This window comes from Pseudopodoces humilis, chromosome 1 (assembly GCF_049639895.1).
Source record: "Pseudopodoces humilis isolate 2021_Gansu_Grassland_sample_001 chromosome 1, ASM4963989v1, whole genome shotgun sequence".
Taxonomy (NCBI): domain Eukaryota; kingdom Metazoa; phylum Chordata; class Aves; order Passeriformes; family Paridae; genus Pseudopodoces; species Pseudopodoces humilis.
Window position 1 is genome coordinate 32,364,079 of NC_142200.1, and position 60,948 is coordinate 32,425,026.

General features: G+C 38.8%; 3 protein-coding genes across 4 annotated transcripts in view; 2 read left to right on the forward strand and 1 right to left on the reverse strand.

Moving 5' to 3' along the window:
* Positions 1-8,237, reverse strand: part of XKR9 (XK related 9) — an 11,208-nt gene extending 2,971 nt beyond the window's left edge. The window contains exon 1 of one of the 2 annotated variants that reach the window (XM_088062266.1): positions 8,228-8,237. Coding sequence is in view for 1 of the 2 variants with exons in the window: in XM_005517101.3 (XP_005517158.2) it covers positions 6,847-7,220 (374 nt within the window). In the remaining variant the exon portion in view is untranslated. Of the gene's footprint in view, positions 1-6,846; positions 7,221-8,227 lie in introns of those variants that run through there. The other variant, XM_005517101.3, reaches the window with a different exon arrangement.
* A 6,603-nt stretch (positions 8,238-14,840) lies between these two features.
* LACTB2 (lactamase beta 2) lies at positions 14,841-31,168 on the forward strand. Its single transcript, XM_005517102.3, has 7 exons — positions 14,841-15,051; positions 15,603-15,766; positions 17,250-17,373; positions 20,082-20,260; positions 24,214-24,362; positions 26,257-26,338; positions 28,962-31,168. The coding sequence occupies exons 1-7, from the start codon at positions 14,930-14,932 to the stop codon at positions 29,003-29,005; spliced, it is 864 nt and encodes a 287-aa protein (XP_005517159.1). The 5' UTR covers positions 14,841-14,929; the 3' UTR covers positions 29,006-31,168.
* A 2,700-nt stretch (positions 31,169-33,868) lies between these two features.
* TRAM1 (translocation associated membrane protein 1) lies at positions 33,869-49,124 on the forward strand. The gene is made up of 11 exons (XM_005517103.3): positions 33,869-34,078; positions 36,874-36,937; positions 37,510-37,631; positions 37,834-37,950; positions 38,855-38,913; positions 39,313-39,397; positions 41,954-42,024; positions 42,114-42,218; positions 42,757-42,900; positions 43,805-43,965; positions 47,162-49,124. Exons 1-11 carry the CDS (start codon positions 33,956-33,958, stop codon positions 47,233-47,235), a joined length of 1,125 nt encoding a protein of 374 aa, XP_005517160.2. The 5' UTR covers positions 33,869-33,955; the 3' UTR covers positions 47,236-49,124.
* The last annotated feature ends 11,824 nt before the right edge of the window (positions 49,125-60,948 follow it).

Consider the following 60,948-nt stretch of genomic DNA (forward strand, 5'->3'; position numbering starts at 1 on the left):
TGCTTCAGGATTGGAAGTGTGAGAGGGGAAAGAACACTTAAGTTTGAATCAAAATATCTTTTGATAATTAATGGATGAACTAGCTGATGTATATGGTAATCTTTACATCTGAGTTTGAGAAAACAGGATGGTGCCTATAATTTGATGTAGGACCAGAACTCCAGATGCTGGAAATTATAGTATTTCTGCTGCCTCTAATGGACTCACATACAGAACCACACAGTCCTGCTGAGTGACCTGACTCATTGCATTACTGCTTTGAAAGTTAAGAACGGTAGGAAGCATTTTGTCTGTAATTGCAGAAGTGGGTTTCACAGCTAAAGACTTCTTTCCAGTGAACTGTTCAGCAGCAAATAAAAGCTCTTTTGGAATACGAAATGAAAGCAGAAGGAAGTATCCTCCTTAGTATGCCTGTAAATGCTGCCTTGAAGCAAATCAATGTTTTCTCTCTTCTTCTGGAAACTTGACTTCAAGTGGTCATTAACACTGATCGGGCAGATTGTAGACTGTCTTTACCTCTGCAGCACTGCAGTAGACTGTCATTGCAAGGTGTGAGCCGTGCAAGGCCTCAGAACTGAGGCTTGCCAGGCCTGCTCTGAAATTTTCTTGACCTGTGACTTTGTATTACTTGGTTTAGCTTGGGGTTTCTGCAGAAAAATTGGTGATTTCTTCCAATTGACCAGGTAGATGATTTGTTTTACCTTTTTTTTTAATTTTTGTGCCATACTCATAGTTTTTTATAGGTAACAGTAACAGGCAGATATGCATCAAATGAGATATTTATTGCATACATGATGATGTAGGATAGAGAAATCTATGATAGCAGAAGTCCTGAGACATGGATAGGATACAGTGTAGAAAAGCACATGCATTGGTTGATAAGAGATGGCTTGAAAAAGGGATAGGAATGAAAAAATGTGTGTAGCAATTTTAACTGTAGTAGTAGTAGTAGTAGTAGTAGTGATGATTTTTATGCATAGAAGTATTCTTTCTTTTTCTGTAATAAATAGATCTAGACTAATAATGATTCTTGGAATCAACTGTTAACATTTCACTTATACTAAGTTCTTGGTTTTATGGGTATATAAATCCATGTGTTTGTCCATAAACAGGATTTTGATCATAGCAGCCTTCAGACATCACTTCCAAGCCTATTTCTGTCTCTTTAGTTCCCAGATGTTTTGAGCTTCTAACATTCTTCTTCAATGAACCTATTTTGACTATAACCAGCAGGCAAGAACAGCATAAGTAGTCCCTTTTAAAGAAAACTCACTGCTGTTCAGCCAATTTTTAAAGCCTTACAAAGAGGTTATCAAAAGGAAAACTGATTTAGTAAATAAAGTATGACAGTTGCATCATTTATTTGGATCTATTTTCTTAAGAGATTAAGCAGAACACCACAGGCCAACACTTGGTTACCTTAGACAGTTGTACAAGACTGCTAATACACAGGCTGAGAAAGGCAAGGTCCTATGCCTTAACTTGCCTGAGATAGATAGAACGAACTGAGATAACTTCAAGATTCATGCTAAAGTGCAGCTTTCTAATTCCCTGGCCATCCACAGGATCACACACACCACAGACCTGATGAAACCTGCGCTGTTGCATTTACCATATGGAGAGAACAGAGGGCAGCAGATCATTAGACAACCAGATCTCACAGGTTCATCTCATCCCAATGGAACACTGGAGCACAGTACTCTTCTCCTTGCTAAGGGAGCTGGGAAGAATCCCTTGCTCCTTTAGAGGCTAAAAGTTTAACACCTTTACCACCTTTAAAGACCAAACCCTTTGACCACAGGGAAGGCAGTGTAGGAGTCTCTTCCACAGCTACAAGCAAGACAGCCAGGATTGTCAGTTCCTGGGTTAAGGGCATGCTAGAGGATTCATGACTTATTCCCTGGTATGTTAAGGCATGTTGACCATGCAAGTGAGAATTGCAACATGGAAGCAACAATAGGAGTATATGTGGAGGAACTTTGTTACTGCTCAAGAGCCTCAGGGGATGGGCCTTTGCTTTTTTCCTTGCAGCAATTCATAGACTGCATCCCTGCCACTCAGTCCACGAGCTGGCTCTAGATCCATTATTTACTCACAAAAGAAACTAATTCTTATTTTTCTTGTTTTGTGTATTTATCTTATTGTTCCCTGAATAATCACTCATAAGCAAAGAACTGAACTGTTTGGCAAGGCATCTAACGCTATATTTCTTTTTATAAAAAAATTAGTACTCCAGAACATCTGGTTCTTGAATCTGAGTTGTAAAAATCTGGAAAGTTTGCAATGTTTTCAAGAAAAAAACAATTGGGTAGGCTGATCTGTTAGTTGTCCATGGACTCAATCACCAGAGCCTGTGTTTGTCCAAGCAAGAAGTGGAAACAGTTACACAAATTTCAAGCTGCAGAACTCATAGCCAAGATGGCAGGTGATATGCAAGGCAAGACATGTCCTAAAAGGAATACTTCAGCTGGAAGCACACCTGAAATCACTCATCAGTTTTCAAAGTGCAATCCTTCTGAACATTGTATATTAGGTTTATATTGCTATAAGATGGTATGCTATGTATTTGTCACTAGTTGTAGCGGTTTTGGATAGTCCACTTCTGATTTTGAACACTTTACAGAATACATTATTTTTTTTCTAGTGAAGTACAAATACTTCTACTGCTCTTTGATTATGTATGAAGCAGGGTGGTGTCCTCTGAGCTCCACACGCTTATGTGACTTACTATAAACTATAAATACTCTTATGTGACACTGTGACAAATTTTCATATTTTAAGAGTATTTTGTACTTACATTCTCATTCTCATCTGTCCCTTTCATATGTAGTAGGAAAGGCTCATAGCCAACTTTTAGACCAAGTGCTGAGCTATAGTGCTAGCCTAGGGCAAAGTTCAGTCCATACTAAAAGATGTCAGGTTTAAATTTTCTCCTTTAGCATGCCCACAGCTCAGTTAAACCCTGTACCTGCTTTGAAACTATTGTAGCTAAACTCCTGTAATCTATTTTCCTATAATATATCTATTGCTATAGAAGTTCCATGCTTCAATATTCATAAACTGTAAAAAGTCTTTTAAAAAGATACTAAAATTGTAATAAAAATACATTAATGAAAAGTATTGGATTAGTTATGTATTTTAGGTAGAGGTACATCCTAAATGGAATGTGAAATGGTTATGTCAATAACACAGACAAATGCAGGTTGACCATTTACTTTTTCTCCCTATAAATTCATTAAAGAGAATATTTTTTTCATTATTTCAAAGTAGTAAGCTATGTGGAAGCCAAGAGAGTAAAAAACCTACAATTTCTTTACAACTGGAATTGTCATATGTGAATGGTAAAGAATTACCAATGTTTTTAAATATCATTCACTTTGACAGGAGTTAAAAAAAAAGGGTTTCTGCCTTTGTTGTTTTGTGGAGAACACAGATCACAGGGCTCCTACTTGTTATAAACACTCATGGAAACACAGCTCCACTGTCTCTTTGTTCTTGAGTTGTTCCTACACGTTCATCATAACTTCACAAGTGATGAAGTTTGATCCTGTAAAATTAGGAAGGTTTTGTCTCTGGCTGGGGATTCACAGGGCTGACAGGGTTTTGTTGCTTCACAGCCTTCACATGTGACAAGCAAGCTGCCTTGCCAATGTTTCCATATCACATGGTTCCCCTCTGAATCCCAGCTTCATACTACACATCCCATCTCATCAAACTACACTGATAAATATTTGGGTGCCATTTAGAAATTCATATAGGCAGGGTGTGAGTGGCTAGGCAATAATGATTGCCCTGTCTAAATTCTGGTATGTAGTCACAGCTTTCAGCACTGTGAAAATTCTTATCAAAGGAAAATTACTCTCTGCTGCATGTTAAATTTCACCTTCTAAGCATCAAAATACTTGAATCAAACCTATGAAACTGATGTAACTAAGTCAATACTTGGGTCAGTAAATTTATATTAAGAAAATGTGATCAAACACATAGAATCACAGAATCATTTAGTTTGGAAAAGATCTTTAATATCATTGAGAACAACCACTGCTCTAGCACCATCAAGTCCACCATTAAACCATGTCCCTAAGTGCCACATCTCCACATCTTTTAAATATCTCCAGAGATGGAGACTCAAACCACTTCCATGGGCACCTGTTCCTATGCTTGTCAACCCTTTCAGTGAAGAAAATTTTCTTAATATCCAATCCAAACTTTCCCAATATAAGTTGGGGCCATTTCCTCTCATCCTGTCACTTGCTACTTGAGAGAAGAGACTGACCCCCACCTGATGACAACCTTTCTTTTGTAGAGAGCAGTAAGATTTTGACACAGGGTGTAGGGTAACAACTTCAGTGAGCTCTCCAAGCCAGATGACCCAACATCCTTGTTATTGCTCAGTTCCACTTGTAGAGCCTGCAAGAGCAGGTGTGAAGGTGGGGTAGTCACAAGGGAGACATACCTGCTGCACTTGGCAGGAACTTGTTGCCCCCTAGCCTTAAGTCACTGTGCTCAGCCAGGTGAAGGGTGGATAGGGAATCATCCACATACAGCATCCTGCCTGCCTGTGGGGCTGTCTCAGGAAAGGCAAGGTGTGATTCCAGCAGTCTCTGTGTGTCTCTCTCTCTATCCCTGATATTCCTCAACCTACTCACCTCCTCCCAGAGCTCTGTCACTAAGCAGAGGAGTTCCTTTTCCAGAATGCATCTCCCACAGGTGTAGTTGGTACTGCTTCAGAACAGGGCCCACCCTGCACCCCATTACCTCTGTTTGCTCTGGATTTTTCTCACTGCCTTTTAGAAATATGTAATGAAATAACCCCAGGTCCAGCAAAGCACTCATATTTACTCTAATGCCTCACTGATCTAGGATTAATTTGTCCAAATATGCAAAAAAATCTTTTTCATCTGCTTCTATTCAGAGTTGCAGCGCATTCTGAGCTACCTTTAAGCATCAAGAGGCAAACAGCCGCTGCCAGTATACAGCGGCTGCTGCCTATGTGACCTTCTATTCTGACAGCAAAGGTTATGCACTGCTAATGTTTAGCCTCCCACAGGTGTATCCTTGGCTGATGAAGCACACTGCTACACATCAGACAGATCCAAAATTCATATGATGGCCTAAGGATATGTCCCATTTTCCCACATTCCTTGACTGTGTTATTGTCTTAATGTAGTCTGTTGTGTCAAGACTATTCTCAATTCTATAAACACCTGTGTGAGCCATTTAGATGGGTCAGGCTGAATATAATTTTAGTCAGCTTAGTTAATATGTACATTTTTAACTAAATTTTCTCTCCTTGTAGAGCATACTCTTTCATATGAAATATAATTGCAGGTATGCACTCTTTCCAATAAAAGAAACTAAAGAAGGGGAGGGAAGGAGGGAAGGAGGGAAGGAGGGAAGGAGGGAAGGAGGGAAGGAGGGAAGGAGGGAAGGAGGGAAGGAGGGAAGGAGGGAAGGAGGGAAGGAGGGAAGGAGGGAAGGAGGGAAGGAGGGAAGGAGGGAAGGAGGGAAGGAGGGAAGGAGGGAAGGAGGGAAGGAGGGAAGGAGGGAAGGAGGGAAGGAGGGAAGGAGGGAAGGAGGGAAGGAGGGAAGGAAATTTGAAAAGGTTTATTCACATCTTATAATTTCAAGCATCCAGAATTCACTGACCAAATCTTATTTACTGGTTAGGCCCTCATTTTCCTCTTTGAATGAAGAATATGGGTTTCTGCCCCAAGTGGCCTTCTGGAGAATCTCACGTTAACAAGTGTGACCTGACTTGACAGAATCTATTTTTATCCATTTACTGCACAGATAAACCTGAGAGACTCATTGCCTAAATTAACTGCATAAATCAGATGACTAAGAGGGAGAACAGGAGGAAGTTGTACCCTGATACACCTAAGGAAAATACATATAATAAAAGTATATAACAATTAACCACAAAGATACAAGCACAGATGCCAGCTTGCTGTTATCAGCTTATACTTTACAGTATGCATTACCACACTGCTGAATTCTGAGGAGTGGCTGAAAGAACTTTGTAACTCATACATAACTTCTTGGAAATTTTCCAAGCACAAGTAGAAGCACTGGAGAAAATATCATTACTACAATAAAGAACAAGTGACCAAGTTGACAACACTGTCAAAGGACAAAATGATGTGTACTAAATAATAAGCTACTCAGGAAATATGGAGCTAATTCTGAGAAAGAAGATTCCAAATCATAGAAATTCATGGTAAGAGATATTCATTGGAAAGGGTATGAGTTCAGGCAAATCCAAGAGTTTTGTGGATTGTTTTAGAGTTCAGGTAATCCACTAAGTAAACAAAGTTTCCCATCACCATTAAGTCAGTCCCTGTGGGAAGACTGCTGCAAGTATCCTTACTAACTATTCAGCTATTCATTTATTTTCTGAATCTTGGTGTGTTTCCTACATATGAATAGACACTCAGGTTCAAACATTACTTCCTCAGCTGTCTCAGATGTTTAGTGTACTTAACATTACTTTGAAAACTCATATTTATCAGTTGTGACAGTAGTACATTACAAAGCAATCATTTTTATTAGCTATGCCTCATCAAATGGCTAATTAATCAAAAAGAGTAGGGTTGTGAATGACAAAAATCATTACTTACAGGTATATGGAAGAAGAACTACATGTCCATCAAAACCTGACAAAATATATCACTGACATAACCAGACAAAAATTCATTTGTTTTCATAGAGTACTAATTGTTAAGACCAGAATTGGTCTTGTCCCTGAAGCCATACTAAGCACTTCTTAATAACCATCCTAAAGCACCATGATTTCTAATTGTTAAATGTTTAATTTTTAAATGTTAGCTGTTTAAATGTGCTTACCTTATAAAAATCCCACAATGAAAGAGATGAACTAGAAAAACCAGTTTCAGCTTCCCAGCATCAGTACCTTCCCAGTCGTTTTTAAACCACTCATAACTAAATATCTGAGTTATAATTGATGAAAGACCTCTAAAACAGAGTATCAATATACTCCAAGAATATTGTCCTTGACAGAAATATCTACTAGCTACCCAGAAGTCCATGACAATATCAACTACATAAACTACCATTCCACCAACTAAAAAAAAGAAATTCTGCTTAGTAAATTTCGTGTGTGAAACTGCCGCTGTTGTCATTCTCTCCTCACTTAATGTATAGGAATCTAAATGCTTTCCTACAATGGAGTCTTTTTCCTGAGAATACCACCTGCTCATATTGCTTCATACAAAGGAAAATTGGGTTATCCATTTTTATTATGGCAAAGAGACTTGCATTTCTCCATGCTCTCGATTTAAATATTAAATTAACTTTTAAAACACATCTATTATAGAAAAGATAAATGTAAATTTTCTTTTTAATTGATGGGATCGTTCTTCATTACTGATTCCTAAAAAGAAGAAGGAAAAAAGGAAGATTAGCAGTAACAATATCTTCATCATTTAAAATATCCTACAGCAATTCTCATGATCATTTGAACAGGCAAGTACAAAATGCAGAATGTGCTGAGATACCAAGAGAGCTGCATTTCTGAGCTTGCTGAGGACACCCACTCTCTCAAACAGTGACTCTCCACTCAGGCAGCTGTTGAGATAATTCCTAAGAGCTGCAAAACACTAAGAAACAAGCAAGTTTTTAAAAGCAGCTTATGGAAAAAAAGATTGATTCCTTCCTAGAAATTTCATCATTTCTGAACTCTTCTTCTTTACTGTGCACAGCACAAAATGTTGAGAAAACTTTTGTCTTGAGCACACACCATGGTATCATAATAAACAACATTTGGCAGTTTCCAACTGTGTTATTGCATTTGTGTGAATACATCCAGTGTTTTTATCATTCCTGTTTGGTTTTCCACATGCAGTAGTAAAGGGCTAAATAGTATTGCAGCTCTCCTATTAAAGAGGCTTGTAAGGAGCCAGACCTAGATCACTCCATACCTCTTTGAGAAATGTTTTCTAAGCTATGTGTAGCTACACATGGATGATTTAACCACATAGCTCACTGCAAATATAATTAATTTGTAGCTATGACTACATTTTTCATTGCCCAACACTGCAAGGATTCTTGTCACCTCTTGGGTAGTCCTTACATGTCTTTCCTCTATAGATTTGTGGTATTTGGCAGGTGAATCAGAAATGCTATAAGGCAGTACATTTTTTTTCTCATTCACCTCTGCAAAGCTGTAAAGTTGAAATTACAAAGTCCTGTCACTTCATTTACATACCTTAGGAAAAAGCTGCTGGCAGCAAATGCAAAGGATGGGATGCAGGACATGCCAAGACTGGGCTGGTGCCAGTGCCAAACAGCTGCAGACAATACATGGGGAACAGCTGCACCAGGGAACTTGGAGCAGGGAAAGGGCATGTGGAGGCAGGTCCCTTTGGATTTTGTGAATTCAGGCACACTGCTACAGAGGAATGAAATGAGAGAATTGGTTAATAACCCATAAACAAAGGTAATGACTGTTCTTTATTTGGGTTGACTGCGTTCATCTTCACTGTGACCTAGGTACAAACCCAAAAAAGAGAACTTAAGTTCTTAATTTCCTAATGAAGACAAGTGGGAACATAACAGCCTGAAAAGGTGCTGAGTGTATGGATTATTTTTTGGATCTAGGCCTTAGCTATTTCTAGCCTCTCATTCTATCTCCTACTTAAGTTTCATGTCCTGGCCCAGAAGAGGTCACAAAGAGCAGGCGATCTTGAAGCTAGGATAGTTGGAATCCTTTTGCTGTTCCTTCCTATTCTCTCCAATAAAATACCATGAATCTCTTGCAAATCACGTAAATTATATCAAATTCACAGTAAGATTCTGGGAAGGGGACTTCAGTACAAAGTCCAGCATAAACTGAACTCTGTGTTTACAAACACAGAAAGAAAAGTTAACCATGAGCCAGCAATGTCTCAGTGTGGCCAAGAAGGCAAATGGCATTGTGGGGTGCTCTATGAACTGCGTGGCCAGCAGGTCAAGGGCGGTTATTCTCCCCCTCTAGTCTGCCCTGGTGAGGCTGCGTCTGTGGTACTGTGTCCAGTTCTGAGATCCCCAGTTCAATAAAGACAAGGAACAACTGGAGAGGGTCTGGCAGAGGGTTACAAACATGTTTGGGAGACTGGAACATCTCTCTCAGGAGGACAGGCTGAGGGAGCCGATTCTGTTCAAGCTGGAGAAGAGACTGAGAGGGGATCTTGTCAATGAACACAAATATCTTAAGGCCAGATGTCAAGAACATAGGGCTAGACTCTTTTCAGTGATGCCCAGCAATGGGACAATGGGCAGTGGACACAAACTGAAACACAGGGAGTTCCATCTGAACGTGAGAAAAACTTTACTTTGAGGGTGACAGAGCACTAGAACAGGCTACCCAGTGGTTGTGGAGTCTCCTTCTCTGGAGATAGTCAAAACCTGCCTGGATGCAATCCTGTGCAACCTGTTACAGGTGAACCTGCTTCAGCAGGGGGTTTGGATTAGACAATCTTCAGAGGTCATTTCCAATCCCAATTGGTTTGTGACTCTGAATTTTTTATGTCTGAAAATTTGTGTATGAACCAACTTAAGGGTTTATTACCAGGGTTCATTCAAGAAAATCCAAAGGAAACATATTTACTCTATATAACAACATGTCATTCTGCAACTTGAATACCATCTTTGTCAAGCTGTATCTACAATTTTTAGAACAGATTAAAAACAAAAACAAACATTAAACAAAACAAGCAAGTTCACTATTTTACTGTTACAGGAAGCACAACAGCAACTACTTAGTCAATACCTGGATTCAAATAGAAAGTTCTTTGGAAGACAATTTATGGCCAAATTAGGCAAGTTACCAAGGTTCACATTTAATGACTAATACTGTACCAGACATTCAAGTAAGGCAAGGAGTAGCCTCTAATCTTGCACCTGAAATGAGTAAAAAAAGTAACAGGATTCCTCCCTCTTTATAGCCTCCCTATCCTTTTCTTACGTAAGTACTTCACAAAGAGGAATATGAGAAAGGAAATTTTACAGGCAAACTCCTCTGAAATAAGAGCATGAAGAGTAGCTGTGAGCCAGAGGATTTCTACTCCTGCCAAGCCTACCACACAAATTACTGTCATGTCAGCAGGCTGCAGACCTGTCTGGACATCTTGGTGCTATTTGAAGCCATCAGGTTAGCTGAGATAAATGAAGAGCCACACATTGTCAAGCATGTCAGCTTGCTCACCATCTCACAATTATTTTGAATAAGGATTCCAGGCCTGAAAGAGCCTTGGAACAGCTCTTGGAATAAGGTTTATATTTTGCTCATGGCAACCTAAAAAAATTCTTCTCAAGACTCACAAATCTGTAATCACAAATGTCCATTGTCTTAATTCCAAATCCAAGCACCAACACCTGCTCACAGGTGCACATGAAATCACTGTTAAAGATCCAAGCCTTTAATAGCCCTTCATTTTATGCATGATAGCACTCCAAAGAGCACCATGGTCTCACTACCAGGTGGGGTTCAATTAAGTGCCACAGGAGAGGGTGTCCTGTGTCAATCAGAATTAAATTTTCCCCAATCTTATTAAACACATGAGATCTAACATGACAGGAGAAGGAAGAGTAAACTGTCAGTCAACAAAAATTTAAGCCCCTCTAAAAACTAACATACTAAATCATTTTGTAATACAGAATCATTTTGTGATAAAGCTGAAACAATAAAATTGGATTAGCAAGGCTTCAGCTCTCACTACATGTTTAAAATTCTATTTTAAAATGCAGTTACCTTAATACTGGCCATGGATAGAGCTTTTTTCACTTCAAAAACTGCAGATTTCCATATTCATGGGTTTCCCATCCATGCCTTTACAAGACTTGCAATCCAAGGAAATTAAAGGGCTTACTGATATAACACAAAGTAAACTCAAATCATATAGAAACCACGTGACATGGTTAATGATTTGCTGTCTGTAAAGAACTGTCCTCTTTAAGATTGTACTATAAAAATTGTATTCTAAAAATTTGGTGTAGAAGTCCCTGTTAATAATAAATACTAAATTTAACAGATTATAAATTTTTCTTCAATAAAATCATTTAACAACTTACTTCATCAAAGTAAAAAAAGAAAGAAGCATTTTACCTCTGTATGTTTCTGTATCTGTGTATTCATTTTCAAATTTAGACTTTAGTTCTGTTGAGCAAAAGCAAATATATATTTCTGGAAACACAAGTGTATGTGTGTATGATTAAATGCATATATTTACTTATATTTTCATTCCTTCATTTATTTGTATACCCACATATATATTGCAAAGATTTATGCAAAAAAGAACAATCTTTTTGGCTATAATTAAAAACTGTGGTACAAGGCACTTTAAAAAAATCCTTTCTGTGCACTGATGCATGAAGAGACTGCATGTGGCCAAGGACAGGTGATTAAAACTGTTTTCCTCTGGTAAAACTACAGGTGCTTGCAAGAGTCTGATCCAGCTGAGCTGTTGGTACTCAACATGAAATTTTTATGCATGTTTAAAACAGCTGCAGGGTATAAGGCACAGGTGTGATTCCACCTCTGTGACTGTGCTACACAGGATAATACTCATCCTCAGCCTGTAGATTTCTAGCTCTTAGGACAGGAGGTAAAATCCTCAGTGTTTTCATAATGAACATGATATCAACCCTTGTCTTTTTTTGTGTGCCTTCCTGCTTCTCTCTTACACTTTAGAAACATCCTAGTCCTAAGCAGTCCTTGCAGTGCTTGAAAGACCATTAAGTCAGCGATGTTACAAACTGACTGCTATGACCTTTGTTATAATAAAAAAAAAAAATTACAAAAACTCTATGGCACAGAGGAAGGGGCAAAGTTTGTGTACCTGATTCTTGGAGTGTAAATCAAGCAACCCACAAGATACATTACTGGCTAGATGATTTATTTGCTTTCTTGTTAGACTTGGCATCAAAGTAAGCACAATTCTAAATTGTGACAAAACTCCTATGTTATTCAGTACACATCCTTTTATTTGCTTCCAAATGTGGTAGGAAGGACCCTTCAAGTATTTATAGGCATTGATGAGCCTTCCCTTCTCCAGACTAGATAGTAGCAGCTCTTTCAGACTTTCCTTATTAGAGAAATGTCCCAGGCCCTTCATCAACCCCCATAATCATCTCCCACAAACCTGCTAATCTGACTATTTTACATTTTCTACACAATGTTGACCCACCATGCAGGAATCTTGCAAACCATGGCTTTTCTCTCTGCAAAATCTGCTTCACTTCTTTTTGGTTTAAGGTCTTTTTACCTATTTCTATACCAGATAAAAATAATATGAAATATAACTAAACAGAAAGAAAAATTCTGCAAGTAAAAAATCCTCTCAACAAGATATTCATGTGCCAATGGCTATGAAGATTAGTCTCTGAAGACATTTTCTGTCTGCTATTCAATTGATTCTGACTAATTAATTACTGCAGAATTACATGTTTGTTCTTAGTTCTATTGGGCTATTACACAGACACAGTGGAGAGGTATTTATCCTCAACACTTACACTTAAAATGTGAAAAAAAGCCAAGTGCCAGCACTCAAAGATTTCTTTAGTGTTAAAGATTTGAACCTTGTGGGATTTTCAGAAATACCAGTCTGTGTTTTGTGTACCACAATCTAATTTTAGGTTTCTTTATTTATTTTTTAGGAAACTCAGCTGGTTTTAGTTTTTTTACTGGTAGGCTACCTTCTTCAGAACATTTTTCCCCTCAAAAATTTAACAATGCAAAACAATCAGAAAACCAAAAGAACTTCTAGTATACCTTCATCTTTTCTTGTACCACATCAGAGCATAATAGCAGGACTTTCACTACATGCCTATTAACCTTTGTATTATAAGAGAAACAACAGATTTTTCAAACAGATGGGCTTGTGCAGGAAATTAAGATGATCAAAGAACCTGTACTTCGTTCTCCAAAGACACCATTGCTGCCACCTACAGATGAAACTAATTCACAGCTCCTGCCTAACATCAGAAAATGCTTTACTACAGGTCAGCAAGAGCAGGAACAAGTATTCCCCGGAGAACAAGCTCCCAAAAAAATTGTTAATCTGGGGAAAAATAAGTCTTGTGATGTTAAAAATAATGCCACCTTAGTGAGTTCTCAATGACATATAAAATTATATAATTTTGGAAACCCTCTCTAAACATTCAGAATTTTCTTAAAAATAGAAAACCACTTAAGTTCACAACTTGCCTTGGCTTAGGTAGTAGTTTCTTCTAATGACTAAACTAAAATTTACCTGAAGACTGAAAATGGGTTGAATGTACCAATAGCTATACAAATATGCTACAAAATAAGCATAAGAGGGTATCTCAGGATTAGGTAAATTCAGGTCTAGTCACAGTTTCTTACAAAAGAGCATACAGGCAAATCATATGGGGAGAGACTAGAGTATTGTGTATGGGGTTTTCTTGATTATCTCAGCAGCGTATCTGCACACATAAAAGCTTATTTCCTTTGACTTGAAACATCCCTTCTGATGTCGGTTGTTCATGCTTTAATGAGCATGAAAATAAAAAATAAATTTAACAGTTTTATAGCTCAAATAAGTAAATGTGTATCTCAAATAAGTAAAGATTTACCAGATAAATCAAAGAAATTGGCTTGAAGGCATAAATATGGGGATTATCAGCATCAGTGGTACAGTTTTTTGCTGTGGCTTTGTATAGCTATGATCACCTTATAACAGGTACCATATGAGATTTTATATAAGTATAAAACAACCAGATAATATTTGAAATTCTAATATTAGTAAAGTTACCCAAAGGAATATTACCAGCTTTTATTTCAAGTTAAATTGTGTTTATTCGTTATTTATATGTAGTTTAAGGAGAGAACAAGTCTGTCCTATTGTCTTTAACAATGTCACTTGAAAGGCAATTAATCAGGGGTTTCAGAAGAGACGCTGCAAACCAAACAGGTAAATTTCACCACCTTTCAGGATCTACAATGAATGCTGCTTGCAAATACTTCATTTCTACTTGGATGACGGTGACATAATTTAACAAAAACACGGAATGGCTGAGCTGACCACTGCAGTTCATGTTTGAAGCCCCCAGCTCAAGCAGGACCACCTAGAGCCAGTTGCCCAGGACCGAGTCCAGATGAGTTTTGAGCATCACCAAGGATGCAGACTCCACAACCTCCCTGGGGCCCCGTGCCAACTCTTGGTCTCCCAGACAGTGAACGAGTGTTTCCTGACGCTCAGAGTGAACATCCCGTGTTGCAGTTTGTGTACTCTGTCTGTGGTCCTGGCACTGGGCACCACGACAGGACCTGAGGCAATTGCGCCGTGACAGAACCTGGCTCTGTCTACTGCACACCCTCTCTTCAGATTTTCACACACGTAGATGAGATTTTCCTGAGCCTGTTCTTCTCCAGGCTGGACAGACCCAGCTCTCTCAGCTTTTCCTCACAAAAGACATGCTCCAGTCTCATCATCACCTTAGTGGCCCTTTGCAGGGCACTCTTCAGTAGCTCTCTAATTTTATTAAAAATGCTGAATCCTAGATAGCTCCTATGTGCTGTGAGGGAACATATGCAGCTCCTGCATACGCTGTAGGTGGGCGTGTTCCTGGCATACAGAGAAGGTGCAGCTGTCTTACAACAAACTTCTCTAGAAAAAGCCGGCAGAGCACGGACATGCCTCTCACTGGGCAGCAGCGAGGCACCGACCCAGCACAGAGAACTGACCTCCTTCACGAAGGAGAGCTTTATCCAGCTGCATCACCACGGTGCTCCGGGCCAGGAGCCGGGTTTTACCGCACACCCGCGGCCGGCCCGGCCCACCGTGGGGCGGAAGGCGCCGCCTCACGGGCGGGCAGCGGGGGCGGAGCGCCGGCCACAGAGCCTTCCGCTCTCCCGGCCTTTGGCGTCGTGAGGAGAGCGGAGCCGGGAGTTCGGGAATTCGCCGCAAAGATGGTGTCGCTGCTGCCGCGCATCGAGCAGCTCTCGTCGCGGGTGGTGCGGGTGCTGGGCTGCAACCCGGGGCCCATGACCCTGCAGGGCACCAACACCTACCTGGTGGGCACCGGGCACAGGTACCGACCCTGCTCGGTGAACGGGGCAGGGCACGGCGGACGAGGCTCCGCTGCCCCGGCCCCGCTTGGGGACCGTGCGCTGCCTCCAGCTCGAAAGGCCGCTACCAGCCCCTTCCCAGAACCCTCAGTCAGCGTTAAAAAGGGCAGGGGAAAGTGCAGCGTTGCATTTTAGGAGCTGGTACGCGGAGGCGGCTTGGGCGGGTGGATGTGGAGTCTTGTGAGGGCGACCCTTGGCCAAGGCCAGGAATTCAGTGAGGGGAGCGGGCGTGTGCCTCAGGCCGCGCAGCTCCCCCGCGGTACCAAACGGTAGCTTCTGCCACTTGTCGCGGAGTTGTAAATGCGTGGCCTACATTTGTTACTTATCCCACTTTTGAAATCGTTAAGGCACGGGGGTGGAATACCAGGAGGTAAAAGGTGACGTCTGGATATGGAGACATCAGTTATTGCTAAATTTCTATCTGTTGACTTATTAGTATTACTTGGCTGTCATATGAGCACACTTTATTCTGTGGTATGTGTCTCTCCCTCCCTTTTTTGTGGCCCGTGTGTAGAAGAGTCCTTATTGACACCGGGGAGCCAGCTATTCCTGAATATATCAGCTGTTTAAAGCAGGCACTGTCAGAGTTCAACATCGCAATTCAAGAAATTTTAGTGACACACTGGCATCGTGATCATACTGGTGGAATACCGGATATCTGCAAAAACATCCCAAATGGTAGGCCAGAGATTTCAGATATTGCTGAAAATGTTAGATACATGGCAAGAAAAACATTAACTGAATGCTTCTGTGCAAATCAACTGGATTGTTCTGTAATTGCTGTATAAACTACATGCAATTTCATGATTCTGCTGCAGTGTGTAGATTGAGAGCAATGAATAATCTGAATGTAATAGTTGTAGTACTACAGGTTTGCTTCAATACCTGTGCATACTTTCATAGTGAATTTTTCTTATGTGTGAATACTGAAAACCTAGTTTACTATCAGCAAGGTATTAAGAGATGTGAGAAAAACTTGATACTGCTTCTATTTTACTTAGATAGCAATGATAAATTTATTGTTATTTCCACTTTTGTAAAAACAAATAGCTTGAATTTTGAAAAAGAAATGGGCATAACTTTAGGATTCCTTACAGGAGCCCATTAGCTGTTGCCAAATTCATAGGTCTCAGAGCACGAAGGGAAAGCAGTAGGGCAGTCTGCAAGTAAAGTCTGATCTAAAAATGTGTATTCCATGTTAATAAACAGTAAGAGACATTTCTGTGTTGGTATCTGAGAAGAGAATAAGCAGTATGGATAATGTGGTAATTCTTAACACTGTTGGACTTGGTCATGAGCTTTGTCACAGGCTTAATGTTGTAAAGTTGCCAGGTGCTTATTTGCAAGGAAGCCTGGGCACTACTGAAAACAGTTGGTGTCTAGGAGATGTGGACGGGTATATTGGTGTCTTGGTGAGGATTTTGGGCTTGCCAGACTATCAATGTGGTTGTAAAGACTAGATATATGCGTGTGTGTGTGTATTTATGTGTGTGTGTATATATGTATTTATATATATATGTGTATATATTTATATATATATATGTGTATATATTTATATATATGTATATATATAAAAATATATATGTGTGTGTGTGTGTATATATATATATATATATATATATATATATCAGTGTCTTTCTGGGTTGCTATCTATAGCTGTTCCAGCCAAGGTGTTTGCACTGTGCATTCTGTATTCAGAATGACAAAAGCTGAGAGAAGTTACAGGTCAAAATGTCTTCATCCAACTTTAGGTAAATGTTGAGTGATGCTTCTGTGAATCATAAAGCAAAATGTGAGCGGAGAAATCTTAGTGGCATTATAAAAACTTGGGGGAATTGGCTCATGAGCCAAGAAGGAACATGTGTAAAATATAATCATTACTGATCTTTATTTATTTCATTTGTGATTTTTTTCTAACTTCAAATTTGTTGCTGGTACAGAGTGCTGTATTCAGAATCAGTGGCTTTCACTGTTTAGTGGTTTTGGCTCTGGAATAAGCTTGCTCTCCAAATACAAAATTCCTTTACAGAATTTGTTGTTATTACTTTTGTATTCATATTGTGTGAGAATTAATAGTACTTATTCAAAAAGTAACCTGCCTGTGGAATTACCTTAGCTATAAATTCAAAACATTGTTTTCTTTGCTTTCCTTAAATATTAGACTCAGATTATCGTGTATGTAAGCTCCCTCGTGTCCCTCACCGTGAAGAAACAATAGAAGGAGGACATAAATATTTTTATCTTGAGGATGGAGATGTGGTACAGACAGAGGGAGCCACACTCAGGTAACCATGAATTTCTACAAGTTCTGTTTTCTTCAGAATTCTGACATGTACATGTATCCTAATTTCTAATGATTGCCAGTCCATACATCTAATCTTTTCAGCACTTACACATATAGATTTCTTATCATGATCCAGCAGGATATGTTAATACCAAGACGTTGTTTTTATGCATGAGAATTATCAGAAATTAGCCTTTGGATTTAGTCTTTGGACTCAGCAGAGAAATTAACAATATTTCCCTAGAAAAACACTTTCTCCAGGAAAATGGAATAGGATTTTACACGCTTTCTCATCGCTCTTACATAATTAGTTGCTACTAAAATTGTGGAAGCCTGCAGTAGTGTGGTTGGGTTATTTACCATGCCTTTCTTTTTACTTTAAAAATATATCCCTAGGAGAGTCTAAAACATTTAATACTTAAAATGTTAAATTTTAGACCTTGAACCTATGAGGTTCTTGTAGGGTGCCAGTTTTGGAGAACTTCCTTCCATGGCACATACTGCCTATAATGTTAGTCTGAATGAGTGTAAAACAGAAGTTACTGTGCCTCACTGAAGCACACACAGAATAAAAAGATCTTACTGTTCCGTTTTCAGACTCCTTTCATTAACAAGGCAATATACCTATAAGGATGAAGTTTGCTTGTTTTCCTCAGTTTAGATGGGAATTACATCCCACTTGTAGAATATGTCACTTGGTTGATTGGAAGGAAAAAAAATTTAAGAAGAAAAGGGATGTATTTTGTCCAAAAGCATTTTATTTAATCAGTGTAAAAATATAAGATACAAGAGTATTATATTGCATACTGAAGACCTTTCACTACCCTAAGTGGCCCATGTTTGGATAAAAATATGGAGATAGAAAATAATTTTTTTAATTTCAATCCAAATCAGTCAAGGATTAGCTCATTTTGAAGTTTGGGGTTGTGGAGGACCAGGCATAGGCATATTTTGTCTCAGACATTCTGACTAGCAGCAGGGAAGTTGTGACTGGCAGGGAGAGTCCCCTGGAGGTGGGACAGCACAATCCTGAGCCAGCTTCCTTTTCTGCCTTCAGATTCATATTTTCATCAGTCCCCCACCTCAGGTCTGTGCGTTGAGGGCTCAAACAGACTGGCTGTGCTGTTGTTGGAGTTGGGAGCTTGTTGAAGAGTAAAAAATGCAGGGCTTGTAGCCAGGACCTGTGAGAAGTTTGTTGTGATGACTGGGAGCTTGGCTTCTTAGCCAACACATCTGAGACCAAATAGTGGGCTAGTTTTTACCAGAAATCATGGGAGTTCCCAGTCACATAGTCTGATGTCCTTGTTTATCCTGAAGAGAGTTTATAGCAAACATCACAGCCCCTACAGGTGGGTTGTGACAGGGGTAATGCAGCCAAACTTTATGGTTGATTAAAAGCAAGTATTCTCACCTGAGTTAATTTGGTAGTTGCTTTAAGGATACTCTCAGACTCACCACTGGTTCCAAAATATCAGTATCTGCATGTTAAATTTTAGTTAGCAACCTTCAGATTTCCAAGGTGTGCCACAGTGAGGGGTCAAGACACGCTAGCACCACCTTTCCACACACTGTCTGGCATTCTCTTTCTGCTATTTTGCCATGTTAGTGGTTTCGCTTCCTGGTAAAATTTCATCAAGAGTTGAAGGATATCATTTCCCAAAGGTGAGCCTACAGCCCATCAACTTGATTTTGATGTTGCCTCCATAGGGTGATGGCTTGCCTGCTTTCTGCTGAGCTCAGTATTCAGTAGCAGCTGGAAGTCTTGCATCAGATGATGCTGCACTTGTGGTCTCCCAGCCCTCCATCAGCATGGCTGGGAGCTGTTTAGCCTTGCCCTGTACACCACACTTGGCACTAGCTCTGTCAGTTCCTGATCACTGCTTTGATGCATCTGCCATTAACAAGAAGATTCTAATTAATATCAGCAGGGATTGGAGTTGTATTACTTTCAGTCTACATCAGCCTCAGCGTAAGGCCCTTTTGCTTTTCAGAAATCATCATGAAAGGACACCCCAGTTCAGCTCCTTGGCAGCTCAGGTTACCATATACTATATACATACCCACTGTCCCTTTGCTGCATGCTAACACAGCCCTCATCCAAGATGTGGGTCCTTAATCCTTATCATGCAGGTGTTTAATGATCTGCACATAGAACAACTGAAAGACCTTTGTATGGCTCTTTGTATTTGACAGTTGTGCTCCACTGTGCTATGGGGCGTTCGGGGAAAAATAAATTTTTGGAGACTGAACTTTAGCTGGGTCAGGTTCAGAAGTTTGTAGTTAATTTCTAAAAGAATAGATATTATCCTTACCCTCCTTCCGAAGTACAACATTTTTGTCAAGAACTTCACGTGTTTCAATCTGTAAATAACGTGTCAGTTTTATTTTTTAAGGCTTCAGAATGAGGCCTTCTATAACAGAAATTCTATGTGGCTAGTCAGCTCCTTTAATGCACTTGTATTATGGGTGTGTTATGTAAGTGAAAGCATGTTAGAGATGATTGGTGTTCTCTACGTGGTATAAGAAAATGGATTTGGATTTGGCAAAGTGATACCTGTTTACATCAGTTTCCAGCCTTTTTTGGTCAGGTTTTTTCTGGTTCTTGTTGTGGGCTGCTTTGCAAGTGTGTTATTTTACCGTCATTTGTTCTGGCTGCAAAAATGAAGTATATATGCTGTATGAAAAACATTGGCTTTTTTTGTTCTTCAGAGTTTTATATACACCAGGACACACTGATGATCATATGATTTTACATCTAGAAGAGGAAAATGCGGTATTTTCTGGTGACTGTATTTTAGGGGAAGGAACAACAGTAATAGAAGACCTGTCTGATTACATGAAAACTTTGAAAAAGTTGTTAGAAATGAAACCAGATTTGATTTATCCAGGTAAGTGGTTTTGGTTTTAACTGCTCTTTTATTGTGTAATTTTTAAATATCTCCTCTAAGAATTTGAGAACTATTACAATCAAACATAATTCCTGATGTAATAATTCAAGGTAATAAGCAGTATGCTAAGCTGACTTTGTCATGGTGGTTTACAAAACTTAAATTTTTCAGTGATAGGTATCTTTCCTTTCTGAAATTTCTCCATTTGAGGGTGGGTCTTGTCTTTCTGTGCCCAAAGACTCCAGGGGCCAAAATTTTTCACTGTTGGAATTGTACAGCATATTTCATTTCCTTCTATTACTTTATTCCTGTTCTTGAATGTTATCCTGGAATTAAAAATAATAGTTGTTCTTTTGTTCCTTTTCATCCCCACATACACTGTCAATGTGAATAACCTAGTAATGTTTTTTGAGAGACCTGTGTGTCCTTTGAAGTACAAATTAATCACAAATTCATCTTGGAAAGCTGCAGAACTGTACAGTGGTTGTCTTAGTTAATGACTTAGGTTAATTTTGAACAAGAGCCAAGAGGCCAAAATGTTCAAAAAGTAAGATGCCTATTCATTCAGTCTATGGCTTTCCTTTATTTTCTTCTCTCTCCTCCAAACCTTGAGAATGCATTTACTTTTCATATATCCCACGTCTGTTTGACAAGGCTACATTTTAAGAATTCATTATGTAACTAAGGTTTAAGCTCCTCATTTGCTTTTTCAGAGCTACATCTCGGGATTTTTTCAGACTTTTTCTGTTTTATCTTCAACTTGTCATTCCAAGCTACTGTATCTATGTCCTCAGTTGTGCCTGTTCCATTAGCCATCTATGTTTAGCCTACTCTCTTGTGTTCACTCTTAAAATAGCCTTCTTTTGAAGTATGTGTCCTTTAAGATTGAGGCATAAAAACACTGTTTAAGAAGAACATTCTTATATATTCCGTAGACGTGGAGTTTGATGTAGACAGAATAGTGACTTGGTCGTATTTATTGGCTTAACTACTGTTAAAACTAACAATATTTTAGCCTCCAGAATTTCAATCAAAATTTTTACTTTCTTTCTTAATACCTGCAAAATGCAGTCTGTTCCACTAACTGAATTTTTGCCACCCAAAACCCCATATATGCCAAATTCTGTTTGGTTTATCCATTTTATCTGTGGTATTTCACTCTGTTCTTAACAGTTATATATCTAGATTATACATTCACCAAGGATAAACATCTGTGCTCTTTATTTGTGTTTGCTACTGTTTTAACAGTGTTCATACTGGACTTGCAATTAGGAAGTCAGTCTGACATTGTGCATTTTCAGTGATGATAGCTAAGTATTGAGATGGAACTAACTTTTTTCATCCATGCACCACAAAATGCATGTGCAGTTGTGCAGAAGGTGTTATTGCCCAATCAGAACAATTGTTGGTACTTTGGGGTATAACTGCAGCAGAAGTAGTTTGCTTTACCAATATGTTCTATATAAGCCAAACAGTCTGTGTTGCAATATTAGGTCTTCATAATTCTTGACCTGTTTTCTCTTTCCCCCACCCATGCTTTAGCACTCATGTGATAGCTTCAGAATGGCATGAATTTTTATAACAAACTAAGTGCTGGCTACATGAGAGTAGGTGAATTTTGTTAATCCTTCCCCTTCTACATGTTGTTTTTTTATTTTTTAATTTAATGTGGGACTGACTTGGGTGCAACACTCATGATATCTAATTGCAGATAACATTTTATGAGAATCCTTGGGACAAGAAAAGGGCATTTTAGTCAGCAGAGGGCTCCCCATCCTGTAATAATAAACAATGTTCCTTGGTAATACAGAAAAAAATGGTACTGGAATTAGGACTCTGTGGAAGATTTCATGAGCCAATTCTTCACCTCTGTCCTTTGTGCTGTAATTTAAAGAATCTCACACTTCAGAATGTGTTATGAGGAAATAATATGAATCTGTCTCATTAAAGCTGAATTCATGGAAAGACAGTCATATTATGAGAGTGCTTTTCATATGCTCAGAAACATTTTACATTTATTCAGCTATTAATCCATTTATTCATTAATAAATAAATAATTATCTTGCTGTCCCTGAAAAATGATGGATGGGAAAGTTTCACATCTGGATTTAGTTCCAAACTTTCTGAGATCATTTAATGTACATATATGCATACACAGCAGCTACAGATTAGATGATGTAATGGATATGAAGTCTCTAGCTTTGCAACATGTGGGTTCCATTTCAGGTTCTGACATTGGTCTTGTAGTCCAAGTCAATTAAATCACTTGGAAGAGTAGGGCCAGGATTTAAGAATGCATTGTGATTCCATGTGCAACCCTTAATTTTGATCACTTCAGTGAAATTTCTGTCATTAGAGAATTCAAGAGAATGGACATTTAACATTACAGTCTCTGCTTTGTATATCTTACTATATTTTTTCTAAATTTTCAGTTTTGGATATATAGATGGTAACAGAGATAATGTTATACTTGTTATTTATTTTGTAAGGAGAAATAGCTTCATATTAAATATGTTTGAAATCATTAAATATAAATGCATATGCCAGTATAGCTTTATATTTACACATTATATATCTTGTATTTATAGTACTTATTTAAACAAGGTAAGTTTCAATGTATATGTAGTAATTTCAAACGTGCTGAAGTGAATATGTAAGTTGAGATACGTATAAATATTTTGACTTAGAGAAAGGTAGATTCCTTTGACACTTTAGTTCAAAACATGAAAAATCAGTTGCTCTTTTTCTATAAGCTGCCTGTCCTCAGGGAAAATAAGGTTTAAGTTTAAAAGCCTAAAAACTAAAAGCCCATTTAATCAGTAAACCCAAAAGTACAAAGAATACAGTGATTTTTTTGAATAGCCTGAGAACCTCAAAAGACACTGATTTTCGTGATACCAAATAACTTCTAAAGAAAGCAATGCTTTTTTACAGTAGTTTCTTTTCAACTAATTTTATAAATTAGTTAGAGTTTACACTCAGAGGACAGAGCTGGAAGTTGCTGCTATTTCAGGTGGATTGTACAGGCAAAGAAATAGGAAATATTGCTATAAAAAGCATGTGATGAATATTTGTGCAAGTCAGTTCCTCTATAGGTAACACAATAATTTTAATTTCTATGCATATAGCTCTCATGGCTGAGCAATATTTTCTGTCATTTTAATGTACCCTGAGACAGTATTTGATTTTTTTATGAAGGTCAGTGCTTTATCAATTAAGCCCTTTCATAATTTGTTTCAAAGACCTATCAGTAAGTTGAACATTTCTGATCTGCCACAGTCAGTTCAGGAAAAAAATGTGGTTTTTTAAAAACCACATAAAATGATCCACCTATAACTTTCCCTGTGCCTTCCATTTTTCCTGCCCTGACACATTCTGACTGCCTTGCTTATTTGTCTTCTATTGATTTTTATTTTATAAAAACACGACAGTTTTTAAAGTCATAAAATAAGTGTTTGAATCAGTTTGGGAAAATTGCCTGTCACAATTAAAGATCTCACCTTGTTGTTTGTCCCAACAGGACAGTAGTACCCGAGTCCTTTCCATCAGGCATTAATGTACAAATGCCAGTATCAGTTTAAATTATTAGTATCAATATCATTTGGGGAGAGGAAGACAGGCAAACAAAGATAATACAATAATCTGAATCTGATCTTTTAAATCTATTCAGCAGTGAGCTGCTTTCCTTTTTTCTAATGGTCTGAAGTAGTCTTCCCTTGCTTTTCTTATTCCATTTGAAGTGTTCCCTTTTCCCCATTCAGACTTTCAATATCCTAATTCTTCCTTTCCATCTTAATGCCTTGCAGATGCAGACTGTAATACAGATATTCAAACCTTTTTCTCATGACTTTGAAATCTACTAGAGTTTACATAAGAATGTTTCAATTATTCAGTAGTGTACTTAATTACAAATGTAAGTAATAGTGCTCTGGTACATGTGTTTTGATTTTTAGGTCATGGCCCAGTAGTACGTGATGCAAATACTAGAATCCAAAACTACATTTCTCACCGACTTGCACGTGAACAGCAAATTCTAAATGTTTTCCAGAAGAATACTGGGAAATCATACACATCCTCGGAGCTTGTGAATATAGTATACAAGGTAATTGTTGATTAAAAGTTTTTAGGTCAAACTAAAGAAAATTGAGGTTAGGTTCATAAAACTTGTATGTAACAGTGTTGGTCTTTGAGTGAAAATCATGGTGGCTGTTTAAAAGGCATAAAATATATTTCTGCCTGTTCAGGGTTCACTTATGACTGTGTCTTTAAATTGTCTTGTTTAAGCACTTAATTGGAGTGAGGCCCACACGATTCTTACAAACTTACTTAACTATTCAGGTCTTAGGCAGAGTTTCATAAGACTGAGCAAAAATAAAGTTGTAGTGCTTGATTCAAATTGAAAATTGACTGTTAGTTGTGGATTTCCCAAAGTGTATTTGCAGCCTTCTGGAGAATGGTTGAAAACTTCAAGTCCAAAAAACTTGAATCAAAAACCTCATTTATCAGTCTGCAGGAGGTTACAGGTGAACTGCGGTTCCACAGAGAAGGATATTGCAGCTCAGATGTTGGCTAGCTTATCTGTATCATTAGACTTGTGTAACAGTACTTTGTTGCTACTTCGTCATCGTTCATGTAACCCCTGCAATTTTTCCTTGTGGTGTGGGGTTGCCCTCCTAAAGAGCAGAGATAAGAGATACAGTATTTCTGGTTCGAGGAAGGTGTCAAAGTGGCCAATGGCTGTGACTTGTGAACAGGTCTGTAACAGCTTCACAGCTCCTTTTTCATGGTTCTGCTGATACCCAGTTTCCAAAAGAGTAGTCACGTCACAGTGAACATCTTGCAGTGCTGATGTACCATTACCCATGTTCGTTCAGCTTCTGCAGTTCTCCTGCCTAACCAACTAGGTTTCAAGTATAGACCCATTCTCATGTTTCTGTAATCACAAACCGCTTGTCCTGTTTATATAAGAATTTGTTCCGTACTATTACAGCTTATATTACTAAAAAAGTACATGCTTTCAAAATATTCTCGAGGTTCACAATTTATTTAACTAATTTTCTAGTGAATTTTCCTGCCACACATATTGTTTGAAGAACTTTTTAATTTTCAAAAAGGAAAAAGGTGCTCTACCTTTAGGACACTAGAGCTAGAGAGGGGGATTTTGAGCAATTATCATACAATCATAAAATGGTTTGGGTTGGAAGGGACTTTAAAGCAATTTCTGTTCTCCCTGCCATGGGCAGAGACACCTTCCACAACACCAGGTTGCTCAAAGCCCCCCATCCACCTTGTCCTTGAACCCTTGTAGAGATGGGGCATCCACAGCTTTTCTGAGCAACAGATGTTACTGCTTTTTACATAATGAGCATTGAAGAATTGTAAGAGATATTTTGTCCTCCTGAAGAAGTAACATTTTTTAATTGTTTACTCATTTACAGATACTAATTGCTACAGGATATTTAACTATGCAAGTGTTGTCATGGAATAGAGGTGATAGATACCTGTGGAGAAATGTATCATAAGTTACCACCCCTGGATGTGTTAAAAAAAAAAAGACTGGATGTGGTACTCAGTGCCATGGCCTAGTTGTGGTGTTAGGGCATGGGTTGCACTTGATGATATTGAAAGTCTCTTCCAACCTAGTCATTCTGTTGAAATAAATTTATCTTGAAAAATACTCAGCTACACTGACAATCCAGGGCAGACAAAGCTCAGAAGAGGAGTCTTCTTAGTGCTGGCCAAAGTTTTTATCATACAAATGGATAATGCAAAAAACAGAGCAAAGTAAACAAAAATGTGTTGTTAGGCTACTCGTTTAACTGGTGTAAAACTGATTTACTCATCTTAGTTTCCTTTTGTTACATAACTAACTAAATGTTCACATACCGATTCAGAAGAGGAAAATCTGTGGTAATAAACCATGGGTTCCATATGCTGAAAAAATAATTGAAAGATATTTAAACAAATACAAAATGCGTATGTTTTGTTCCCATTAGGAAATCCCTGAAAATTTACTCCCAGCAGCAGAACATAACCTCCTAGTCCACTTGAAGAAGCTGGAAAAAGATGGAAAAGTGTGTAAGTTGTGGATGGAGGGTAGAAGGAGGGTTATTTTCATTTTAATGTTCTATGCACTATTTCTCATGTTATGTTATTTCAGTGCGTTATTTTCTAGGGGAAAAAAATGTGATTTTTTTGCAGTAGCTGTCCATCAGACAAATTGAAGTAGAGTAATATACAGAATGGTGGTACAGTATTTGCAAACTTTTAGGAAATATTGTACTAAGTAGTTGAGTGCTTAGAGCTCTCATATATACCTTTATATTTTTATTTAAAACATACTATAGAATACATTCCTAATGCTAGCTTTTATACCTTCCTGTATTTTCTGAAATTCATACCTAAATATGCATATAAAAAGCATTTTACAGGTTTACATGTAAGTTTCTGCCCATGCAGTAAAAAATATGCATTATTTTGCATATTTTTGTGTGTATGTATTGTAGAGATGATTAAAATCATGCAGTGTGAATTTTTACCATTTCTGATTAGTACAGTACCTAAGTAGGGCCTCTGTATTTAGTTTACTGTTTTTACATTGAGCCTTTACTCTTAGTGAACAAGACGAAGTATTCTACTTCTGTAATGGCATGTGCATATGGAAACATTACTCAGCCAAGGCTTAGGAAAATATTTCTTCCTGTACAATACATAACTGCACTCAGGACTGTCTATTTATAAGTAAATAATTACATGAATTTACAGCTGTTAAAGATTTTCAGCATTTACCAATCTGAATAACAACATGAAATTAGTGTATTTTTTTCTATTTCTTAAACCTTCTGTTTATCTTACTGATAGAATGGCTACTGGGTAGTAACTGAACAATTGAGACTGAATTTTTGTAGTAACAACCTGCTTCTTATTCAAAGAAAATATAGACTAGAGTCACATGAATACAGTCATTACTGAAGTACAGAAAATGTTCTCTTTGGGCTTGCTTTGTGCAGAATGCCATAGAAACTTTACCAGCGTGGTACTTACTGCACCAGCTTTTAAATATTGTCTCAATTCTTGCTTATTAACATACATCAGTGATCTGTACATATCTCCAGTTTTGTGCCACCAGATTCATCAAGGGCATGAGGTGCTGTTGATTGTTTATCCCTTCTTTTCACTCTCAAAATAGTTCAAGCAACAGCATTTTCTATTGAGATCAAGTAGTGGATAAATTAACTTTCTCTTTAAAGGTAGTCTTGCCTATAAGAGTGTCTGCATCTTGAATGCCCAGGAAATAATTTGGTTGAGAGAGCTACTGACTTAAGGGTCTGTTTTCTCAAAACCACCCTTTTCATGTTTACTGAACAAAAATAACTCAGTTTTTCTCAGAAATCACAGTTTTGAAAAGAGAGATAGTCATGTATCTGTTCACAAAGTATCAACTATTTAAAATTATTAGAAAGGTTAAATAACTAGAGGAGATTAGGAGATTTTTATGATAGTCAGAATAATTGTTGGGACTCTCCTACTCCAGGAGAGTAGTTGGCCCTTGATTCAGATGTGTGTCTTGTTTTCCTGGAAGCATAAGATGTGCCCTTTGAAGTTTGTTTTGGTTTTTAAACTTGAATTTGTGCTCACAGAGAAGGTGAGAAGCTATCTCATTGGAACACTTGGGGTTGCTGAATTTTTAAATACAAACTTAGGCCCAGACCTATGGTAAATGCTTAACATCACGTGACCTTCGCCCATTTTCCAGTTCAGATTAAGGGCATCTGTTAAGGAAGACTGATTCTGTTGATTTGAGCATGTAGCATACAAATGCCTGTGTACTCATGGCACTTACTCATTTGATTTTATTATCCATTTGATGCTTTTCCACCTACTCAGAGACCTTGCAGCATCTCAAGTTTTGTTCTCATTATGGAAGACTTGAGCTGTAGACATAACACTGTCTTGCTTAATTTTCTCAAAAGGTTTTTCCAAAGGAACATCTTGTCAGTATCAATAATGAATGCATCAGGCGTATTACAACCTTACGAGTGAGTTGCTCACTGCAACTGATGGCCATATGCTGCCTGCTACAGTCATTAATTAACCTCTTAATACTGGGGATTGTGGGTTTTCTTGGTAGGTAACTTTTATAACTGCAATTGGGAGTGACACTACCTCTTACAAATGTGCTCCTCTTACTTAAAACAAAAATAAGGTCTTGTAAGCAGGAGTGTGGAACAATGCACATGTGTAAGCTTTATCCCATGGTTGGATATAAATAATTTGGCCATTATTTCACATCATAGCCGATGAAGACATGAAAATAATTTGGCTATTCTTAATTTAGCAGCACAGATTTTTTTTCCATCTAAAGGTTGTAAATTTCAGAAAATGCAAGAAGTGCTTTGCTACCTCAGATTTCTTAACATCTATAAAGTTTAATATATCAAACTTTAAATAACTAGAGGACTATTAAAACCTTTATATTCATCATTTTATACTGCTAGGTTACACTGTGAAACAGTTAATGTTTATCACCTTAAATTAAAACTGAACACTGGCATGAAGGAAAGTATTTCATTAGTTTTAATAAAAAATGTCATGTGTAGACATATATATGGATGTACAGGTTACGTTTGGGATAATCTGATGTTTATAAATAAAATCTAAATATTGGTTTGTGACTAATTTGGTTTCTTTTTCTTAACAGCACGTGATGAAACTCCCAGATTCAAATGGAAAAACAATTTATAAGTTAGGCAAGGTTGCTCAGGAATGTATTTAATCTGCATTGTTGCTGTATGAAATATCATAACAATGAGCTGGGACTGTATGTAAAATTAAAACTAATTTTTACTTTATTTTGGTTTTAGTGGTAACAATTTTAAAGCAATGTTACAGTAAGTTGACTAATATTTTTCACATTCTACTTTGTTGGAATTTTAAATTACCCTGGTAGGTACTGAGATAATAAAATTGAATGAGTGTGAAGAATTGAATCCTACCTTTATTATGAAATGCTATCATTGGTGGCAAAAGACAAATAGCAAGGTCTTATAAACTTATAAACATTATAATATCTTAAAGCACTATTATAAACTTAGTCACGTAAAAGAAATCTCTAGCAAAATAAAACAACCAGAAAATATGTCAATCTAAACCTGATTTCACCTGCTTGTGCTTCTGAAAAAGTAATTTTCTAATAAGTTATCTGTACATTCCAAAAAACCAAGTTATTTTTGCTAACACGTGTAAATACTGGGGTTTATGTTCCTTTTCTAATTCAGCTGTGTTCATCATCACTGGTTGCTCAGTGCAATAGGTTTTAATTTCAGTAATCAAATTACTTAAATAATTAATCTCGGGGTTCTGGTTTTTTTGATGAAAACACCACTTCTATGGAATTCATTCAAAGGATTCATTAATCTTAACTAACGAGCATCAAAAAATTGCAGAGTTGGAGCAGATTCTTAAATTCTTTATAAGATTCTGCAAGAATGTGCTTAAAAAGATGTATAAATTGAGATATGTATTACACACTATATAAAGTTAACCTTGTCTGTGACATGATGACTAGCATTCTTCAATCCACTTAAAGTAGAAATAGTTTAACTAAAAGGTTGTATTTGGTTGTAAGATACTGTACAGTGTATTAAAGTATGTTTGGAGATGAATTTAACTTTAAAGTTCAGTTCTCTGTGAACCTTACATTTGCAAAATAGTATATAAATATTTGCATTACTTAGTGTATTCAAAGTGTGTGACATTTGATGATATATACATTTCTTATATTACTACTTAGCCTTAAAAAACAAAAGCAGATCTGAGATGTTTGAAAATATCAAGGACAAATATACATCCTTGCAAATCTTTCACCATTCAATCCTGTACCCTCATTTGTGAAACATGCATATATGTTTTGGTATTTAAGACATGTCTTAATAATTGACATTATTTTGTGAAGCTGATGGCATTTGTTTTGATCAGCTGAGACAAGTCCAAAAAAAAATACTCACAGGAATAGCAACCCAAAACAAATTCATATTCTGAAGTAGTAGGCAGACCCCTGGAGAAGGGAAATAATTACTTTCTGCTAAAATGATGCTTCTTGCAAACTTCATTGTTCTGAAATTTGGCCCCATGATGACACATGCTCACTTTTAATGTTTTCTGAAGTGCCATCTTGAGGTCGTTCTCAGGTCTCCTGCGTTTCCTTCCTATTGTATTTTCTATTTACTTATATTTTTCCAGGTACTTTTTATCCCTTCCTCCCACAAACTTTTTTTTCTTCAATTCCTTTTGGAATAATTACTCAGTTTTCAAATGGACTTATTTACATTAATAATTAGCTTTCCTATAGCTGTTACATGAATTTATAGCTACGTTTTCCTTGTTAGGCATAAAAATATAATTATCACTGTTTCTTTGAGAAAGATAAAAAGATAGTTTACATGCTCTGAATGGTGTCATTCTGCTTCAAGGAAATAGAAGTATCAGTGAAATTACAGTTTTTTTGTCCTGAGGTCTAAGAACTTAAGACAGCAGGAAACTAGTGTGAGGAGGTGGTGTCTCATTACCTTTCTGAGATAAAGAAGTCTAATCTCACTTAACAATTTTCTTCTGTTTTACTATAAATTTTGAAATACGGGGAAATGGCTTTAGAATGCACTTAAAGAATTGTTGGAACCTGCATGCAGTGAAGAAAACAAGAGGATACAAATAGAAAACTCCATGCTGCAGTAAATGCCTGACATCTTCAAAAAAAAAAAAAAACCAAGGAAAAAGGCTGTTTAACCAGACAAGTCATTAATGACTGTGTGTGGTATCTTTGAAATATTAAGAGCAGAAATTGCACTGTTACTAAGATGTATTTATAATAAAGGATACTTGGCTATGGCATCTTGAAAAAGTCTCAAAGCTCCTTGTTGATTATGTCAAATAGAATGTTTATTCTAAAAAGGTGACAATGTAAGATATGCCATATGTGTATAAAAAGGGGATTAGCCCATTCACATCCCTCAGGTGAACATGTTCACCTGTGCAGAGTGCATTAAAAGTTACAAATGAAAAGGAGGGAGGGGGCTATTTCTGTCTTAATAGGTTAGAAGGGCTAATGCCAGTTGCTGGGATAACATTCTAAACAGCTGGGGACAGAAGGAAGCACAAACCATGTTTCCAGCCTTCCTGCTAGCTAATTTCAAGATCCTGTCCTGAGAGGCAACATCATTTATTACATTTAAGACCAAGACATTTGATGGTAGGTATCATCTCTTTGAAGTTTTCCATTCTGTTCATTGCTGATTAGTTTATTTAAGTTTGTTCTAAAGTACTGTTCTTGGTTCTATCTCTAAGCTTGTTTGATGACATGTAAATTCAGGAAAGGTTCCCAAATAGCTGTGTCTTGTTACTGCAGGTGTCATATCATGCTTCCTGCAGAAATCTCCACGATCTTGCCACCTGAAACTCAGCATTTGGCTTGGTTGGCAAGGTTTTGAGACGCACACACATTGATGGTAGCTTCTGTGGTAAGATGCCAGAAACTCCTCTGACTCAGATTGTAGGGAACTTCCTTCCTAAATAATGTGATCATTTTGAAGCCTAGTGTTGGAAAATATGGATGTCTGGAATGAAACCTGGCAAACACAGACCAGCCACCCATGGCAAACAGCAGACTGAGGGCTGACCATCTGACTTTGCCTTAAGCGCCATACAAAACTTCATGTGGCCTGATAAAAGGAAAGTGTGGAAAGTTCAGGTGAGGCAACAGGTTGCCTTGTTCTCCATTTCAGTGTAGCAGTTTACAGTGTATCCTCAGGACGAGCACACAGCCAAGCTGAAACTGAGGGCCTGTATGACAGGCTATCTAGCCAGGCACACGAGGCACTTGCTGATTAAAGCTTGAGGAAAGCCTGTCTTGTCCCAGTTAAGTCCTGTTTGTTATGTTCTGCAGAGATGAGATGACCTGATTTCTTTTAAGTCTGATGTGGGAAATAGATGCAACCTTATATTGCAAAAAGGAGTCCAGTTTTCAAATTTCACAGGTACAGTATGTTCTATCCATGATTATACAATATACAATCAGAGATACACTTTCACACTGTAATTGTTGAAATAACGTCCTGCTTACCTTACATTTACACAATACTGGTACAGTGAGGCGTAAGGCATTTCTAGAATACAAAACATCTTGGGACTAAAATATGAATGCTCCTCCTGTTTAAACTTTAAAAAAAAATATTCAGCAGTGAGGGGAAATTTTTCTGTAGCTTTTTCTGTATTTTTAAGTGTCCTGGATCATCTCCAGACACCAACTATAGCTGTCTCATTATAAATTCCCAGAAGAAAACCTGTGAGCCTCTACACAGCTGATGAAGGTGTTCCATAGCTGAAAAACCTGCTCTTACGCTGATCAGTCTGTTCCATGAGCCGCTGCTCCATACAGCTGGAGGAAATCAACCTATTTAAAACAGCTCACACAATGAATTTGGTGCACGCTCTCAATTCTGGCAAAGCAAAGCAATACCAAATAGCTACACCTTAATTTCTTGCACGGTGAGTATGAATATTCATAAGCTGGCGGCAGCAAAAGCCATTCTGACAACAGTGTTACATTCTGTAAACTAGTTCAGTTTCTTTATATTTAATTTCCATGTATCCACTTCCTAACAGAAGCTTTAATAAATAAAGATGGCATGAATTTTGTGAGGGTTGAAGGACCTGAATTCAGCCTGGATCAGCACCGCATCAACGTTGACTTCTCAGATCTCTTCGTTCATCGTTTTAACCTGACAAGAGCCTTCTGTTATTGGGTTGGTTTTTTAAATCCACATCTAGCTTCTCTGTCTCTTCGCTCTGCACTTCACGGTTAGTTTTCTTCCCGTGTGCTTTCTTGGAATAGGATGTCTTGTTACTGTTCTTTCTGGCTACACGGTACCGTGTGAGCGGAGTGGCGGTGGCCGGCGCGGGGACACCTGCGCCTTGCGGCTGCCACTCGGTCTCACCCACAACGAGCTCAGCCAGCGCGGCCTCCGCACGCTTTCCGGGAGCCCAGCTGGCTGGGACCCAGAGGTCTGGCGGCAACCAGGCTTAGCTAGAACCCCCGGTGGAGGAGAGAGATATCAATGGTGAATCTGGACAGCGGGGGATGCCGGGGAGCACTGGAGTCCGGGCCGGCTCCTCGCCACGACCCGAACCAGGGCCAGCCCGCCCTGTTAGGTCGCGATCCCGGAGGACACCCACGGTCACTTGCTGTAGCCGCTGCCTCGGCAGGAGAGTGAAGCTGGCCGGTGCCCAGCGCGGGCTTCGGGTACCGCTAGCGAATATCTGACCGGCATTGCCAGGGACAGGGCACCGCTGCCCGGGTGCCACGGCACGGCTCGGCTCAACTAGGCTGGGCTGGGCTGTGCTGACAAGCTGACGAGAACAGCCGCGGGCTGCGCTGGCAAGCCCCGGGCACGCCGCGGCCCGGGTTGGTGGGTTTGAACTGGCGGGCGCTGCCCTCGCCGCCCCGGCGGGCGGAGCGCGGGCGGAGGCGCCGCCGGCCGGCAGGGGCGCTGCCGCAGCGGGGCGGGGAAGCGCGGCGGGGGCGCTGCCATTCCCGGCTGCGCGGCCGCCTCCTCCCCTCCGCCTCTTCCTGGCCGCGGCCAGAGGAGCTGTGCTGGCAGCGGGGAGGCGGCGGCGGCGGCGCCCAGCTCCCGGCCCGCCATGGCGATCCGCAAGAAGAGCAACAAGAACCCGCCGGTGCTGAGCCACGAGTTCATCGTGCAGAACCATGCGGACATCGTGTCCTGCATGGCCATGATCTTCCTGCTGGGGCTCATGTTCGAGGTGAGGCGGCGCCGACGCCCCCGCCGGGGGTCCTCTTCCCGCTTCCTCCCATTCTGATGGCTCTCGGTGCTGGAGGGGAGGGAGGGCGCGGGAGTGCCGTGGCGGCAAGGAGGCTGTGCGAGCTGCGGCGGAGCCCTGAGGCTGCCCCTGGTCGGCGCCGCCGCCTCCCGGCGCACCTGCCCTCCGGCCCACGCCCGACCCGCTGTACGCGGGGACGGGAGCCGACCCCCGCCCCGCCCGAGAACCACCGCGGGCGCCCTTCCCGCGGCGCATCCCCGCTTCCCTGAGGGGAACGCCCTTCTCCCCGGTTCGGCTCGGACAGGCGCTACCGCGGGGACCCGGGTGTCGCTTCCCCGCCGCCGCGGGCTGGAGGCCGTGCGGGGCCGGGAGCGGGGCGGCGCGCTGCCCGCCGCGGCGGCGGCAGTTCCTGCGGGCGGCGGGGTTACGTGGCAGCCGGGGAGGGAGGGAGGAGTGCCCGGCACGGGGGGGAGGGGGCGGGGGGCGAGGCCCGGCCGCCACAGCCGATCCCCCGCTCTTTGTGTGCGCGGCCCCGCCGGGCCCCGCCGGCACTACGGCTCCCGGCGGGCGGCGCGGCGGGAAGGGAAGGCAGCGGTGACGTGTCCTTACGGCCGCCGCTCGGGTCCCCCCTGCCCGGGTCCCCCCTGCCCGCGGCCCCGCACCGCCCGCCGAGCATCCCGGGGCTCCCGGCGGCTGGGCTGGGCACCCGCGCCGCTTCCTCCCGCCTCCGAGATGCGCCGAGGTTTGGCAGCGGCAGAGGGGAGCTCTCCCTCCGGCCTGAGGGCCGGCCCTGCTGCAGGCCCTCCGCTCCCTGGGCCCCCATGTTGAATGCGGGTGCTTTAAAACGTGCCTTTTTGGCGCTGGGAAGGTAACTTACCTGTGTGACTGCCAAAATGTTATCAGTGATCTAAGATCACTGGTCATGAAATTAAGACACCGTTGACCAAATGTTTCTGGTATTTTAGGCATTTGTTCAGGCATTTATTTTAGACATTTGTTAAGGGTTGTGGACCTTTTTGTTATAGTGACGGTTTTCAGGATGGTTTGGTCCAGCTGATGGTACAGCTCAGCACTAAAGGCTAGTGGAGTTAAGAAGTAGATAGATAGATAGATAGAAAGTGAAAACAGGGCAGACCTGCTACTCTGTTGTGTTTGGGTTTGCTATCAAAAATCACCAAGACAACTGTTATATATGGTGATTTTCTGGGGAATGAAGTTAAAGAGGTAAACCTAAATTGCTACTTTTTGTACCTACATCAGGATTACTGTATTAACAGTATTTCTGGTAGGGTCAGTGGTTTTGGGGGATTGAATGTGAAGAATTCTTCTGTTTCCAGTTTTTCTTAACCCACTGTGTTTTCTAACCCGGTGTAAAAAGGCCATGTGTCATTGTTGGTACAGATGTGATATGTTGCAATGTTTTAAATGCTTTGATATAGGTACTTGATGTCACTTGCTGCAGTTAATGTTGGTATGGTAAGGTGTTTACACTGCCTGACTTGTACAATTCCAATACAAGAGAGTAGCTGACAGAGCCTTCAAAGGGCAGTTCAGAATTGAGTACTGTTTTGAATTGTCCTCTGAGGGCTCCCTTGATGAATAGGGAGCCCGAGGCAACTTCGCTACTTTGAGCAAAATAGTTGGATTCCCTGAAGTTACATAGTCTGGACAGCCTGCCACGTATTCAGGGTTTCATAGAAAATCTAGGGCTTGTTGACGAAACATTGGTTTTAAAGATCTCACTTCCTGTGAATAATTAATACTAGCATTAACCTAGTCATTATCTTCAGATGCTCAACAGATCCTTCCAGGGCTCCTAAAGGAGCTTGGGTTTTTTGTCAACCCTAGTAATTACCAGATAGATGCTGGGCTTTTACAGCAATGAGAAACCATCTGATCATGATATGGTAAAGCACAATTATTTTTCCCTCTCATTTAGGGCATGTTGATTCATGTTGGGATTCAACAAAGATGTGTTATAGTAAAAAATTATTTTCTGCTTATTTACAAATAAGAACTTGTACTCTATCTTATACATTAGGGGTTTTAGAATATCCCCACCCCGGCCCCTAAAGAAAGCCATTATGACAGCATCTTCTCTTCAATTTGTTTTTATTCTTTCTAGGTTTTCTTGCAGCTCATCATAAAGGGGTAGTACCACTACTGCTAAATTTAATTTCATTTGTTTTATGCTTCTTGACAAAGGATCCCCAGGGTCAAAAGAATGCTAATTGTGCTGAGTTGGTATCCCACTGGCCTGAAATAGTTTTCTTTTGTTTGTGCCTTTTTTCCTTCCCTGTCCACACTTTTCAGATCACCCACAGATTTATGAATATGATAACTGACTTCCAAATTTTGTCAAGTAAAAAAAGTACTTTTAAATAAAGTTTATTCTCAGCCACTGCTGAATGCATCATGGTCTAGGGACTCGGTGATATTGCACATTCCGTTAATGTAATAATACAGTATGGACTAAAGACTGAATTGTAGCATGTGTTTTTATTTTAGTGTTGTAGGAATGGTTGTTTGTAAGTAACCTTTTCAAGGATCTTTAGTTTGGCAGGTTGAGTATTCTGTAACAAACCTATGGAGACCACACCATGTGTGCTGCCCTTGGAAAGTCAGGTGCAGTGCTGAGATAATGGGAGCTGGTCAGTTTTTTGAGAGGAGACAGACGTGGTGGGTTAGGGTGCCAAAACCGCGGGCGAATGTTTTCAGTTTAATGTAGTTTATTTCCGTGAGAATTTGCAGCACATTTGCTTTTTTTTCTGTTTCAGATTACAGCAAAAGCAGCCGTCATTTTTGTTACACTTCAGTATAATGTTACCATTCCTGCCACAGGTATGTATCTTGCAGGAGTTAGGAGACAGTGTATCACAGACAGTATTAGTATGCCAGACTTGGCAGGAAGGGAACTTGTCAATTTTAATAGACAATGAGCAGCTTGCAAGGATTTCACTTCATTTTTATTAAAACACTGTTAACTAATTAAGTTAAAGACAGTGTTTCTGTTCTGCTGGATTCGTCATTAGTGCCAAAACACCATCTGACTGGTAGATAAGTTCACATGAGTTCTTACTCTGGCATTGCAGGTGATCATCTTTAATAGTCAGCGTGTGGTGATAGTTTAACATATTTTTATTGTCCACTTTCAGTGCATTTGGGTAAGATTCCTAAGTGCATTTAAGTTTTTAGTTTTATAGCATCTTTCCAGAGTCAAATTGAGTTTGTGGTATGATGGAAAAGATAACTATAAACAGTCTAGTGTTCATGGTGGCAATTTAATTTGATTTTTATTTATTTGTCCAGCTGACTACAAGCTATTTCTTTCTGAAAGGTTTCACTCTGAGAAATAAATGTATGAACCATTAAACTGTGTTGGTGCCTAACAGTTAATTCTGTTTGTCTTTCAGAAGAACAATCTGCAGAAACAATCTCTCTCTATTACTATGGCATCAAAGACTTGGCTACAATTTTCTTTTACATGCTTGTAGCAATAATCATACATGCTATAATTCAAGAGTATGTACTGGATGTAAGTACAAAATATTAATTCCTTTCATCAAGATAATTGTCTGGTTTTAATTAGACTTTAAAACTATTAACTTGAAAGTATACTTCCGTATTAAAATTTTTAATTGTAAAAACATACATTAAAACTTTTAGATACTCTAATGCAATTACCAAATAAATGTGAAGTACTGCAGCATATAAATAACAGTGGACTTTCATTTCAGAAAATTAACAGGAAAATGCACTTTTCAAAAACAAAGCATAGCAAGTTCAATGAGTCTGGGCAGCTTAGTGCATTCTACCTTTTCTCCTGTGTTTGGGGAACGAGTATTCTTGTCTCTGTAAGTATGCTTTCTCTTCTATTTGTATCATGAGATTTCAGAAAATTCACTTATGTTGATGATAAATACGGTTTGGGGTTATTTTTCTGATTGTAGCCAGTTTTAATATTAAAGTGGGGACAAGTTTAAGGATTCTGTGTGAGTTGTAGTCATAACTGAGTATAAATTCAGTTGTATTACTGTTGCTCAGTCTTGAGTTGATTTACTGTCAAACTGAATAAGAGAAAATTATTTAACTTTATTATGGTGTTTCATTCTCTGAAGGCTTTTGGTGTTGGTTTATTAACAAAATAAATGTTTAGAAAACATCATACATGGCATTCTGAAGCCTAGGGAATGGATATATGGCGGATTGCTGTAACCTCAGGCTTTTAGGTGACTTACTCTTTGCTAGTGGCTGGATGTGTATGAGCTTAGCTCATAGAAAGGGAAGACTACCTTTTCTTTTTCTTTCTTCTTTTTTTTTTTAATTTTAACATTATAACTCCTGGAAAACCTTTCCTTCTCTTAGTCAATTTCAAAGCTTTTCAGCAGTTTACAAGTGAAGATTTGTGGCTGTAGTAATCCTGGAATAATTTCCATCTCATAAGGACATTCTGTCTTGAATAATCACTTGAATTGTTTGGTTGCTTTTTATTTTCATAAGCCAGTGCAACTGTCTTTTGTTTTGGGGATTTGTTTTCTGGGTTGGTTTGGTTTTGTTTATTTGTGATTTCTCGGGAATTTTAATAAAAGAAAATTTATAGATCTGCAGCTTTTACTTGTAGATGTAAATGTATTTTTGTGTGTACACATGTACATGTACATAAATGCATGCATGTATGTCCAGTCATTATTTCTAACTAGAAAGTAACATCTTAGAGCATTTACTGAGGTTTTTTGTTTGTTCTTTTCTTTTTCTTAGGAGAACTATATATCAGATCCAACCTCTCTGTGGAGGGACTATCCGCACACTCTGATTCCGTAAGGCCTCCTCCTTACAGGGTTGCTGGGGGAGAGGAGGGAGTGTTTTAAGCCTAGGGTGTGTCATGAATAATCTGTGTAGAATAAGTAGTTGTAAAACTATATTAGTCACTAAAGTATTTTTGGTCGTATTTATGTGGGTTCGATTCTTTGACAACTTGTAGCATACAAAGTTCTTTTTATGTAGGCTATTACTTAAATAATTTCATTTTTGCAAGCTTTGTCTTATTGATTTTGTTATTAAAAATATTAGTTTAGACTTTGCTGGCATGAAGGATCTGTATTTTTTCTTTCTTTAAGAGAGAGTGATAAAATGAGTTCACTAGAAGTTTCTGAAATGTTTGAAATGTTTTAAGTTCATTCATAATAATATTCTTCAATTCTTGCTGTATTGTACAGGTTTCAAATGAAGTTTTTCTACATCTTACAGTTGGCATACTGGTTTCATGCTTTTCCAGAACTGTACTTTCAGAAAACTAAAAAAGTAAGTTCAAAACATAAATGGGAGGAACTCCAGAGCAAAGTGGCTTTTTTTCTTTTTCAGTTAAACCCTAATTGCAATAAAATTGCTAAATATCTGTTGTGTAAATAAAAATTAGTGGTGTTTGTCATCCACTGAAAGAATTTTCCCTTTCAGCAGAGTAAGTGATTGTGAGATTTTCTTTTCAACTATTTTGTTTATTCATTTGTTTCTCAGAATTGATGGTTTGAAGAGGTTCATTGAAATCACAGTTGCTTCATGACTCATGATATAGGTGTAGAATATAAACTGTGAATAATTCTATACATCAAAGGAGTATGACAATCTGGGATTTGATCTAAATAGCATTTAAATGCGTGGGTGAAAATGGGACATGAGCTGGCAATGTACCTTTGCACCCCAAAATACCAGGTGTCACCTGGGCTGCATTACCAGTGACCAGCTGGTAGAGGGAAGGGATTCTGCCCCTCTACTCTGCTCTGGTGAGACAGCTCCTGGAGTGCTGCATCCAGCTCTGGGGTCCCCAGCGCAAGCAAGGTATGGGTCTGTTTGAGAGGGTCCAGAGGAGGGCCATGAAGATGAACAGAGGGCTAGAGCACCCCTACTATGAAGGCAGGCTGAGGGAGTTGGGGTTGTTCAACCTGGAGAAGAGAAGGCTTCAGGGAGACTTTGTGACCTCTCACTGTTTGACAGGGGCTTTATAAGAAAGATGGAGAGAGACTTTTTATTGGAGTCTGTAGTGAAAAGGAACAATGATTTTGAAAGAGGGTAGGTGTAGAGTGGATGTGAAGAAATTCTTTATGATGAAGATGGTGAGATACTGGAAAACAATGCCCAGAGAAATTGTGAATTTGCTTTCATTTGAGGTGCTCAAGGTCAGGATGGGTGGGGGCTTTGAGCAAACTGGTCAAGCAATAGATGTCCCTGCCCATGGTGTAGAGGCTGGACTAGGTGATCTGCAAAGGTGTCTTTGAGCCCAAACCATTCTGTGGCTGTTGTTGCTCTGTAACTAGGCTGCATGTCTGTTGCCAGTTCTGCTTTATTCAAGAAAATGAAACATAGGTGTTATATAACCACAGATCTTTGTACAGGAGCCTAGAAGAGGCTTAGTAAAATAGTAACGAGATGAAGTGTTTTTATGCTGCTCAGATGCAGTATGAATACTGTTTTGCAGATGCACTGCAGCTGATGTTCCCCTATTGTGTCAGTGAATATTTTCAAATATTGAAAAATTTGACTTCAGTTTTTTTTTAAATTTCAAATTTGACTTGACAGCCAAGTGTGGAGATCCTTCTTAAAATAACTTCAAGAGGGGTGTCACAAGTGCCCTAAGTGCTGTATGTTGAATAGTAGTGTTTTACTTGGTCACTGCTTGAAATTGTGCCCTCTGACTTTTGCATTAAGTTTAAGAGTGATAGTTCATTTGTTTTAGCAAGCTCATAGTTGATATTTCTTTAACCACTGCTTAACCTCTTCCATCTTGGCTTCCTTGCCTTATTCCTTCTTGTCACCCCAGGACCCCTTGAACAAACTGGCTAATAACTAATTTTTTGTTTTCTTTCAGATAATTTAGAGTAGGTGTTTCTTCACCTGTTTTCTTGCTCTTTGTGTATTATGAGTGTGATGTTTGCTATTCTCATAATTGTTTGATTCTGTGGGTTTGTTGGATTTGATACTGAGTATTGAATAACATAGTATAGATCTTGAAAGATTAAAATTTTAGGCCTTTTTTAATTACATGTGTAATTGATAAAGTTGATAAAGCTAAAGATCCTTTCTTGAAGGTTAGAGACTCTTTCCAAGAAAGAGGAGTTTCTTAAGCATAACTGAATGTATGCTACTACCACTCCAAAAGAGATTTTTATTGTGATCTGGCATACTTCAGTGGTTCCTCTGTTCACAGATGACACAATCTGCTTCCCATGCGCTGTGTGTCTTCCTCTTTATTATTTCATCTCCATGAAGTGTTCAGTTTAATAGGGCTGGCTAAAGCCTGGCTTAAAGTGGGACCATGTGTTTTAGCATGACTGGTTAATAACAATATTCTCTGTATTTGCCAGAAACAGTGTGCCAGAATTTTGGATGGCCTTGAATTCTTAAAATTTATGTCAACACTTGGAAAACCTTTCATTTTGATTTGTACACTGTTATTTTATTCTGTGGCAATCTGACAATTTGATGGGCAGTGAACATGTGGAACTGTAGGATCTGATGATACAGTAATACATACAAAATAAGTATTGTAATAGCTTGTATAAATTCACGGTGGTCATAACAAATAAAAGTGGATCCTTTTAAAAAACATCTTTCCATGTTTGATGCCATTTCTCACAGTAGCATATGTAAGATACTGAATATTACTGGTAGTTGAGCAATAAGTTATGTGTGGAATGGGATGATCCAGGCTGAGTAATTCAGTGCCAGACCAGGCCACATTAAGGTAGCTGATACACCAAGAAGAATTTCCAAGACTAGGGAATAGTTTGTAATAGCAGATAACATAGTACAATCCTGTATAACATTGTCTATAACACATGGTCACTTTTTTCTTCCAAATAGGAAGATATTTTTCGCCAGATTGTCTACATTGGACTTTACCTCTTTCATATTGCTGGAGCCTATCTCCTGAAGTAAGTCAGTTGTAAACTTTTGCTGACTCCATTCTCTGCCTTAAATATCTAACAAAATGTCTGAATGTTTGTTTTATTTATTTTGATAGTCTGACCCATCTTGGACTTGTTCTTCTGGTATTGCATTACTTCGTTGAATTTCTTTTCCACATATCCCGTCTTTTCTACTTCAGTGATGAAAAATACCAGAAAGGGTAAATAGTCTTTATCTTTAAAATTTGTGTACTTTGTCTTAGAGCTTTTTGCATTTAACTAACCAGAAACCAAAATTACAAGGGAGTTCAAACAGTATTTCTTAAGTGACCACAGTTCTCCAGACTAGTGTTAGTACTTCTATTTCTAAATCATCAGTATACTTTTTATCTTGTTTTATCCTATTTAAGTAAATATTAGTAGCAGTACTAAATGAAATAAAATCTCTCAATATATATGAATGTGGGTTTTTTAAAAATTTTGTAGAGAAAGGAACAGGATAGATTGCTAATACAGCCAGCTCTGTAGGAACTAAAACTGTGCTTTTATTCTAGTAGTACTGGAAAGCACTTTCCATTAGTTGAAATCAGTTTTCATAACATAATACAAGATGCATTTAAGATAGGTGCAAAATCATGTATTTAGGTAAGTGCTTACGTTTCAAACAAATTTGCATGGTGAAGGGTAATCATTTGTGTTGTTAGTACATGTGTTTTGAATGGAAAACTTACTTAGTGTTTGTGGTGTTTTTATTTCTAGATTTTCACTGTGGGCAGTTCTTTTTGTTTTGGGAAGGCTTCTCACCTTGATTCTCTCAGTCCTCACTTTTGGCTTTGGACTGGCAAGAGCAGAAGATCAGCAGCTGAATTTCAGTACTGGGAACTTTAATATCCTGGCTGTTAGGTATAGTAAACCTGGAACAGTTCTTAATCATGTGCTGCAAACCCATGTTAAATACACAGTTTAATGATCAGGCACTAATGCCAGTAATCCTGAATGAGTGTTTTCATGCAACCAATGGGATCAACAGGAATAGCTTATATAAGAAACTTTTAAGGCGCTTTGAAATTAATTGACTGAATTTAGTCTACAACTGAGAAATCTGTAAGTGGTTACTCTTCTTTGATAACAAAAAACCCAAGCAACAAAAAAAAAGAAAAAAAACAAGAAGAGTTAAAAGGAATAGCCAATTACAGACCCTACTTTCAAATGTTTTAAAGTTAGTTAAAAAAAGTTCAGTATATTGAATTCTAGATATGATTGCGATGAGTTTATCTTAGAGGTCAGAGCATTGTGTCCAGAGCAGCTTTGGTCTTGGTTAAAGATTACTGCCTCTTTCTCTGCCTTTATTATGGCTCCTATTGCTGCTGTGTGATCCAATTGCCTGGCCTTCTTATGAATGTGAAAATAGAAGTTACTGAAACTTTGACAGTGTCAGCATTATCTTGCAAAATTGATACTCTGAGCTGCAACTCTTGAACCATTTTCAACTGTTACTACCTGGTACCCTGATAGAAATTCTGAGAAAGACAGTGGAGAGGAAACCTAGTGCTTGCCAGTTTTGATGGGTAAAGATTTCACTGTCACTCTATCCAGTGTTGATCATCTGATCATCATTGAGCTTAAGCTCAATGTCACCCTATGCAAGCAAACTCCTGGTTTAGAAAATGGATGTTTTCCACATCCTCCCACTCCATAGGAGGAGTGGGTAGAAGTTGCCAAAAAACCTGAGGTGTTCTACCTTCCTTTTCTGTTTGATTAATGAGGCAAACTTATTGATAAAACTTTACCTATTATTTGTTTCTAGAATCAGTGTGCTGGCCTCCATCTGCATGACTCAAGCATTTATGATGTGGAAGTTCATTAATTTCCAGCTTCGGAGGTGGAGAGAGCATTCTTCTTCTCAGCCTCAGTCAGTGAAAAAGAAGTTTGTATCAGCTAAAGGAAAGACCTCCAGAAAAGAAAGAGGTTTGTAGTTTCAGTTTTTCTGTTGCCTTGACTTCTCAAAAAAGCATTTTGTGTTTAACTTGTGAGATGACTCAGCTACAGAAGCAGTATTGATGAATATTACCGTGGGAAAAATAGATTTTTAAGAAAAACTGATATATGTTGGGTTTTCTAGCTGCCCAAATTAAGGAATTACTGGGGTTTTTTAGTTAATGCTGTATGATATTTTTATTTTCTTTAATTTAATTTCTTGAACAAAGTATGTCATGCCTATGTTTTGTTCCCTTACATAAAGGGAACAGATTCAATTTTGGATCTGTTCTCTTACACGTTTATTTGTAAAATTTTCTTGCAGTGGATTTCAAGCTTATTTTTCATTGCCATGAAATTCTGAAGGTTTAGAGCAAAGAGATGGCTTGATGATCCACCCAGTAAAAAGTTTTGTGTTGGACTGTTTTTACAAAAAACAGAAATTGATTCCTTTTCCTTAAGGAAAGGTAATAACACCTTACTACTCTAAACCTGTGTTGAAGCATTTGGAAATGAACTGAGTCCAGGTTTAACTTTTTAATTATGTCACACCCTTTCTATGAAAAGGGTATGAAAGATGAACAGAATACTCTTTCCTCCAAGAAAAAAATATGTGCTCTTTAAAAGAAAAAAATTTAATCCCGGTACCTCATTATGGCTGTCACACCAACAGTTCAACTTCTGTGTATTTAGTTGCTAGCTTGAATAAATTCCTAGCTTGAAAAAACACCCTTTTGAAATGGCAGAAGCTGTTTCAAAGTCTTTCTTCAGCATTATCCTTTGCTCCCAATCATGTGTTACCAACCTGTTCCACTTTCTTATGTATTGAAAGTAGTGTGTGTCAAGACCATTTGCACTGAGAACTGAAATTTGTGGTGGGAGATCAATAATTTGGTTATTTCTCCCAAGTTTCTGTTTTTATTAAAATTGTGTGTTTTAGAGTACTGCTGGACTACCTTTACAATGGTTTATAATTACCACAACTTGGCTTTTGTGTAGTGTTGGGGTTTGTTTTTTTTTTTCCTCTGCAAATCCAGTTGGAATTTTTTTTTTTATAATTGAGTGAAGGTAGTTTCCTATGTCAGTGTCCTGTTTAATCAGAGTTTCATGTTCATGGCCTTCTCACTATGGGTTTTTTAATTTAAGTCTTTTATGTCAAATGATTTTAAAATATGTGCCTTGGTGGTGATTTAATTAGGGAGTCAGAAATGTAATAGCTTCTAAAATCTCTTAATCTATTTCATTCATGTAGTTTAGTGAATCTGCTGGGTTTCACCCAACTTCAATGGAGACTTGCAAGTGGTAAACAAATAGTGGAAAAGTCAGTTAATTTGAGTTGTGGTTTAATTCACAAAACAATTGAACTATGCCTGTCTTGAAGAATTTTATTCCTTATTTTAAATGGAAATAAAAGAACTCAGTTCATTCAAATTCTTCTGTTTTGAATACTCATGTTGTCTAGTCAGAGCCCTTGCATAGGGTGCAGCAAAACACTGTTTTTGAAAGAGTAATATATGCAATTGAACTGTTTAGAACATCTTTCTTTTTTTTTTGTGGTTGAATGTTTTTTTGGGAACCAGGGCACAATAAAATGTCTTGCTTTTAGTCTATGCCAAAAGCAAGAAATGACAGTAGAAAAATCCTACTGATGATGTAGGTGGGGTATCCAGCCACATGCTGATTCATGTTCTTTGTTTTACCTGAACTGTTTAAGAAAATATGATTTCAGTTAGCTGGCTTGGGCCAAATTAATTGTTTTTAAGTTTCTTTATTTAAAAATAATTCAAACATTTTCAGAAATATCCAAAGACCACCTTATGCAGGCTTAAAATGGTGGTTTCATTTACAACCAGATATGTGGTCAAACAGACTTTGACTCTTCAGGCCTGTGTTTGGTCTTGTGCTCATATGTGCTTCTCATGGTTACTTTTTTTTTGTTTGCTTGTTTGCATAAATGAGAGCATTTGGGTGTCGTGGCAGAAAGCAGGAGGCCAACAACTGTTTTTGTAGCCTGGCCACACTCTCTAGTGACCTTCAGCACATCTGCAGATAGAGAAAATAAATTTAACCAGTCCTTTTTAAAAATATATAAATATATATATTTAAAATACTTTTTTAAAAGCACCCAGAAATCCAGCAGCTGTTGCTTGAAGTCAGAATGATATAAATCAGAGCAGAAGTGCTAGGCTGCAAGCATTGTAGTTGGCTATGCACTGTGCTCTTTAAATCTGCTTTGTAATTATAGTTACTGTCAGGTAACATCTGTTTCCTTGGTTGTGGTGAAACTGAATAAAGGGGATACTTTTAATTCCCTATGGTATCACACTGCTCCACTTTACTAGTTGTATGCACTATAAATCCACAGATTGTGTGTGCATTGTTGGTTTGGGAGGAATTTTTGCTAGCAAAAAGTCAAAAAAAAGCAAAATCATCATTGTGATACCTGAACAGATTAAACTTCTTGAGGTCTTCTACCCCTGAAGTGGGATAGAACTAGAGAGCTGCAGCTGGTAACATGTTCTTGCTTTCTGTTCTTAGGTAGGTGCCTGACTTTGAACTCTTTCCACCTGCACATACTCATTGCAAATCTGAATTAGTGTTTTACTTCTGTCTGTCTTAGCCATGTAAATATCCTCATCATAACATAAATGAATTCTGTATGTTAAAGTATATACTTTAAAAATTATATCTGTGTATAAAGGATTTCCTCTGTGTATCAAATGCTTGTATAGGCAAGCAAAGGAGTGTAATTTTAGCAAGAATTATGAGGTAGGTGGGATAAATAATTAAGCCCTGTAGCGGAGAATTGTGTTTATGTCGTGTCTCCAAAATTTCACAGAACTGCCTCCTCTCATCATCAAGTTGTACTTCACTTTTTCACAGAATATCTCCTAAAATACCATAACTGGTCTTGATTTTCAGTCTAGATATATATAATGCACACATTTCAGTGTCTGGCCACATTAGGAAACTGGAATTTATTGTAGTAAACTTTAAATACTGCATGTTGTAAAAACTTCATTTTATTGTTGCACTCTGAGTGATAATTAAGAGGTTTAACAAAGAAGGTAAAAGAAAGGTAAATCAGAAAAGAAGTTAATGGCTGTTTGTGTAGGACCCACAAAAATGTAATAATATATAAAGCATCTCACTGTATTTGAAAAGTGTTTTCTTCTTTTTTTTCTAGAAAATGGAATAAATGGAACAGTGACCTCAAACGGAGCAGACTCGCCTCGCAGCAGGAAGGATAAATCCTCGTAAAACTGGGTTTTATTAAGTTAATTGACTAATGTCCCCAAAGAATCTGCTTTTTACATGGATGGCCCTTCAGCACTAGAGTTATTATGGATTAAAGAAAATACAATTAATGTTTTTTGATTATTGCTGTTGTTTTGAGAAACTTTTTTTAAAAAACCATTTTGACTAAGGAAAAAGGTTTATCTCTCTTCAAATACTTGGGGGGAGGATTCAACACTTTTTAAAAAACATTGACGCTTTTTTAAATATTTACTGTGATGAAATAACTTAATGAGGATCACTGTTGCAGTGTATTATTTCCTTCCAGTTTTTGTAATCTTGGTGATACTGTTCTACCAACTTCACTTTTTCCAAGTTCCTCAAGAAGTATTGCAAAATTGAAGCAAAAACATAGTATGCATTTTCAGATACTCTGGGTTTTCAGTTAATTACCTTGACTCAAATTTACATTTCAATTTGGGATTCCAAGACCACACGAATAGACCTCTTTATTTGGTAGTTACTAGCTGCACGATGTCTGCTCTAAGAATTGCCCCATATAATTAAAACAAAACTGAACTAATTGGAAATGTTGCAGAGTCTTATTGTTTGTTGATTAGAAATCTCTTACGAGGAGCACAACACTTTTTTGAGATACAGTTTTTAGCACCTGAAAATTAGAAGGGAGGTTTCTATGGGCATAGAAACAGTTGGTTTGATTAGCACTGTCCACTTCTGTCTGTGATTTTGAAGTGTACGTATCTTGGAGAATTAGTGCGTGTTGGACCTTCTTGGAAAACCTGTCTGTCTGATTTTGTGGGTGGAGGTTGTTACAATGTGTTGTGTTTGTTTTGGGAGGCAATTAATGCTCTGTGAAGAGGGGATTAGATAAATGGATCAAGTGATGAGAAACATTCCTTTATTCTAACTGCTTTGCTTTGTTTCACCTCTGTTAGGAAATAGTTTGATTTCTCCTATATATATTTTTATGAAAAAATATTTAAAAGCTACAGCTTCTTAAAACTGATTTATTGTGACCTCTGCTACAACTGGAAAAATCTAAATTGAAGAATTTTTCCATTATCTTTCATAATTGTATTCAATGTGAAACTTTGTCCAGTTAGTTTTCCAGTTTAATATGCAGATGATGTTTCCTCTGTACACTTTTGTAATGGGTATAATTCAACCTGTTTCACTTGAGAAGGAGTGAGACAGTTATTGCAGTCTTAAGAAGAAGTTGCTGAATTAGTCTATCAAGTTAACCCAAGTATTGAACTGCTTATTGATTAAGGAGCAATTATGAGCAATCAAGCTGATAAATAAAATAATTTTAATTAAAAACTGTTACTATAATTGAGTTTATACCAAACAAAATTATAAATCTGCATTCTGTATTTTCTAGAGTTCAATTTTGCTTACTATTCAGAATAAAGGTTTCTAGTACAAAATCCTCACTACAAGTAACTATCCATTCTTCAGTTGTTAAGTGCTATTTAGAGTTATTACAGTATCATTTATTAAGTGTTTCATCTGGTTACAGTCACAGTTCTCGAGTAATTGGTTCACAGCTCCTGAAGTGGACTTGGCAGACTTACACTTGCTTAGCTTGAGAACTCTGTGCCCTCTAATATGCCCAGTCTGCTTCAGTAGAAGTAGGTATCCCATGTCTCAATTGGAAGGGGTAGAGCTGCGAATGTCCAATCTGGCCACGAAACTGGAAAACTGGAACTCGGAAATTTTGAGAATCATGTACATTATATACTTCTTGTTCAAAATCATGTTTTGTGTCTGATGTTTCTAGGAAAACCTTCACAGATTCTGTGTGCCTTGCTCTCAACTTGTACCTTAAACCAAAGAGGGTAAATTTTAAGTGTCTAGTCTGGTGCTTGGACTCTAAATCAGTTTGCTTGTGATATCTGGTTGTACTGGGGCTGAAAGAATCATAAAGGGTGGAGAAACAAATTATGAAGTAAGCATTTAAGGTACCTCTTGAGATCTTCAAGACTTATAGGAGTCTGAGGGTTGTAATAGCTGTTTCCCTAAGGCAAACTATTTATTGTAAACCTCATTCTTTGGCACAGTAGTCTTGAAATGTAGACTTCAGGTTAATTTCCAAAAACTTCAGAAGAATATATTCTTGACTGTTAATACTGACATTGCTTTTTGTCTCCTTTTGGCCTTATGGACAGACATTCTTGTCCTTTGGACATTTACAAAAGCACTTTTGTTTCCACAATGGCTTAATATTCATCAATGCCTTATAGGAGTTGTTGGCATCTGCAAAGTAATGGAAAGTAACAACAATTGTTCTAGAATTTGGTTGAAATATTGGAAGCCAGTATTTTCTGTCTCTTCTCTCATAACTAAAAATACATATTTATCATGTTTGATGAGGCAAGACCAGTAATTTTTAATTATCTGCCTTGGGATGGAAACACTTATAAACTTAGAGGATATTGAGACTTCTATTTTGATATTATTTGTTTTAGTGTAAGAGTATTGTTTGGCTGGATAGCTTCTTCTGAATTGCTTAAAATTGATTTTCAAATGTTATTGCATTTTTGGCTCTTTGCTTGTAATCTGGGATTCAGTAAGATGGAAGGAGATTAGTTGCCTAATCATGTTTTCTTAATTATGGCATCAAGAAAATTAGAAATGGAAATGACTGAGTTCATTATATCCTATGCCAAATAAAATAGGCAGTAGTTAATTTATCCTCATCAATTAGCAGGTCCCACAAAGAGAAAGCTTTGTCCATTTAGATGGATTTGGATTGAATAATTACACAGACAGTGGATAGGGTTTGTTTGGTTGGGTTTTTTTTTTCTCTTAAACCTCTTTCTCTTTGCCCCATCTTGTCAAAACTCTTGACAATAAAAAAAAAAAAAAAGATTTAATAGCAGATGATTTCAAGCCTTTTTTGACCCTCAAATATGTGTTTATGTGCCAGAATATTCTCTCAAAACCAGTGTTTTACTTTTAAAGTGATTATATTTAATTTCAAAGTACAACCAAAGAATGCAGAACAGCTGAAATTAATTTTCAGAGTTTAAGTTTTCATCTGGACACTTTCTCCTTGACTGGTTAAAAAGACTGATTTCTCCTGCTTGAATCATCCATGAATGTGAAAACACTCTTTGGAAATACTGTCATCCCATGCCCAGACTTAGGAATGGTGAAGGAATTTGCTGAGCAGAGAAAATGCATAGGCTATTTCTTCTAACTTTAGTTTATGCTGAAGGTAAATTATGTATGTTGGGATATAATGCATTTAGAAAATCAGCAGTTATCTGTAAGCGGTTGGTATTTTTTTCTAAATACTCTTCCTTTGAAAATTTTAGTCATGTTTATGAGTTATAGTACCCAGAATCAAAATAAGCAGTCTGGGGCTTGGTCCTCTGGTATAGGTAATTTGATTTCTGTAAAAATGGTCAATACACATCTGCAGTTTTTTGTTCTTTGAAGATTTCTGACTGACTGCATCTGAGTTGATTCTGCTGGGGGCAAAACTTGATAGGAAAGGAAAGGGGAGGATTTCCATAGCCATGCTAGCCTGAAAGTAATGTGGATTGCTGCCGGAATTGTGGCTCTGTCCCTTGCCTTAGCTAGCAAGCCTTTCTGTTTGCATGGTGAGCTAGACCAGGGAGCTGGTACACCTGAAAACAAGCATGTTTGGTTTTTTTTCATTGGGTTAGTTGCCTAATAGTAACCCCAGAGTTTTACAAGTAATTATGTATAAGAAGAAGAATTATGTGCAAGAAGAAAAGTTGCAGGGTAAAGATCAATCAGGGTCTAAGGCAGCTGCCCCTTTCTTTCAACAAGCAGCATGTTGCTTAAAAATTACACTAGATTACAGTGTGGGAGATCTTTAAAGGCTTCCAGTCACCAGTCCCAGGAGGGACCTGGTCTCTCTGGTAGTTCCTACATGCCAAATCCATTAAATATTAATGGATTTTTTCAGATCTTGTGGGGGAAGGGGAAATACTCATTGTGGTTTACTGTACTGAGATACCTTTTATCTGTCATTGGGGTTTCCAAGCAGTGCAAGAGGATACTGGCAGTATAGAAATAGGGATTCTGAAAATGTAGATTGTCCTGGATCAAACAAACAATACTTTCCTTAACAGCCAGGAAGCTATGGGTTTTTTGCTTTTTTGGTGTGAGATTTTATTTTTTTTCTACACATCAACCCTTTGTGTACTGGAAGAGGTCTTCCAGAGAGCTTTGCAAGAATTGTAAATTGACACTGCATGCGTGTCTTGGCACATGGAAGGGAGGATTGTTCGGTTTCTCTTATTTTGTTTTCCTGTTTTCAGGAAGTTCACCAGCTGATTCCTAGGTCATACTTGGGTTTGGTTCCATTTGTGACTCAGCCCTTTGGGCCTGTGTTTTAAGTGTTGGAGATCGGCAGTTTCAATAGGCCCCCTTTGCAGTGGCAATCATTGCTGTCCTAATTGTTCTCGCTGGAAAATGTCAGTATTGAAGGGACTTGAACACAAAATAGAGACAGTGGTGATGTTTGTAACATTTACAGGCTGGTGGGAGCCTGCATACAGAGATGGTGTGTGGAGGGGGGGCCTGTGGTTTAATGCCTGAATCTTGTTATGCAAATATTTAGGTTATTTCTGGTGCAGGGTACAAAAATGTCCTACAAAATGAGGGCTTGGGGAATATTTAGAAAATCCTTTAAAAAGAAAGACTTCAAAGGACTGACGTCAGTTATCATCTGTTCATCATATTTGAATTTCTTACATTGTGAGCTGTGGATTATCTTTTGAGCACTGGATTAGCCCATGCTTGTCGGTTTGTTATTGGGGTTGTTTTATATATCGTAAGTTGTTGTGGTGGATGTCTGGTGAGTATCCCCTCTTCACACTGCTCCCTGAACTACTCAGTTTTGGATCTGATAACCCTAAATCTGTATACAATAAGGAATTTTGTGTGCTCTCCAGAACTAAAATAGGATCAGTGCTGGAGTGTTTCTGGATCAGACGTGCAAAAGAAATAAGCACGTCAATATGTTGAGTGTCAGCAGAACCTGCTCAATGGGAACTGAAACTCTTTAGGATGAATAAATTGCAAAACAGCTTGGATATAGCTCACACCCACGTAGCAAGTGCTGCGGGTGAAATGGGACTGCTTTTGGCGTCTGCAACTGTCCATTCCCTTTGGTGAGCAATGGGTGAGGAGTGCTGGGCTGCAGCAGCAGTAGGCTGTCTGCTTTCTGCCTCTTAGAGAAGTTCTTTTGATGTTGCCAATTCAAAAGGCAACAACTCTTATTTCTGGTTTAAAAAAAAAAAAGCATACGGCCTAGTTTTGAATCCAATACACTTGCTCTTGATCTCTTTCTATGTGTCCTGTCACTTTTATTTTAGGTTTCTGCAGATACTTTAGTTTTATCCAGCTCAAGGATGGCAAGCCTGTGATGTGAGTGCCAGAAATGACAGCTCCTTTTACTTCTTTTTGTGTTTGAAACTTTTTGCAGAATCAGAGCAGTTAAAGTGTAGCTTTATAATTCAATAGCATTTCAGTATTCATTCTTTGTCCGTATTTATTGTGGTTAACATTGTAGGTCAGGCATTGTCGTTCAGCACAGCATAGTTGTTACTTCTTCATGCCAGACATGAGAGTGTTAGGCAATTTGATATACTGGATTAAAAAAAAAATAAGTTAGTCAGTCTGGTTTAACAGAAGTTGATATTCCTGGATGGTTTTGCTTTGCATATTGCAGTTTACTCTCCCTGCCTTTCTCACTTAGGACACTGGGCACCTAAGATCTCTGAATCTCTAGACTGTAGTTTTGCTGTATACCACTTGAAAAATTATGGTCTAGAGCTTTGTGTCTCCTTATATTTGTTTTTAAATGTTGAAGACTGTATCTTGCACTGTAATCAACAGATAAATATTCAGCCCATGGTGACAAGAATACCATAACAGGGTAGGAATTTCAACTCTTGAGCTCCAGACTAGAAACCAAGCCAAAACTTAACTCATGTTCTCACGCAGGTGATTCCTCCTCTTTGTTTCTTGGTTAATCATTATCTTTGTTTCATTTATGTAGATTGTAAGTTCTCGTGGCAAGAGTTGTCCTTTGTGCGTGTGTGTGCGTGCGCGTGTGTGTACCCAGGACAATGAGGTCTGGAGCCCCGGTCTGTGGAAGCTGTAATAAGCAATCACCTTGTTATTGTTTTCCTGGATATCATAATAAAGAGTATTGAATTAAAACTGTGCTTGAATAGTCTGTTACAAAAATGGAAGCATGTAGATTGCTTCTGGCCTTGCTTACGATCCAGCAGCATAAGGGAGATACTGCTCAAAGGCAAATACAGTGTTTTGTCTGGGGCCATTCACTTGAACCAGTGAACACCAGAGACAGGAAATCTGCTTAGGCTGAAGAGAAATGGCTTGTAACTTGGGCTGGAGCTGGAACTTGCACAAAATTATTGGGAGTTCAGGTCTGGTTTTCAGACATTCTGTCAGCTTCAGAAACTGCATTGGCCCTCCCTCGTGAGAAGGAGGTTTGCTGTAATGTTTGTGCAGCATTTTGTGTCCTTTGAGTAGCGCTTTCGAGTTTGAGAGTAACCATGAACTTGGAGAACACAGAGTCCTTTGCTGGGCAGTGTCTGGTGCAGAATGGGAACTTGTTATTCCAGTGTCTCCACTCCCTTCAGTTGAACAGCTTTTAAAGCCTTTGTAGACTTCAGCTTCCCTGATACAGAAGAGCAAAATTTCATCCAATCTGAAATTGATCGATGGGTTCAGAGCTGATCTGATCACCACAATGCTTTGTTGGTGATTTGACAGTGTGGTGGGATCTGAGAACTGTACCCAACTTGGGGAAAGTTAGACTGCTTTTAGAAGACTTTTACTGTGAATGTTACTTTCCATTAGGTTTGATTTGATACATTGTAGAGGGGATGTCTACAGCTCCCCTGAGCTCTACATTCACTTCATATCAAATTGTTGCTTTTGAAGAACTGTTGAACTACTTGAGTATTTTGTTCTTAAAGACCCGTGTTTGTAAGTTTTAAATCCTCAAACTAATTGAAAAACAATGTTAAGTGAAGATTAATCTTTCATGAAGACACATCTTATTCTTGACTTCATTGTTGGACATCACAGCTTAAGCTGTGGCTTAAAAAGAAATTGTGTTAGAAAATCAATGGAAAACATAATTTCAAGAACAAGAACTACCTTGCCACTGTTTATACCTGTCAGGTGACAGGAAGTCTACTGTAGGTGGTGAGGACAGGTAGATCTTGATGGGTACATGGCATCTAAGAAGATTGTAACAACTCCTACTTTATCTTTCCCCTCCTGCCCCTCGCGATATCGTCGTCTCACTCTGATGCCAGGTTTGGAGTGATCCAGCAAGTAGGGCTGGGAAGCGGAGCAGATGGGCTCTTGGCAGTCAAATCATGTGATGAGTTTGGGATGCGGACAAAACAGCCACTAGAGGCCACCAAAGGCTGTGACAGCTGCGTTTGACTCCGGGTCACTGGTAGCCAGCAAGAATTTCTCCAAAGACCCGCTTTTTTTCTGCACTTTCAGAGAAAATCACTTGTTGTCTTTTAAGAAGCATTTCTGCTGTAACTCAGAAAACAATGCATTGGATTAAATTAGACCAATCTGTCTGTAGTTTTGACATGGTACTAAAACCTGTGTTATATTGTGCAGGGCTTGGAAGGTGTCCTAATTTGGCAAGAATCTACTTCCTCACTACTGGCTGAGGGAACAGAATGTAAGCATCCAGTATCAAAGCTTTTATCTTAGCCTAAAAGTGCAACACCTTAGATGAAAAGCAGCATTGAGAGTGCAAAGTAAGCCTCAGATTGCATCTTCTGTCTGAGATGAGTTTTGTAGGCAAGTACACTGTGCTGTGGCAGATGTTGCTTTCTTTGCTGAATCCTTGGGATGGGAGAAAATACAGAAAACTGTCTATTTCCTCCAATTTTTTAGTGCTTTCAAAATGAAGTTATTTGTTAAAAAGACTTATGATTTTTTTTTTCCTGCACTAAATTTCAGCTTTTTTCTGCCAGTAGGAGACACTTGTTTGGTAGAAGCCTTGCTCTTGGACATCTCACATCTCCCTTTAGGCACTGCAGGAGCTGTATGAAAACTTAGCCTGCAGTGGTTAAAGCAACTTCTCAGAAAATACAAGTTAAAAGTTGCAGCCTACAGAATTTTTTATTTTACCATAATAAGGAAGTGTTTTTTTCTTTAATACATTCCCTCTTTTATATGGAAAAAAAAATGGTTTTGTGTGACACTGGAAAACAGTATAGTCCACTAATTTTTGTAGTTGTCTTTGGGGTAATTTTACCATAGTCTGCCCAGAAAAAAAAACATCCTGCATTGGCTCTAGCTTCTTCTAGGTCCTGATAGGATTGCTTTTGCTGCCAGAAAGCAGTGCAGGGAAATCTATCTCTGGAAAAATAATAAGAAATATGGCTCTCCTTCAGGAATTTCCTGGGACTTTGGTGGAGTCTGGGTAAAATTTTCCTGAACATCTGGATTTGGGTAGCCTTGTTAAGAAATGGCAAAGTATCTGAATCATGCTATGAACTATGAATGTGCTCTGTTTTGTAATTCATTAAACTGATGGCAATGGGTTGAGTGTCTGACTGGCCCAATCATTGGCTTGGCGTTGCCACCCCCTCTGAGACAGACAGTGTGTGAAACATCAATTTGTGTGGCTCCACATCTAGGGAAATGCAGTTGAAAACAGGTCCAAAGGCTTGCAATGCTTACACTGAGAAGGTACAATATCAAGCATTCTGCTCTTGCTCTGGCTATCGCTTTGGAGATGAATGGCTGCACTGAGACCTGCAGGAATGCAGCAGGAGCCAAGAGCTGAGATTGCACTGGAAGCAGTTGACTCCCTCAGGACTTGAATACATACCCCCTGTTCCCCCCACCAAGCCTGCTCTGCTTCAAGAGCTTCAGAGATTTGAAATGGAAACCTTTTAATTTATAGTGATAAACACAGCTTAGCAGCATAGGGAACATTAGGAGCCTCTGAGTAGAGAATAGAGTATGCCCCACCCTGGAGAGAATGATGTAAATAATTCTAATTCTTGGCACTGGTATTTAAATTTTGTTCATTGCATGCCACAAAAAAAAATTAAAAAAAAAAAAAATCAGACATTGTAAACTGTCTGTGTTGTCAAGAAAACTCTCAGAAGCTTTCTGGAGGAAAATTTTTAGAAGGTAGAGGAAATGGTGTAGTTTCTAGAGGCAACACAAATGTGCCATAGTTCTCTTGGCACTCTGCTTCTGCTCTCTCGCTTTCCCCTCTTCTGCTTCTCTGCCCCACAAGTCAGTGAAGTCATGAGAATAAGCTGCAGTGAAGGCCAGAGAAACTATGATTAACCCTGGAGGTTCCTCTTACAGGGAAGCCCAGCAGACCTCTTGTCTCCACAGCTGTAAGGCTTCACTGCAAAGAGCTGCTTTCCTGGACAAACCCAGAAGGCCATGTGCTGCAGTGTCTGGCACTCATGGCCCTTTAGGGAAGGGATGCAAAACTGTGAGAAGTGTCCTCGTGTTTCATCCCCCCTGGTTTCTGGTAGTTATCACTTTACAGGCTTCTGAAGCATCTGGTACATCAAAACTGTAGGGGTTTTTTTCTTTTAATTCTTTTATAGTCACCAATAGAAGTATTCTACACGCGTTTGTGTAATCCCTCTTGAACCCATTTAAATACTTGGCATCCACAATACTCAATAAGTTACACAATTTAACTATGCCTTGTTTGGAAAAAATATTTCCTGTGGCTTGTGCTTTAAACCTGATGATTTCCTTGTGTGAGTCTCAAGTAGTGAATAATCATTCCCTCTTCATCACTCTCATATTATGCTTGATTTTATAGACCTCTCTTTTTCAAGCCTGAGGGTTCCCTCTCTATTAAGTATTTTCTTGTGCAGAAATTGTTCTGTACATGCAATTATCTGTGCTTTCATGTACCTTTTCTCATTCGCCTAAATGCTTAATTTTTGAACTTACATGTTAAGTTTATTGGGAAGTATATCCTAAAAGATTATTCATTTCTAGATTTGAATTTTTTCTATCTTGAACTGTTTTTTTCTGATATATATTTCACATCACAGGATGCTTTGGGCTGGAAGGGACCTTAGAGATCCAAACCCCATGCCAGGGGCAGGGACACCTTCTACAGACCAGGTTGCTCAGAGCCCCATCTAGCCTACTCTTGAACACCTACAGAGATGGGGCATCCACAACTTCTCTGGGCAACCTGTTCTGGTGCCTCATCACCCTCACAGTAAAGAACTTCTTTCTAATATCTAATCTAAATCTACTGTCTTTCAGTTTGAATCCATCTCTACTTGTCCTGTCACTACATGCTCTTGCTAAAAGTCCCTCTCCAGCTTTCTTATAGGTTCCCTTCAGGTACTAGAAGGCCCCAGTTAGGTCACCCCTAAGATGTCTGTTTTCCAGGGTGAACAAACCCAGTTCTCTCTGTCTTTCCTCTTTAGAGATTCCCTCGAATCATCTCGGTGGCCTCACAGGTTGATACCCTATCAACAGGTTGATATCCTATCTGTGCTGAGGACCTCAGAGCTGGATGTGGCACTGCAGGTGGGATCTCACCAGAGCTGAGTGGAGGGGCAGAATCCCTTCCCTCACCCTGCTGCCCACGCTGCTTTGGATGCAGCCCAGGACATTTTTGGCTTTCTGGGCTTCGAGTGCACAGTGCTGGGTCATGTTCAGCCTCCCATCCACCAGTCCTTCTCAGCAGGACTGCTCTTGATCTGTGTTGAGACCTACTGCTGCCCCGACCCACATACAGCACTTTGCATTTGGTCTTGTTAAACCGCATGAAACTCCCATGGGCCCGCCTCTTGAACTTGTCCAGATCCCTCTGGACGGCATCCAGTCTTAGCTGCAGGTGTTTACACGTCAGTTGAGTTGTGTAGCTATATTCCTAGAATGCTGGGATATTAATTGATTAGGGATACAATAGTTCCTCACAAGGTAAATAAACTGTGACTTCCCAACACAGAAGTGAAAGATTTCATTTTGAATGCAGCCTGGCCTTCCTCGGCCATGCTCACTCCAGTGGTCTGTTGGTTTTGTTTGTAGTGTAGTGCCCATGCAGTGGTGCTCTCTGTTATTGCTCTAGGTGATTGTATCAAAACATTTTTCATATGATTTGGGAAAATACTCTTTGACAGTACTGTTTATATGCAAGTGAAGCTGGCTTTAATAACTTAGTTCTACAATATTTTAGCAGCAAGCACTGGATGTTTCAAAGGTCTGTGAACATGAGGTCTTGAAGGAAGGCAGCATAACCAATTAACCCCTTTTGGCAAGAGCACTGCTGGCCTAGCCTCATTGCTGGGAGTAGCTTGGATTTCTTTGGAGATCACCTATTTCCTAAAGGGTCATAACTAATCTACAATACATAATTTTTAGAAACAAAAATCTTCAAGACAGAGCTACTTTATTATGCTGGTTTGTTTTGTCCTTTTCCCATTTTACTAGTCACTAATCTTTGTCCATGGCAATTTCATAAAATGCAAAGTTGTTTTCTTTGAGTGAGAAGCTATCTTTTGGAGTCCCAACCAGTATGGTTTGATCATGCCAACATCAGCTGGCTAATACTTCCAAAAGCAGATTTAGATCTAAGAGCAAAGATCTCAGTCTTTTTATGAGCCTTGGAATAGTGATTTTACCTCCTTCTCTTTAAATAGTGGGTCATATTTAGCTCACATAGATACTAGGACACTGATTTAAGGATATGTGACCTACCAATGTACTTTATCTGCTGTGCCTTGACTGCTCTATAGGAAAACAGTAAGGTTTCTATACGGCCAAATCCATGGGGAAGGTTGTCAAAAATCACCAATAATTTCAAAAGCAGATTTTCCTACTCAAGACATACTGTGATGAAAACAAGATGTTGTACTGTAGTGCTTTGGATTGTCCATATTTTCAAGGGGGAGTCCTTTGACCTGGATATCTGAATGACACAGTGAGTTAAAATAGCACATCTGCTCTAGAATACCTAGAGGCCCCAGGACTTGCATCTAGATGTGATATAAGATGATCTGTGTATCAGACAGGGCAAACTGCGGAAGTATGTTCTAATCTTACAGGAGGAGAACCAGAGATGATGGTCAAAGGCTTTTGTGACACCATGGAGCACGAATTACAGTTGAACCATGGATGTGTGCATTGGAAATATTGCCTTAATGTATTATTGAAATTCATATGAACCTAGAAGATATGTTGGTTTTTTTGGTTGTGTTTTTTTTTAAAAAAAAGATGAACTAAAAAGAAGAACTGAAGAAGATTGGGACTTCAGAGGAGTTTTAATAACCAAGACCTAGAGACTGTTGGGTGCCAGTGCTCAGATGAACTTGCAAGTGCTTACAGCAAAAAGAAGAACTTTGTTCTGGAAGTCACATGCCTTCGAGGGAGATGCTGACTCCAGCACTCAGGCTCTGAGGTATAGTACAGCCATTTATTCTACTCCAAAAATGTCCCCAGAGGACTAAAAACTTTTTCGAGGTTTTTTTCCCCCCACTCTGGCACACGGTCCCTTTTCCATGCCTGCAGCTATGCGCAGCACTTGTCTCTGGGCCTGTAATTTGGTGCAGTTTGGGACTTCCAAGTTCTCCAGTGCCCCTACAGTTCCTGGCAGCAGCAGTGTTGCTAAGCGGCCAGAACTTTTGATCTCCTTTCAGCCTGCAAATGAACATTTCATCCAACACCTCCATACCTGTGTTCCCCAGAACAATCAAACTCTTGATTGCCTCCTCCATCTCTCCCTCCCTCCCTCCCTTTCCTCCCTCCCGAACTGGAGCACAGCAGAATAGCTCCACAATGGATGACTATACTTCCAGCAGTGTCTGGAGGACTATAAATAGCCTTAAATAAATGCGCGTAAGGATCCAGCGTATTGTCTGAATGATCTAAAATTAGATTGCTCTAATGTTTGTGCATCAGTCTTCCTATGCTGCAGGAAAATGAATTTCTTTCCAAAGTATTTAAGCTTGAATTATGGCTCCTTAAGGATGGGGGAGGGTGGGGAGGCTGCTTGAAGGGAAACTCCTGTAGGGATGGGTCTAGTTTTCTTGTAAGACAGAGACAAGCCACAGTCACTACAGAGGGAAAGAATAGCAGCTGCAAGTTCCTGGAAAGCACGGACATATGTAGATGCAGTTTGTTCCTAAAATATCACCTTTATGTTCTCTTTATTTTTCTCTTTCAAGGACATCTGCACCTTGAATGCAACAAACACTTTGAATGAGAAGTTGGGGTGGAAAAGTTCCAGAGACCACATTTCCTTTTTTTTTTGCTTGGGACTAAATGACATTGTATGTCCTGTGTTCAAGGTATTTTAATTCTTGATCTCCAGCCATTCTTTACAACATATAACAGTAGCTATGTATTTTAGATAAATCTGAATGTTTCCTGATATCAGGTGGAAATACCTGAGTTGACTGTTACTCCTGTGAATAAGCATATTTGCTCATACTATACAATGGAATAATGGTTTCTTATTCAAATATCTTGCTATTGAGTTAAGAGAACACAAATTTCAAAAATTTCAGTCTCTTATTCTCATTTTCACTCTCTTGTGTTTTTAGGGAAGAATTTATTGCAAAATGATATTTCATATAAACCTTCTAATACACTTGGCTTTTTAAACAAATTGTGATTTGTTAACAATGAAAGTACAGAGAAGAATTCATTGTTCTCTTGATTAAATTG

Excerpts from the sequence above, each read along its gene's own strand:
- LACTB2 (XM_005517102.3), top strand. The coding sequence starts at position 14,930 with ATGGTGTCGCTGCTGCCGCGCATCGAGCAGCTCTCGTCGCGGGTGGTG. Across the intron at positions 17,374-20,081 it reads ACAGAGGGAGCCACACTCAG|AGTTTTATATACACCAGGAC; the intron begins GTAACCATGAAT and ends TTTGTTCTTCAG. Across the intron at positions 26,339-28,961 it reads GGAAAAAGATGGAAAAGTGT|CACGTGATGAAACTCCCAGA; the intron begins GTAAGTTGTGGA and ends TTTTCTTAACAG.
- TRAM1 (XM_005517103.3), top strand. The coding sequence starts at position 33,956 with ATGGCGATCCGCAAGAAGAGCAACAAGAACCCGCCGGTGCTGAGCCAC. Across the intron at positions 36,938-37,509 it reads TGTTACCATTCCTGCCACAG|AAGAACAATCTGCAGAAACA; the intron begins GTATGTATCTTG and ends TTTGTCTTTCAG. Across the intron at positions 39,398-41,953 it reads ACTTTCAGAAAACTAAAAAA|GAAGATATTTTTCGCCAGAT; the intron begins GTAAGTTCAAAA and ends TCTTCCAAATAG.